Source organism: Scomber japonicus, chromosome 3, assembly GCF_027409825.1.
Source record: "Scomber japonicus isolate fScoJap1 chromosome 3, fScoJap1.pri, whole genome shotgun sequence".
NCBI classification, from domain to species: domain Eukaryota; kingdom Metazoa; phylum Chordata; class Actinopteri; order Scombriformes; family Scombridae; genus Scomber; species Scomber japonicus.
The window spans coordinates 27,337,177-27,390,615 of NC_070580.1; the positions used below are offsets into that span (position 1 = coordinate 27,337,177).

General features: G+C 38.0%; 3 protein-coding genes and 1 pseudogene across 4 annotated transcripts; 1 reads left to right on the forward strand and 3 right to left on the reverse strand.

The window, feature by feature from the left end:
- Positions 1-2,400: 2,400 nt before the first annotated feature.
- On the forward strand, positions 2,401-13,412 carry pkp1b (plakophilin 1b). Its single transcript, XM_053315566.1, has 13 exons — positions 2,401-2,590; positions 4,360-4,448; positions 5,500-5,909; positions 6,003-6,144; positions 6,667-6,874; positions 7,552-7,720; positions 9,599-9,716; positions 10,773-10,949; positions 11,641-11,811; positions 12,034-12,187; positions 12,469-12,655; positions 12,792-12,876; positions 13,248-13,412. Exons 1-13 carry the CDS (start codon positions 2,401-2,403, stop codon positions 13,320-13,322), a joined length of 2,175 nt encoding a protein of 724 aa, XP_053171541.1. The 3' UTR covers positions 13,323-13,412.
- A 1,622-nt stretch (positions 13,413-15,034) lies between these two features.
- Positions 15,035-22,700, reverse strand: LOC128355321 (troponin T, cardiac muscle isoforms-like; annotated as a pseudogene).
- Positions 22,701-27,171: 4,471 nt separating this feature from the next.
- On the reverse strand, positions 27,172-28,743 carry tnni1b (troponin I type 1b (skeletal, slow)). Its single transcript, XM_053315104.1, has 5 exons — positions 28,702-28,743; positions 28,282-28,413; positions 28,079-28,168; positions 27,675-27,851; positions 27,172-27,276 (listed from the first exon to the last, which is right to left on the reverse strand). Exons 1-5 carry the CDS (start codon positions 28,708-28,710, stop codon positions 27,172-27,174), a joined length of 513 nt encoding a protein of 170 aa, XP_053171079.1. The 5' UTR covers positions 28,711-28,743.
- Positions 28,744-33,579: 4,836 nt separating this feature from the next.
- csrp1b (cysteine and glycine-rich protein 1b) lies at positions 33,580-37,487 on the reverse strand. Of its 2 annotated transcripts, none has more exons than XM_053315715.1 (6): positions 37,373-37,487; positions 36,259-36,368; positions 35,636-35,804; positions 35,218-35,347; positions 34,975-35,068; positions 33,580-34,283 (listed from the first exon to the last, which is right to left on the reverse strand). In XM_053315715.1, the coding sequence occupies exons 2-6, from the start codon at positions 36,365-36,367 to the stop codon at positions 34,207-34,209; spliced, it is 579 nt and encodes a 192-aa protein (XP_053171690.1). In that variant the 5' UTR covers position 36,368; positions 37,373-37,487; the 3' UTR covers positions 33,580-34,206. The 2 variants fall into 2 exon arrangements, with proteins under 2 accessions (XP_053171690.1, XP_053171692.1); XM_053315717.1 differs by having other exon boundaries at positions 37,368-37,412.
- Positions 37,488-53,439: the final 15,952 nt, after the last annotated feature.

Consider the following 53,439-nt stretch of genomic DNA (forward strand, 5'->3'; position numbering starts at 1 on the left):
CTGACATCTGGAGAAAATTGGCTTCAGGCTACATCTGGAGCTATGTTATTCTAAAAGATAGTTCAACAGAACATGTTTTAACTTGCTTTGTTTTTTTGTTGAAAAAAGCAAATTCTGCAGTTTCTGGTAAAGAAAAGTAAAACCAGTTCAAATATGTATTAATATGAAGTTATTTTTCCCAAAGACAACTGCTTTTTTATTCCCTGTTCTCCCTTTCATTTGTCCTGTCATTTATTTACTTATTCTATGAAATCCTCTTTTATTTTTCCAAAAATCAAAAATAAATAGATAAAGTAAACCAGCTGCTCTAATTTTCCAATTCTTGCACTTTGTGTGTTATTTCTGCACAAATTAGTTTGATAGACTCGTGTTAAAGTTGTTAATCATGATATGACTGTAATGAGCAGTTGTAGTATATATTTAACTTGTCATGACTTAAAATCATAACAAATTAGAGCCTTCTTCAACCTGTTGGTTCCTGTATTATTGAAAACATTAGTTATATAATATAAAATTGCTCTATTAATAGTCCTGAGGAGAAAAAGAATGCAAAATATGAGTATTTGAATGAATATTATGCAGGCTGGCCCTCTCCTTTGTATCATGTAATATAGAGCGATGGGAAGTAACTTAGTCCTCTCACACTTCTGAGGTAGCTACTTGTACTTTCCTGTAGTATTTCCATTTTTACCCCTTAAAAATGTAGCGCCTAGTGGGGCCCCAACTCATTGAGGCCCAGAGAATTAAAGCTTCCAATATTATCCAACAGCCAGTTCTTAATAAACAGGAAAAGATTAAAGTCCATAAAATAAATATAATTTGAAAAGCATAACTTTTTTTCTACTTTAAACCATTCAAATTTATCTTGTGACCTTTTTGAGGGAGCTCGACCCCTATGTTGGGAACCACTCAACAAACTGCCAAACCAAACTCCAACTCAACCAATTTCATAATAATAATAATAAAGTGACTGCTAACATCTCTTGTTGAACAGTCCCAGACATACTCTGTCCCTGAGTCCAGGCCCTGATTACATGCACCTTAGTTTAGTTTAACTTAGTCCCAAGTGACATAAGAAGGGGACACATCTGAATGGCTTGTTGAATCACAACAGTAGCTACAGAACAAACCAGACCAGACTTGTTTCACAGTTTGTGTGTTAGTGGTCACATCAGACACCCAAATGTATGCACACAAGCACTAAAAAAGTCCTTTACTATTGAATATCTGACACCTAAATCCAGTCAAATATTAATGTTTGCTTAGTTCTCCTTCATGATAAAGCTCCACAGCATACTGACGCTACAGTAACATTTCATTAAAATGCTTTACAAAAATAGAACTAGCATCTCAGGCTTTATTTGATGTAGCCTATGTTTTAGTATTTAACAGAGTCTCTGTGCAGTCTTAGTGTCAGTGTGGCTGTGCTGTGCTAGGACGCTTTTAGGAGCCTCTCTTTCTGTACTTTTTGCACTACTGCACAACTGCATTGTCTTGTCAGTTAGGTATTATTTTGACTACGTATTTAATAGTCATGTATTGCTTGATTGCAGCTCTATGTTACTACGTGGCACTTTTGCCCAACAAAGATTTCCTTCAGGGCATTAATGTTTATCTTATCTTATCTTATCTCCAGTGTGAACCATACTGCAGATGTTCAGGTGCAGGTGTTGAGCCATTATGATAAAATTATTATATTTATCAGCAGTTCTGATTCATCAGCTTTTTAACTGTAACTTAGTATTTTTACATTGTTGTATTTGTCCTTTGAAGGATTTGCATAGGTATTATGTAATGTATAATTATCTCAAATGACATAAATAGTTTTTTTTATGATGTGGTTGGTTCCTGTGGTTGGAGTGTGGCACCAATACCTGTGTTGGGGAGTACGTTTTGATAAAATGAGATAAAGAAACGTACTGTCATATGCATGGTAAAAACAGACAATGCAATGAAACACTTACTTTGCTGCTCTCCTTACACACAACAAACACATCACACATAACAAAAGATGCATTCAACAATTGGTTGAAATTTAACAAGTAGAGTACTCTAAATTAAAAAGTGTGATATTTAACCCAGATACAGATAATACTCGAGTAAATGTACTTCATTTCCATCAGTGGGGGAAATGGTTTAACCAGCTGCATGTTTGTATCATTTAATCGACGGGTATTTGCAGTCATTATCTCCATGGATTATGTCAAAGAAAGCAAAGACGGTAAATGTCACACAGCAGTTCAATCATGTACCTCTTTTGTGCGTAGAAGGGCGCGGTCAGACCGTGCAAGGCAGGGCAGGGCAAGGTGCGCTCTTATTACCTAACATATCACCAACGCTCCGCAGCTGACCGAGCAACCCTCAGCTGCTGGATCATCATAGAGACACACAGAGAAAAAGATGACTCTGGATCCGCTCAAATCGGTCATTTCCATCGGGAATGTGGACGACACGTCGCTGGCTCTGCCGTCTGTAACGAAGTTCAGATCAGGACAGCAGAGAGTCCTGGAGCAAGTGCAGAGTATCAAGAGGACCAAATCCAGACATTCAAGCAGCAGCAGGACTGGATCCACTTCTTTGTCTCCAACAAGTAAGACAGTCCAAAGTCTGCGATGGGTTTTTAAACGGCAATTATTAGTTTTATTAGTTGATATCTGATTATAATTGGCAGATTTTATGTGCTGCAATCTCACAATCCATCTACACACCCCAAGCAGTCCCCTTTTCCCACACCTGATCGCTAGAAACACGGTATAAAGCTTAAACAAGCACAATGTACTGGAAGCAACATGAAGTGTGCAATACGTGAATATTGATTGTAATTGCTGTATGTGTAATGTAGTTTTTTTTTTTAAATTTATTTTATGAATTGTGCCGGTAACATCTGTAAGTGGGTGCATTTACGTTTTTAGTTCTCTGAAAATGTATAATGATGTGGAGAAATAAATAAATTACAATATTATAGGCTATAGAAAAGTTCTGAGACATTTTAGCTGAAACTTTAGTTGGTTTACACATAAGGAACTTCGATAATAATAATTCGATAATAAGCAGATTTTTTGTTTTGTTTTCTGAGAGTGATGAGGGTTGCTTTGGAGGGACTTGTGACCTCAGTTTCTAAAATACTCCGTACAGCCCTAAACTTCATACTTTTTTATAACTTTACTTTCACTTTATTAACTTTATCAACATACTTTAGAATCTTATACACTCGAAAGTATGTTGATATAAGGTAAGTAGAAATACTTGCAGTATTTAAAATAATTGAAAAAATAGAAAATAAATAGAAAAAAAACATTTATGGAATCAGAATGAATTGTTTTAAAATCAGAATAACAATGTGGTACCTTTATTAAATAATTTATTTTAAGGTCCACCATGTCCTCATCCCATCTTTTAAAAAAGTATGATACACATGTTCATTGATTTAGCATTAAACATGAAGGCTACGGTTGTTTGTGGACACACAGAAAAAGGGATGGATATGATTGGATGGTTTTAATGAGCCAACTGGTTGTGGAAGGAAGAAGGGAGAGGGGCTGGTGATGGTGAGGGGCAGGCAGGCTGTGGAGGGGGGGGGGGGTTATGGTGGAGATTGGTTGGTAGCTGGATGAATGCAGTGTAAAGTGGCTGAAGAGTGGGTCGGTGCAGAAAGAGAAAATGTGGTGGATGAGAGTTGGCACTGGAGACTAGGTTGACACAGGAGAAGTAGGGTTAGTAAACTACATGAAGTGATCTCAAGAAAAATAATTAAATATTAGAGCATTGACTTGCCGAGAGAGAGCAACTACCACTGAGCTGACTCAACAATCTGTGTGAGAAGAAGGGAAGGAGAGCCATAGCACTTTAGCTGTGAGTTAATGAGTTGATTGCAGACAGGTGTGGCAGTCTCACACACACACACACACACCCACACACACACACACACACACAGGAGAAGCAGAGAAACAAAGGGAGAAAAACTGTAGACCTTATAGCCAGAGCCTCGACATTAACAATATAATATACTCATTTTAGAATAAGGTTTAGCACAAGCTCCTCATAGACTGTCACTAAGTCATATTTTTGGCTCTCTGTTTCCTGCTAACAAAGAGGACCAAGAGTCAACAGTTTACGGTGTGCTCTTTAACTTTATATTTCTCTTTTTTTTTTTAAAAAAGTGGTTGACTTTCTGATTCTGTGTTTTTAGGATTTTAACTATCCTTTCAATAGCATAAGGACAAAACTATTGAGCATAAGCCATAGATCAGGCCAGGCTACTGAACAGGTGACAGTTTTTCCCCAGTAATAAATCAATGACAGTGATCTCAGGTATTTGCTGTTTGATAAGAGCTGATAACTCTCAATATGTTTCTGTAGGTCCTTTGTCTGACTACGTGTTTGCAGATATTTTGAAGTCAAGCACTCCCAATGGAAGCGTCTTCTTCGGAAATGGCTTTTCAAAAACTGTGAGTAACCTTTGAACTTATTTATCATTCACTATCACAACATTAGCTGGAAATGTGTTATTGTTGCTGTTATTATCATCACTGTGTTGCAGCAGAGAAAGTGATGTTAGTTTGAGGTTTTAAGGACTGAGTCAGCCATTATTTGATGAATCACTGTTACAGTAATAATACAACCCCCCCACGGCAATGTGCATTTTTCTTTGCTAAGTATGGAGTCTGACTTAGTTTCACACTCTTTAAAATCTGGCTTAAAACAACAGTCAGGTGTCCAAATGAACATAGAAGCAGATTTTGCTTACTGTAATCATTGCTCCTGCTCATACTGACCATTAGAAGATCCCCTTCAAATGTGCTTACCATTTAATATTCATCAACAGTTTGGGTTAGTCAAAACCCAAACTGCTGATGGGTTAGTCAAATAAACTTGATATATTCTGTGGTTAAAGTTGTTTTAGTAAACATTTTCGTCTCTATGTCTTGACTGACAGTGTTTCCCTGTTGAACTGTGGTGAATGTATGGTCACATAAAAGAGGGATGTTGGCACTAAAACGACTAATGTTGAAATAAACCTTTAAATACATTTTTGCACAGAAATAGGATTGTGAATTTTGTGCATTAATCTAATGGGCAATATGAACAGGAGGGATGATTAGCAAGAAATGAATGTGTCAATGTTTGTTTGGGTACCTGACTGTTGTTTTATGACTGACTTGAGAAATTGTGAACCTATACTTTTTAATAATAATAAACAGGGAGTCAAAAATCACTTTTCTCCCTCTTCTTTCTCAAAAACAGTTTCCAGAATCTGTGAGATTATTTCTGTCTCCTCACACAATAAACATTTGTTTACCATCCACTCCCACAGTAGCTTCCAGATGTCCATATGACCACACTGGAGGGCTGCATAGTTCTTTCACATTTTGTTCTTTCTCACTGCCAACTAAATGTCATGTCAGTCACTTTGTCTCTGTGCTTCATTGCTGATGAAATAAGCTATCACGAGACAGTCTTACTTTTGATTGGAAACACATGTATTCTTTGGCTCTGCAGCTCAGCCAAGAGAAAAACAATAACTGGCAAAAAAATAGCATCTCCAAGGGATCCACTGTGAAGAGGAGCACAGCAGCTTCAGCCAATCAGTATGAGCGGAGTTACGCCCCCGTCATCTCCATGGCGGCTGGTAAAATCGACACCAGCCACAGTGAGCCTGATCTGGTCCGGCAGTTCTCAGTGCCAAAGCGCTCTGCTCCTCAGCAGAGGCTGCTTTCCACCAAAAGCACCAAGAGGACAGAGAAGAGCAGCAGTCAGTTTATAACAAGCTCCATGCCCCCGACTATGAATTTCCCAGGTCCGGTGAAGGCTAACAAACAGTTTGTGGCCAGCCAAATTAACACGTTGTCCAAAGCACCTTCAAAGTCTGTGGTCACTGAGTCTGCAACCAAGAGCAAAACAGAATCTGGGTGAGTAAGAAAATACAGTTCTCTATCCTTAACATGCATGAACAAATAAAGCTTGTGTGCTTTCAGTGTTTATACATTGCGTTTTGTGTACAGGTCAAATGGGAACAGTGGAGTTGCTGATATCACCATGAAAGAGGCTGTTGAGTATCTTTCTAATGACGATGAGACTTATAAACACTGCGGCGCCTCCTACATCCAGCACAATGCTTTCATTGATGAGAAGGCCAAAGAAGAGGTGGTTTAATTTGTTTCCTTATCATGTCTTCAGTTTCCTTATCATTTCCATCAGAGTGAAACCAGGCATTCAGTTTAGATATTCAAATGACAAAGATGGAGGATAGTTTGGCTTTCAACAGAATGGTAAACATATTTTCTTGCCAAAATGAAAGTCATAATTATCTATTATAATTGACACTGTTGTTAGTTGCAGGCGGTACTTCAGCCTTGCAGCTAATAGCTTTCAAAGAAGTCTACCTTACAAAAAACATATACAAACAAATCACACATGTGAAAATGTCTGATGGAGGTCACTTGACAAATAAATTATATATTTTTCAAGTCAAAGTGCTGACAGTATGAAGAGCGCTTGCTATTTCTCAAACAGAAGTATCATTTAACTCACTGTAATTCATTATATAAAATAAAAGCTTCTAATGAAACCAACAATTCTAAATCATTGCTCAAAATAATTCCCTCTTGTGTTATTGTTACTGTGTTCCTCAGGTGTGCTAACTCCTGAAACCCTCTTGTCTTGCAGGTGTTAAAGCTCAAGGGGATTCCTCTCCTGGTTGGTCTGCTGAGCAGTCCCAGTTTAAATGTCAGCCAGACCGCCTCGGCTGCCCTCCGCAACCTGTCCTTTAAAAACAGCAACAATAAGGATGCGATACAACGCTGCGGCGGCATCACAGAGGCTGCAGCTCTGCTCCGAGATACAAACTCTGTAGAGATACAGAAACAGCTAACAGGTACAAGCTTCATCAGCATCAGCAAACAAACACACACACACAACTATATGGTCCCCATATGGACCCAGCCTCCTCAGTGTGATATATGTGTAGGTTGTTCACTGTCTGGTGGTGTTTGTGCAGTGTGTGTGTGTACTTATATGTTCTCAATGTTTGGTGGTGTTTGTATAGCTGTTGTGTGTATGTATATTGTTCGTGTGCGGTAGATCTCTGACAGATTGTGAAAATGAATTTCCCTTTGGGACAATAAAGGCTATCTATCTAACTAACCATGCAAACAAAACAGACAGAGCACCACTTCTTTACAGTACAACATAATCCTGTTCAGATCCTACTGTGAATCACAAAGCCACCCATGACTGTTTTTGTACTGTAAAGTTAACACTTTGGTATTTGAAGCACATTGCCAAAAACATTACGCTGTTTTTTAGTGACGTTCCTAAATGCTGCATTAGATGTTTAAACTTATATGAAAACAAACTCATAAACATATTAGTGGGAATAATATCTTATCAACTGGAGAGTCAAACTTTTGGATAGAATAGTGACAAATATACAAGCTTTAAATCTTTAAAATGACCATGCTTTCCTTTTTATAATCCTAAAATGAGCAGTAGATGAGTATTTGATCATTTTTCTGCTGATGTCAGCAGCTCAGGTTTTCTTTTTCTTTCCAGGTCTCCTGTGGAATTTGTCCTCCGCAGACAACCTGAAGCCAGACCTGCTGGAGAGTGCTCTGCCTGTCTTAATGGAGCGTGTAGTCCTGCCTTACACAACAGGTCCTAACCAGACTATCAGTAACAGCCGTGACTCTGAGGTCTTCTTTCACACCACAGAATGTCTGCGGTAAGAAAATAATTTAACTGAGCACTTGATAGAATTTCAGTGCTTTCACTTTTATTTGACCCAAGCTGTAAATCCATTGTTTTATATCAGTATAATGCTTTAGCTCAGGATGTTATGTGTGAAAAAATCAGAGGGGTGGTGGAGGGGTATTTGAAACATTTTTATTCATGAAAATAAATTAAAACCACAGTGGGCCATTCTGAACTATGAATCCTATTATGCTAGTTTTCTTGCAGCTGTTACAGTAACATTTATAAAATAGTTTTGAATTTTAATAAAACAATTAGAAAATATGGACTTGATCACTGCATTTGCATGAAAAATGTATTCATTAACTAATCTTGTAGTATGACATTTTCACTCTCAGCGATGTCAAGTTAATGCTTTGTCCTTTTCTCATGCAGAAACATAAGAGATGTGATCATTTACAACAAAACAAAATAAAATAAATACTAAAATAACACCATAGAATGAACTCCCCAAACTATCCACTCAGGACTGTGGAAACATGTCAATCTCATAATGTTATTCACTGTTTAAACCAGCTCTATGGACAAGGTGCAGCAAAGATTAATATTGAATAGTAAATAATCTCAAAATGCAAAAAAACCAGCAGGCTACAGTTTAATGCTACTTTTCAGACTAAGAAAACAGAACAGTATGCTTTGATGACAGACTTCTGTTTTCTTGTAATGCTTTCATGTGGAGGGCTCATCTGCGGTGTGTCTGCGCTCTTTCACCTAAATATCAGCATAGAGGCTGTGTCATTTCAGTTTTATTGTTGTTTGCATTATAGACTTTTCTCACGCTTCAGCACTTTACTGCTTTATCTAAAATAGACTTATATTTTAATAGCTATTTTATGTTCTGTCGGTTAATCAGCATAAAGCCCTATGGGGGATAATTTATATCCCCACTAGGGATAAAAATAACATTTTGCATATTACAACTGTAAATACTTTGTACTTACAACTGTAAAAAAAAGTTTGTGCCTAAGGCAACATTAGAGGCTTTTCAGTGATGGTTTTTAGTCTATGGAAAAATAAGATTTTCTTATTATTATTAGTAGTAGTAGTAGTAGTAGTAGTAGTAGTAGTAGTAGTAGTAGTAGTAGTAGTATAGATTAAATATCATTACCATAGACAAGATACACACTCATTTGCCAGTTTATTATGTACGACTTGTTAAAATGAATACAGTCTAATACAACAGCCCTGCAATAAATGCAACTGTTATGAAGATTACAATGTTTTAAAAGTTTTAATGAAACCGTGGGACCCTTACATATATGTTCTTTATACTAACTTGCATTATTTCTCATATTTAATCTTCCCTCATTTATATAAAATATTTTCTGACTGTACATATATAGTGATTATCTTCCTTATGAGCCTGCCTGCAACCTATGTTGCTTTTCCTTTCATGGTTTCTATCTTTGAATAACTTCTTAACCTCAGGAGTGTCAGGCTGCAGGCTCTGTGCTGTGGCTAACGTTTATGTGTTACTCTGTAATTTACATAATGAAACAGGATCCTCAAGTAAATGATTGATTTATAATGTTGTTTTGTATATCTCCATCTATAAAACCACAGCTACCAGCGATATCAGTATTGACTACATCAGCAACCACACGGATGCTATAACAGTTGACATATTTCCTTCTTTAAATCAATTCTGGAAAACTTTGCTGCAAGGCTCTTTCATAATTGTTTTCTAAATGAACAATGTGTCTGACTGTGCATTTATAGGCTCCTACTGCTAAGACTAATATAAAGACAATAATAGACATACAAACTTGATAGCAAGTTCATAGCAGTTTTTCAAATCTTAATAACAGTGCTTATAGCGTGATTGCTAATGATATTGCTGTCTACACAGAAACCTGAGCAGTGCAAAGCAAAGCAACAGGCAGGCGATGAGAAAATGTCAAGGTTTGGTTGACTCTTTAGTCAGATATGTGAAGGACTGCGTGGAAGCAGGCAAACCAGATGATAAGGTAAGTCATACAGCTTATTTATACAAAACAAACCCAATTGAGTGTGTGTGCCAAATGTCAGTCATGTGGAACGTTAATAAAAGTTTGTTATTGTTGCATAGAGACAGTTTAATGTTTAAAGTTAGTCAATCTTTGGTGTTATGTTCATCAGTTGATCTACAGCAACCCAATGTGGCTGTTTAACCTTTTATACAGTTTATACAGGGTAATAACCTTTTATACAGTTTATACAGGGTAACAACCTTTTTATACAGTTTATACAGGTTAATGATTTGCACAATGCAATTTTGGTAGCATTACATAATATTTATTTAATATATAATATTTAATATAGTCTATGCATTGTCGTCAAGATAAAAAAATACTACAGAGACATCAGAGCCGGCGCTACATTTCCAAAGAGCTGCCAAAATCAAAAAATGATTGCACCACAGTGATGAATTAGGTAATAACTAAATGGTTACAGGCATGCCCCAATAGGTGTAAAGCATAAAACTCAATTGTTCTACCACACAGCATCATAAATTTTATTAATTCCATGAAATTTCACAAAGTAAGAATCAGGCAGAGACATAATTTATTGATCTTATATTTCAGCATTTATCCAGCTTATGATGCCAAATGACTCATGCCATCGTTCACATAGCTGGTGCAGTTCATCAGATTTTGCAGCTGAGATGGTCAGCTGATGTCTCCTCAGCCAGTGTCTGCAGCTAGATGTTTTTTTTTTAAAGTCTCCAAGCCATTCCATTTTTTTCAGGGATCACACAAAGTTACAGCAACACCTGCACAGTTTGATGCAATACAGTAAAATAAAATGAGGTGCAATACAATCTAAGTGCAAACATCTTTACAAATATTAAGCATTATCACTACAACAATAGTAATATCAATTGTAAAGCTACTTTGTTGGCTTCCATTACATTGTATGGATGTTGCTATTTCTGTGTTTATCCCCCATGTACATTTGATCAAGTCATTTTGTTTTTGTATGTCAGGATGCATGAAGCCATATTATGAAACCCGTTTCTCATGTTGTTCTACCTGTTAAAACAGTCCGTTGAAAACTGTGTGTGCATCCTGCACAATCTGACATTTCAACTGGAGGCCGAGGCTCCGGCTCTGTTCAGCAGGATCACAGCTTTGGCCCAGCCTGCCAACAGGAACCAGATTCAAGGCGAGACCGGCCCCATCGGCTGCTTCAGTCCACAGGGCAAAACTTCAGAACACGAGGTGAGATGAGGAAGATGCATGACAGAAACAATCATACATACCGATTTAGGGTGAAGCCCAAGAGATACTTAACTCGTGACAACTCATCACAGGTATTTAGAGAACAGTAGTGTCAGTTTACAGTGTGGCATTGGTTTTTGATTGCACTAACATTATGGCAGTCACAATAACATTCAAGCATTTCAAAAGGATGGAGTGACAGTGTGGGACATACAGAATAGAGACAGAATTTGCAGCACTTTCTCTTGTTTGCATTACAGACTGTGATTTACAAATCATTCCACGGTGTAATTCTAAATTTCATTCAAAGATCGAAAAGTTTTATTTTTCACATGCTCATACACTATGTGCTGGGAAATGCATGCTGGTGTGCTTCTGATGCTCAGTTAAAGAGGCAAATTTGATCAAGAATAATGAGAATAAGGGTAAAACTAAAACAATTGAAAAAAAATCATCATATGTAATGTATTCAAATGATCGTATATCGGTGCAATTTTTCTGTGCATAAAATTGGACAATATGCATATGTCAAGGTGAACTATTGAGTACCACCACCACTACTACTACTACTACTACTACTACTATTACTACTGAGTAAAATATGGACATGCTTGAGTACAAATATGTGCAGGACGATGATCCAGACAAAGCAGATTATATAGTACCTTGTTCATCTGCCTTTTGTTTCCAGCACCACTTTGACTTCCCTGTCGTTGAGGATCCACAGCCTAATGGGGCAGGCTGGCTGATCCACTCCAAAACTCTGCAGAGTTACCTGGCTTTACTGGGTTCTAGCCAGCAAGAGGAAATACAAGAAGCCTGTAGTGGAGCGCTGCATAACCTCACTGCACATGAGGGCATTGTAAGAAAAAAAAAAAAAATCTGTCTCGTACTGAATAACAATTTAAATTGTGTTGTTGTACTTTGTCATAGTACACTGTGTAGTACAATGTGTGTAAAATTGTACAATTGAGACTAATATGTGATTATTTTTTACATTTTCCTTCCTGTAAATTTGTAACAACTGAGATTGAAATGTTAGAAGATAAGAACTGAGATTTGAAATGTTTTTCTTTATTCACAGGTCTCCTGTGTAATGAGTCAGACCATTGTGCAGAAACTGAATGGCTTGCAGGTTATCAGTCCCCTTTTAAAGTCCAACAAAGTCAACTTGCAGAGAAACGCTGTGGCTTTGGTGCGAAGCCTGATCCAGAACCCAAACTTGCACAGTGCCATCGGTAAGAAGCAGATACAAGACAAAACATGCAGTGTGATGCTTTATCATAGTTTGATTGTAGTTTATCATAGTTATTGTTTGCTAAAATCATATAAAATGATTAAATCCAACCATTTCATTTCACATTAAATTATACATTAGACGTAGATAGTTATTTTAAATGAGTAACACAAGGAGAATTATTAGTTTCGTACAAAAATGATCTTAAACAATCATCTGCACTTCTGCAAGTGTTGGCATGTATTAAACAGTCAGTGAGTTTTGTTTGATTTGTTTTTGTAGCACGCAGAGTCCTCCCAGACCTGCTGGGAATCCTCAGCGCAGGCACAAAACAGGGGAACGAATCGGATGACACTCTGGCCATGGCCTGCCAGTCTGCCAACTGTCTGCTTATAAAGGAACCTGAGTTGGGCAGGCGCCTGCTAAACAATAACCTCATCAACTCACTGAAAGAGCTCAGCCAAAACAGGTAGGGGCAGAAACAGAATGTGCCTGCATGAGCACAAAGACGGATAGATTTGTTCAAGATGTGGGGAAAACCTATATCATCAAGGATCATATTTTTAATGAATGCTTCACTTGAACACAACTGTTTTTCTGTCTAGATATTTCCCCAAAGCCAGCAAGGCTGCATCACTGCTTCTCTACAACCTCTGGTCAGACAAAGATACACAGAGCTTCCTGAAAAAGGTTAGTAGAAGCTTAACCCTCAGTAACCCGATATGTCAAGGTTTGGGTGTGTCTTCTCTGTTTGGTACTCTTAGTTCAAAAGTCTACACCTCTCTCAGGCATTTATAAGAAACAGAGTAAGAAAAGTTGACAGGTTAGGCAGTTTTCTCAAGAGATGCTGAATGTGAATGAGAAGTTGAAGCCAAAAGCAGACGAATCTCACAACTCCTCTTGCAGAACACACACACAAAGCTACATTAACACGATGCATCATAAAGATGTTTTGCAGTTCCCATACGCAGTTTGTCAGTTTGTCAGTGTGTCATTTACTGTATGTTCTGTGCAATTATTGAAATGCAACACTGATTCATTTTTAATTATCTGTCCTGCAGCAAGGAATGAGCAAGTCCTCATTTGTGAATGATATCACCACGGCCGCGCACAAGTCGGCTCAAGTCATCTATTAATTTGACTGCTTAAATGGATCTCTAGAAGGTCATTTACAGAAGTAACCAAACTGCAAGTCCACTGCACACCTATGGACGTAAACACACCTGACCGGCATCTTCTCTCATTTCACAAAGAGTTTTTTTTCTTTATGTATTGCTTCCATCAAAAAAGGATTTCAGAGCTCTGTATATGCTGTAAGGTGAAGATTAAGATGTAACATGTTTGCAACCATGTTTTCATTTCCTTTATAGTTTATAGCTTCTTTTAATGTTCACGTTATATATGTGCTTGCATTCTGAAATCTAGCAGCATCAGTTTCCTCTATCCAATAATAATACACAGTTTGGATTTTGCTTTTAATTGACACGGAAATTGCTGCTTTAATAATCAAATATGTGCAATAGCATTGTATTGGAGTATATAAAGTTTAATTTTGGTGGCAGAATGTTCTGAAAACCTGTGGAAGAGTTTCTATGGTTACTATAGAAACAGTGACATTGTCTGAAGCAGATTTGAGTGTTTACATTTTGTAAAGGTAACTTGTATGTTGGTGTATCCATCTTTTTATGTCTGTGATTTTGAAATTATCCATTTGTATTGTTGCAAAAATTGAAAATAAAGTTGGCAGAAATCCTATTAAGTTGTACTGGTGAGTTTGGATTCCGTATTTGTGAATCATTACGGTTGATGATGAGGCCTGGGGTGTTTTAGGTTTGTCAGACATGGCTCACATCTTGTCACAGCCTTGTTGGTTTCGCCTGCAGATTTTCTACATGCTTCAGGGCAGATTAGCAACACATGGGTCATATTCTGTTTACTCCACCCTTATAATTTGTTTTCCAAATTGCAAGAACAAGCTTTTAGAGACTGACACGGCATATATTATGTAATTGGTGACTAGATTTGACCTATGATCTGCTGCAGTTCAAACCACATAATCCACCCCATAGTTATGAGGGAATCTGGTGATCGTTGGTGATATTAAAATTTATGACGCTTGTGGCGGGGTGGAGCTTTTTTTCATAGTCATTCAATTTTACACTGATAGATTTATATGCTCATATGCAATCATTTATAGCAGACTGGTAATGTTGCGGTTGCCCGCCTGGCTAGATGATTAATCTAAAAATCTCAAGACCTAAAAAAAAAAAAAAAAAAAAAAAAAGGCAAAATGAACTGGCTTGAATTTGCTGATTATTTGCACACAGACTAGAAATAAGGTTGGACCTTGTTAAAGAAGACAGTGAGGCTAAATATCATGGAGTTGGTGCCCATGTCAAAGTTCCCATAAGTGAAGGAAGCAAAGACCTAAGACAAAGCAAACACTATTTCTGGTTTGTGAAATAAAGATTGTTTTAATTAATTCCAATCACACAATTGTACACACTAAAAATGAATAATTCAGTCTCAACTTCACTATTCTAAATATGACAGATTCAGTGGTAGGACATATGAGTCATTTCAGATACCAGAGTTATTATAATGGGTAACACACTTCCTGTCAAATCGAAATTGAATTCACATTAGCTTCAACACTTCATCTGTCTTAAACCAGAAACTCTACTGCTACACTGCAGATGAACTCAGCATGCACTTCATTTCACAGATAACTTTTTTTTGTTCTTCTTTGTTCAGTTGTATAGAAACCTTTTATCATATTGTTTTACTTTCAGTGATATAGTATGGATAATATGGATGTTAGACGTTTCACTCCAGTTGATATCAGACGTTATTTCCTCAGGCCACGCTTGGGTCTTCTTCCCTTTGAACTGAAAAATATAAAGTGGAAGTCAGCAGTGATCTGTTACATACACCAGAGCACAACCCACAAAACCTATAATGCATATCAGATCTTTCATGTTCCCTCCTATGGGAAATTGTGTGGTGGACCTTGTATTCTGAGCTATTCATTTGTTCTGCTGGTGCAAATAATTTAAATGATTTTAGGGAAATTCATATTGCAGGAAAGACATTGCAAAGACCACACATTACACTTCTGGATTCCCTCTCATTAATCCTCTGACCAGAAACCCTGAAACTATTATCATCATCTCTCTGTAGCAGTGGACTCAAATCTTTGTTTTGTTTGTAACCTCTTAGCAATATCTAACTGTGAGCCCTCATTCATCACTGGGTTCATGTCAGTGAGAGATTACATTTTAGAGGCATGAAAAGGTAAACTTAAAGAGTATTTAATTGTGTAAAAAAAAAAATCCAAAAATGTAGAGATGCTACAAAATAAACAAACCTTTGTGTTTCCTATGCTACTAATACTGTGACACCTTAGATTCATCTTGTGAGCTCCAGCACAGCCTTTACAAAACTACACTGAGACACTGGAGCTACTGAAAGCTTTTCACAGCTGTCTGCTGTTAGAGGGGATTTGCTACCAAATAGAAGACTGCTATCTTTAACTGCTGTTGCCACCGAGGTACCTAAACCCCTGCAGCTTATACACAAGTACATAAACTGATCATTTTTAGCATGAAACTGTGACAAATAAGGTCTCCATGTTCTGCAAGTTTGACAATTTAGTTCTGTCAGCTAGCGTTATTGTACAGGCATACAGTACAACAAAATTTCAGCTATTACAATATTTGAAAATGAATAATAGCTTTTGCTCTGCAATTGTAAACTGAATATGGTATAAGCCGATCAAAGCGATGTTTGAAATAACCGACCACACTGAGAATATTTCTGTGAATATTTTCTGACACATTCTGGAGTGCTTTGTTTAGACCTTTAGCCCTCATCGTAACACAGCCAACATGAGATCAATTGGGATTTGGATTGCAGCAGCGGTTGGTCACTGTGTTATTATGAGCTACATTAACACAGATGATATCAGACTGCAGTTATGAAATATCTCAGCTGTTGGATTGCCTTTACAGCCCGTCTCTCCTCCAACACTAAGTGTGTTGTTCAGATTGCCTCTTTGCCTGCCCTTTGTCTGAACACCTCTTGTATGCACACCTTTTTGTTTTCCCAGTCTTTTTGGGCTGGGTGTGCTTAGGAAACAACTCTGCTGGGCAGCTGGTTCACACAGCTGTTACTGACGCTGCTACAAACAAATGGAGGCTGAGGTAGAGAGAGAAACTCAGAAGAAGTTGCAAAAGGAGGAGGTGGAAACTTGACAAGGTCACTAGGTGAATGTTTACATCAGAGCATAACAATCAGTGTAAGCAGGGAATGATCTATTATTGCTTACTTATGTAGCTTTCTGGGTTCCACCTTTCTGTACCCATTTTATATTTCTACCCAGCATGATGACAGTTCATCTCTCAATTTTTAATTAGTTTTTAATTACATAACAAAGTAATGTCAGATTACTGTACTATAAAAAGAGAGGGGATATATATATATATAAAAAGTGGTGATATCATGTTGTATTTAGGACAAAAAATGCTATAATTTCTTATCATTTATATATTTTTTAAAAAGTGCAAAAACATCTCACAAAAGGAGAAGAAATGTGCTGTACCAGATTTAGCCATTAGCCAATTTCCACCTGCTGTCTCTGGGCAGTTAGACACAAAACACTGATACAACTAATGAAAAACAAGTTCAAAAACAAAAACTACTTAATATTAAACTCAGTAAATGCATTAATTTACAACAGCAGGAAATATTTGCTTTTATGCAGTTCATGTGTTAGAAAGCATTGAGTAAAATCACAATATGTGCACTGCGATCTGTGAGCGTGTGCATAACACAATAAACTTACATTTTCTGATGATCACTGACCCGGTTTCTCAGCACTGTGATCTGTGAAAAGATGCATTTAATCGTTATTTGACAATAGCATCTCTATAAAGCCAAAATGTATATTTGCTCAAAGCCGAATCAGAATATCAATATCTGAACAAAACAAAACAAAAACCCAAATCAGCATGTAAAATTAACAAATTGCAGTCACTCTGGTTTGTTAAGCCAGTTCTGTTAAAGTCACCCACCACTTAAAATATTTTTTCTTCCTGTCACTTTAGTTGGATATTTGAGTTTCACCGTAGAGAAATGTGTATGCATGAGTTTGACACTTGAGTTAAAAGTGCAATATATGAAATTCAGCCCTGCTAGATGTCAGCAGACAATTATTTGCTAATTAGCTTGTCGCTTTCTTTGTTTTGTTCAATTTTATTGAGTAAACAGTTGGCACATTTGCTGCGGTCTGAGATGTTGGTGCTATAATGTGACATCTAGTGGGGTCAACTGTCATACAGTACTTTTTTGAAAGTTGATGCTGGTCCAGTATGAAACTTTACACAAATGTAAAAATGCAATGATCTCTGGCTGAGTTACACACAAAACCTGAGAATTTGGCAATCCCATATTAGGTGTGTGCAAATAAAACTTTCTCTGTGTATGATAAATCTTTTCACTCTCAGTCGATAGTCATCATTTTGGCTTGAATCCTGGAAACTGTCACAAAAACTCTTTGATGTCTCACCTCATACTTTTGTTTTGTGTACTTATCCTGAAGTTCAAACCTCTCTGCCTCTAGCTGGCGTAGCCAGTCAGACATTTCCTTCGCCTTTTCCCTGTATGAGAGACGAGAACATGAATAATGAAAATTGATTATATTATCTGATATTGATAATAGGAAGTATTAAGACTGAATATTTCTGCAAAGTTTGTTTGTTGTGTTCGTATTTTACCTGAGTTTTTCTTCTTTCATGTGATCAATGTTTAACTCCTTGCGGCGATCACTTAAGATCTTCCTCTTCTTTTCTCTTTCAGTTTGTTTTTTTGCCCCAGGCTGAGTCTGCTGGTCAGGAACAGAGCACATGTGGTGATGTGCTAGATTGTACACCTCAGTCTATCAAGACATGATGTTTTAATGTTTCACAAAACTATCACCTTGTATCCAGTGAAACTCAAGTTGGCTAGAATCATTTTCTTCCTTGCATCATCATCAGCTTTCTTTTTGGCCTCTTCCTCTTCTTTTCTAGCTTTCTCTTCCTGGTGAAAACATTCATTTGCAGTATTTTCATCAGTGACATTGTCAACACTTGTTTTAACTGAATGAAAGTATAATTCATACTGTAGCTGTACTGGCCTTTGGTATTGCAACCAATTGACAAGTTAATCATTTAGAAATTGTATCTGTAAGACCGTCTGGGTTCTTTAATAATAATGTGTAAATATTATTTGGGAAAAACAACTTCACATTTACATTTAGTTTGTTCTGCCGTTCTTTGTCTCTCTCTGCTCTGATCTTCATCTGCTCTGCTCTTTCAGACCTGCGTTTGTCCTAAAGTAAGAAGAGGAAGACATTTTAACAACCCATGCGACTTTGTAAAAACCATTGGTTATTGTTGGAAACTAGATGTGCAATTTTTGAAGATGTGAACATACAATGCGATCTGTAAGGCCAACTAGTTCCTCTTCCTCCTTCTTACGCTTCTCGAAGTGATCTTCAATCAGGCTCTGCAGCTCATTCATGTCCTTTTCCATTCGTTTTCTATGAATGTCCTGAAAGTAGAAGTCAAAAGTGAACTGAAAATGTTCAGCCCAAGGAACAGCTTGCAGGTGTTTCTTTGATCAGTCTTGAGATTACTAGTTTTAGTCTCATTCATACTAAACTTACATCAAAGTCCACTTTTTCTCCATCTGGGATTTTGGGAATTGCCAAGCCAGGCAGGAAACCAGTTCTGAAGAAAATGCAAAATTGAAAATCTTTTTATTTAAGTATGTAGCTCATAATGAATTGCGTTTCACTTTGAGTTCATAAAGTATTTTTAAACAGTGTTCTTACTTTGACTTAGGCTTTGAGTCTTCTGTATACCCATACAAAGACAAAGATGTTATGGGACAACTTATTGAAAAAAGGACATACTTCATGCATGAAAAAATCTGCAGAGCAGCATTTTTGCTCTTTGACAGACATGACCTCTGTTCTTTCTATAGCGTGACCATACCTTTGTCATCATCCTCTCCAGCATCTGTTGAAAGATAAGAGAGTTAGTGCAAGGTAAAGATTGGGTGGAGTAGAAAAGCTACAGATGCTTTTTGCAAACCCTGGAGGACAAGCCACAAAAGGTCGGCCAAAAGTCATGATCTGCCTAATCCCCTCACAAACAATCCAGACATTTTATCCTTTGTGTGTTTTGAAACAGGTTTACATGGTGGTTCTCAGGAGATTACTACGTCTTTTTAAAAAGTAGATATGGTTGTAATGTTTTTTAAGATTTGATTTAAGTAATTATTATTGGCTATTGAATGTTTTTCATGACTAATAAAAGTCTAAATCTCTTCAAAATGTAAGATGTAAAAATAATACTACATTGTTTTTACATTGATATAAAAACATGGATAAAACTTTATAGCTGAGGCAATTCAAAGATCCTTTTAGAAAAAGAAAAAAAAAAGCTGCACAGTCCAACACAATTCATCAAGTGGCATTGTGTGTTAACCAACAATGCTCTTTTGTTTGTCTTTACTTTAAAGGAAGAAGAGCTGTCAGTAACTACTAGACTGAGGCAACATAGTTGACCATCTCCAGATATGCAGGTATTCGTGTTAGCAGCTTAAGATGATTATCACAATAACTCATGCATTGTCTGCACTTTAGTCCCTGCCCAGTCACAAAAAGAGAGTCTACTTAGTCCATTAGTCTATTATGTAAAGCTTTAAGCTCATTATGACTACATTTTTGGTGACCAATTATTAACCTTTCATTTAGTTATCCAACACAGAAAGGCAACATTTCTTCTCCTATTTTCTATCTTGAGCCCAGATCCTGCTACTAAGATAGACATATGTATTAAATAAAAATACAAATCTATATTTGATCATCCTTAAAGTTTACACATAACTACATAATCCTGGGTTTTAAATTAGGCGTTAAATTTACCTTTAATGCTATACAATTTGAAATGGATTTTAACTATAACTGCATTCTCAGCAGGTAAACAGGTATTCAGTGGATTTTGTGATAGTGTCACAATCTAATCCCAGATTTATATATAGAGTATGTGTCCAGTGAAAACCATGAAACTCCTGGTAATTTGGGATTTTTCAATTCAACAGAAGGATAAAGTGTGGATTAATTCTTAGGCTAAATAGACCATTTTAAAATCGAGTTGATGTTCTGAAAATATATTATCATATAACTGAAGACAGGGATGATTTGAATTGACATTTTGGAGATTCAAGGTTTTCATGGGACAATATATACCTCTTGCACATGTACTCCAATAATGACTATCATCAGATGGTTGCAAACACTGTGCTAACAATACAGTTGTATTTATTTATACATGGCATGCAAACATATATTAGCACAAGCAGTACTACCTTCTTCCTCCTCCTCTGCTACCTCCTGCAACTCCTCTTCTGTGCAAAGCAAGCATGTTGATTTAGCAAGCAAACAATGTGACGGTCTCACACAACATTTAGATCTACATTATTTCTGCTACTTGTGTGTGCCGATGCCTTCAGAAAACATTCTCTTATATTGTGACTTCTACAGTTGCAGTTTTCGTATATTGTTCCCCTTGCTGACCTGCGCAGCACTCTGCTATTTCATTAATACATATTTTATCCACTGACTCCTTAAATATGCAATTGGGCAATAGTGTATATGTAGCTTCAGTCTTGCATTCAAAACATACTAATTAGTGAATTTTTTAATGCAAATGTGCAGATAAAGCTCCCAATTGAGACTTACCAAAATTAACAATAACATTTTTTTCAATGCTCAATACACAGCATGACTGATATCACACAATGTGGATATGACTCAAGTACGGGAGTCATTCTATCCATTTTGCCATCAGCTTTCCCAACAGTTTTATTTAGCTTTTGCAACACTATATTCAAAGGAGCATCATTAGTGTGTGTTTTTTTGTTCCCAACATTGCTTTCTTCATTGGGTCACTGTGGGAAACAGTGACAGCAAGCTTTTAGTCAGAGTGCCTTTGGCCACAAAGGGTAACTCAACCTCTTTCCACTGCAAAGACGGCAAGCCAACCTGCATTTAGATAACTTCTGACAGGCATGGAAGTGAAAGTGGGTATTGTGCCTGTGTCGCTATCTTCCCTAAGGTCCTCTATTGAGAACATAAGCTGACCCACATTAGTCTAACAGTGAGTCCACATAGAAGGAGACAGGTGCTGCTTAGTTTCAGGGACAGTAGGTCTGCACAGTGGGCCGCATCGACAGCAGCACAAAAGAGACAGAAATAGTGGTAAGACCCCTTATCTCTTTGATGGCGACCCACTGCACCATTTCAATTGAAAGGACAGCTCCTTAGGGATGTGTCACGGTGAACTATCTCCAGCCTTAGACCACGAGGACTGACTGAGAGGACAAAGGTCAATCTGGCAGAAAAGCTCAAGGACAGCAGCTGTCTTTGCAGTGGCACTGACCTGCCAAAAATACAGTGTGTTGTGCAGTGAAGCCAGGAGCTTAGCAGATGCTCTCTTTTAAGTAACTGGGAATGTTTAAATGTGAGGCTTAAGTGTGTAAATCAGGTAACAAAATGGCAGCAAAAACTACAACCAGCATTTTAAAAGTAGTGCATTTAGAAGCAAAGTTTTACGCTGTTTTCATAGATATTGTTTGGCTTAAAGTATATACCAACAATATCCTACTCTCCTTCACACCATACACACAAAGAGAAGGCAGCGGTTATTGCAAAGTACTAAACACTTAGTACTAAAACAAGGGCATAACTGCATTTGTGACATACTGTATATACAGTATGCATGCAGCATTATTACATACATGCATACATACATGCATTTTTTCTGTGGTATATGTGAAACAGCTGTCTGACAACATGCAGCTGCCTGAATCCGCTGCCTAATTACTACACTTCAGTTACAAACTGTGAAGACTCATCTTGCCCATGTGTTGGGTACTGCAAGGAGATAAACTGACTTACGTTCTCCCCTGAAAGCAGAAAAAAACACCAAAGATATTTTATTAGACACTGATTCAATCTATCCTGGAATTATCTTTGTTATCATCATGCTTCACTCTACAGAGATAATGTCTTTACTCACTCATATGTGGCATCTTCTGTGTCTGACATGTTTAGGATGCAACACCTGTAGGAGTAAGTACAATTCAGAGGAGTATAGTTAGTGATCAAAAACACCCTAAATTATATAATGAGGCTAGTTTCACCCCACATATATGAAAAACACTTACACAGAGTAATATTATAAATGATATTATAATATGATCTCCATTTACTGTTTTAAAAACATACAAGAAGAGCACAGAGACTTACCGAGATAGTGCGATGTGTGGATGTGTGCAATGGAAATTGTATACTATGCCCTTCTCTGTGGTTTAAGCTTTTAAACCCAGTAGTGGATCACATGGCGGCAAGCTGCCCAAGTCTACAATGGGTGGGCACATACCTGCAAACAGATGGCAGAAGGCATTAAATAGAATGGGAAAACGAGCATTCTCCATGGACTTGCATTGCCTATTTTTACATTGCAAAACTAAACTGAACAACTTAGTTACTGGTACTTGGCGATTCTGCCAATCAGTGCTGCATTTATCCCACAAACGTCACACTTTACAGCATAATCTAACAGCAGCAATGTATTCACTAAACTGGGTGTTTGCAATAACTAACTGAGCATTCCCCTGGTAGGCTGCCAAAGGTAAAGGGTACAATTAAGCCTTCCTTTTTTCATCGGCACCATCACCAGCACCTCGCCTTAAATCTTGAATCTCTGCCTCACATGAAACAGACAGTGCTATCAACTCCACCCTTTATGACCATGCCAAGTCTTTTGATACTCCCAGTGGTTGGTCTTTATCTCCAAGTCGGGATTATGACTCAAAGAGGTGAATCTAAAATATAACTCTGTTTGTGGAGTTGATTTAATAAAGTCTCTGCTGGCCCCACCTGCTGTTGTCTTATTTAAAATCAAATACTAATTGGAGGTTTTATTCAGGTCAAACGAGTCTTGAGGTAATCTAGTTTTTCAAGTCAAGTTTTCAGAAATCTATTGAAACTGTATCTCTGAAACATGCATCATGATATAGCCTGCACTTCATTACGTGCTACAAGACAGTATAGTTGGAGTTCACACAATAAAATGTCTTAATAAAACACTTTTGCCAACTACTGTAGGAAATACATTGCAAATCACTGGGGATCTTCTATACTGTCAGCTCCTTCACATTCCATACTTTTTCACAAAATTTGAAAACTGAAACTATTTAAAAGATAAAAAACAGCAATCCTGAATGAACGTTATCAATGGTGATAATTATATGGATGCTTAAGGAGGCCCTTAATCAGGCTATGCATTGTAGTCCATGATATAGTACATGTGCATTTGTTTGGATGGGTAGATGTAATTCCCAAATAAACTCAATAATGGGTTGGCATTGATACTGGTTTAGTTTTAGAAAATGTTGTATGATATTGTATAAGAGAGAAAGAAAAGTCTTTAATCCTTGTTTTTGTGAGTAAGTCTGCAGCTCTGGTGTCAAAATACAGGAAAGATTATCATCTTTCAGCATTTTCAAGTAAAAGTTCAGTCAATGTTTACTGTAAACACTAGGGCTAGGTATTGTTTAAAAAATGATGATATCAGTACCAATCCAAGTACCTTTAAAGTGATACTAATACCAACTGAGTACTTCATATACCCATCATGTAAATAGAAGCATTAAACTGCATACAATGCCACCACTCCTCCACATCTGAATGATTTGATTTGATGATAATTTTTAAATGCAACGTGTAGCAGCTGTGGCAGTGGGCCACTGGGCCAATCACATCACATTAAATCAAAGAACGCTTACATTGATTTCCTGTGAGCAAGTCCATACACACAAGTCATATTTTCTAGCTCTGGGTGCAAAAAAGATTGATTGCAGGTATCGTTTGACAGGAGATGTTATGATACTACTTGGTACTAATTAATTTCAGTCAATACCTTTACGGTACTCAGTACCGATACCCTGCCCTAGTAAACACTAAAGTTTACTACATTCATTTATGAATCAGCATACAGGAGGAAGTAATGGATCTATTTTTAGTTATGAACATATTCCCATCACTTCTTTCTCTTGTATGACTCAGATAGTGGTGACAGGTTACACAATTTACCAGCACCTGGTTTAAGTTTTTGTTCCAGATGTGCACGTCTACCACACACGTTGGGTGAGAAGCAACACCACAATTTCACCTTTTGATTTATGTAGATGTCTGTGCATGTGCCTTAAATATAAATAATGAAATATTTTTCTACTCCTTAAACAAATATTTGGACTCTCATTCACCCTGTGGTTGTTTATGAAAGGAACCTTTGTTTGTTTGCTCCATAAAGCCTGTGATGGTCAAACACAAAAAGTCAACTGACCCTTTTCCTCTGTTTTGAGTTATTACAATAGGCTACGTCCACGGTTTTAAGATGTTTGTAATGCTGACATACATTGGAGGAGGGATGGAGAAGCAACACACACATCAGATGAAAACCTTTTATTTGTAGTCTAATAATCAACATTTTGGCAAACTTGCCGACTTCAGGATAAAAGCTAGTATTCCCCTGACTGACATAAAAGTAGTCCAAAGACATAATCAGTAACAAATGAAGATTGATATAGTTTTACGTAATTTATGTAATTTTTATAACACTTTTCTTTCTAACACCTCAATGACAGAAGTTTGTGTTTGAAAATGTAGAATGTGTGTTTCTAGTGTTAGTTGTGTGGGCTGCAACAAAAGCTATAAAACAGTGTTAGGTAACAGACAATGAGAGGGAAGTAACACGTTCAAAGTGCTTTCCTATGATAAGTTAAGCTTTCTCTTCCTGATTGTATTGGTGCAACCCCACCCATCCGACACCTGAATCAACAATAGGAAAGACTTTGGCATCCTGTATCTAACCCTGAAATGGCAGCAGTTTTAAGAAAGAACCTTTGCCCACACATGTATTTTTTTGAGACTCATTATTAATATATCTTTAAGCTTCTAAAAGCACAGCACATCATTTATTTAGACATAGACAATATTTCACCCAGTTTTTTTATCTGCAGTTGCGGCTGAAATCTGCCAGTAAATGTCTCTGTCACTATCTCAGTAAACTGTGAGTTGACACTGCCATCATGTGGCAGAAGTGAAAACTGGAGAGGATGCACCCACAGCATCTGCCTGTGGACCTACAGTATCTATATGCCTACCTGTCTCATCTTTAAGAATCTAATACAAAATAATCTGAATTGTCATTTAATGTATTACAATTGAGACCTAGCACTCAACCCAAACATTTGGACAGGTTACATCACATGAGAAAGCTTTTGGGTGTTGATCTTAATTTTCCATCTTTAGAAATGTGAATACAAATGCACAATGTGCAGGATTTAAAAAAAAATACTGAGGTCATGAGTCCAAATCCACTGATCGTTAAGTTCCTGTTCATTAACACATGTGCAGTCCCAACTTTATACTTGTAGGCCTTTATTTTTTCCTAGGAAGGCGAAATCATGACCCGCTCTCCTCTGCCTCTGATTGGCTATTACTTGTTACGTTTGTTGGTTGTATTGGTTAAAATTAAGGTATGATATCAAGATAAGCCAATCAGAGGCAGGGAAGGGCGGGTCATGGCTTTGCCTTCCTAGGAAAGAAATTGCACTGTCGGCGTAATGTACCAGTCTGAAAGAAATCAAACGTAATTTTGTGAGCAATTCACAGTTTGCTAATCCCTGAACCCCTTGGTTACTGTTGCTATGCCTTGCCATGTTTTTAATTCTGCCGCAGCACAATAATTTAAGTTTAATGTATTGTAATATATGAAAACGCCTGTTAGCTTGTTCAGGAGGGCAAACAGTTTAATTTACCTGCAACACTCACCTGACACGAAACCACTTGCTGCAGAGTTTACTAAACATGGCGGCTGTATAAACTGAGTTACCTGTGCAGACTGTCATCCCACTGTCCTACGTCACGACCTGCAGATAGTCCAGTTATATTTTAGAGCACATTTGGATTTTTGTGGACGTAATAATGTTATGTGAGTGCCTCCTCAATGCAGTTTTTCTGCCTCACAGTGAGTTTAAAGCTGGATTTAGCTGTGCTCCTGGCCATGGCAGACAGACTTTTCCCCAAAGGATTTATTTATTCCCTGCTGGGCTGTCACACATCACTGCTTCACTTCAACAAGCTACAGTAAGTATTCTCTGTTTACTTTGAGCATGCATATTTGGATTGGCTCTCCTGCAGACCTTTTTGTTAGTGTCTTGGCATCTGCTTGTACCTTATTTGTATTCACAGTTACATAGTTATTGTCAAATAATTCTTTGAAATGGCTGAGATTGTAGTGGTTAAGCTTGGCGGATATGTGGTTACTGTGTGGTTCCTTTGATTTATGGTGATTACCTGGCCTCATTGCTGTTTTTCTGATGAAAAATGGGAACTCCCTGTGAATAGGCCCACATTGTTGTTTTTTAACTGATTGCATCTGATTGTAATCTTACATTTTGAATGTACAGTCTTAATCATTGTTAACATATGTGTAGGACAAGCAGTAGATATCAGCTTTTAAAACTTAACATAACACCACTGAAGATTAGAAAAGCTGACTAATGTGTGTGAATGGAAAGCTTGCAAAATTAAATAAGATAAAATAAGATAACAAATAAAAGTCACACACACAGACTGAGAGATACTGTATTTAGTTCAGTGACAACAAAGCAATATACCCTGTTAATTTGGGTTTTAGAGGAAAAAGACATTCCATAAAATACCAAGAAATGTTCTGTGACCTTAGGAAGAGTTTGACTTTTTATGCATTACTGTAATGTTTGGTGCTGATGGCAAACACTCTTTGCATGGCAAGTGATGGTTGTGTTTGGCATAAAATGAAAGCCAACTGTTTTTTTAACCCCTCTCTACTGGCTGGGGCCCTTTGCTGCATCAAACATTTTCTTGCGGCCCTCCATGCCCGACATGGCTTCCACATTCTTCCTCCAGTCGTTCACCTCTGCTGTCTTCTCCTGCAGCACAAGGAATAGATATTAGAGCTGAGTTTTTAAGTAGTTTCCCAGTGTAGAGAGACTTGCTCTAATATGCTTAAGGGAAAAGGATCTTATGCACACTTAAAGTTATGCAAATCACCCTTCAGTCCGTGTGTTTGGTCTACAAGAATTCTCTCAGATCTTTGCTGCAGTATTCAGCTGTAACCTCTTAGTTAACCAGAATCACTAAATATGTACTATAGGAATTATCTGATATTTTGACCCTCGCACCAGTGGTTTCCTTTTTGTTTTTACAAGTTAATTAAACAGTTTTCATACTCTCAGTCACCCTTGATAGGAGCTTCAGCTGAAGGCCTAATGTGAAAATGTACTACATAAACTATTGTCATTTAAAAGAAAAACCCCTCTGAACCCACCTTTTCTGTGTCTTCCTTCTTGACTGATTTGAGATTAGCTCGCAGATCCAAAGAGACCTTATGCTTAGAGCCTAGTAGGGAGCGCAGGATGGCATCAGCAGACACCCTAACCCTTCTCAGGTTGGGCCTCTTAAACTTCCCTCGCAGGTCCAGTACCTTGATGTTTAGGTCTTTGATCTGTGGTGAAAGTACGGAATGAGGTGATGTTGGTCAGTGACAGCCATTTCACTTTTTAAGACTTCGAATCAGTTCATTTAAAGCTGAACTTTCTAGATGTTAAAATATACAGTACTTTTTTGGACTAGATCAGCTTTGAGATATGTGTTTATTTATCTAATTGCTATCGATATGGAAATTAGCAGTGATTATTCATTGTTATCTTTCTTCAACCAGTGTTATGTTACCTCTCTGGTGTTGTGCAAGACTTTGGCTTCAATATCATAGCGCTCCTCGTCCACCACATCTATTTTGGCATGCAGCTCTTGACATAATGTCTGTGTAGAGAATGAGAAGAAATAGAAGAATTACACATCACCTGTAATATAGCATAAATCATCTGGTTCAGTTTGCGAATCTGAACGAAACAGTGGTGAGTATAAAATGATACCTGTAGTTCCTCTAAGGACATGCTACTGGTCTGTATTGGAGGAGATTTTTCTTCCAGGTACTTTTCCTTCTGCTCCTCTTTTTCTTCCATCTCCTGCTCTAGATCCTCCTTAGCTCTGGCTACCATCAAGCTCTGAGATACCACAAACACAAATGATTGTAACAAAGATCAGATTTTATTGATTCCCAGAGGGGAAATGTACATGTTCATGTACACTTTTTTGTGGGATTGCAGGAAACAAGATAAACTCATTAAAAACAAGTAGTAAATTCAATCAAATAAAAAAGTCAAGTAAATGGAATTTAATCTGTTAAACAAACATTAGACATCGCAATACTTAGGCTACATGACCTGACTTGTACATTGTAAAATTGATAAATTGCTTGATATGACCTTTTGGAAATGTGGTTGATGACTCACCTTTAGCATAAGCTTGCGGGAGGCTGAGATTTTAGATTTTCTCTGTAAAAGCAATGAAGAATTTGTCTTATTGGCATTTTATTAGACAATCATTTTAAGATTGTGAGTATATTTTGTAGTAGAAATGTCATCTTACCTCAGGTCTACGGGTGGACGTTAATTTGTAAACATGTGAAATAAAATGAAAGACACCAACTTTAATTTTAATTTCAAACTGTCATGTTACCTTTTTTATTCTGTGTTTCTATAGATACATCACTTATCCTATATGAAACTGACACTCCTGATGAAATGGAAACAAGAAATAGAAACACAATACACTTACGCTTTCTCAGGCATCTTGGCTATTTCAATTCCCCCTGGAAGACAAAAATAAAACCTTTTTGCCTCTGAAGAGCTTGACAGTGGGGACCACTTAGGTCTAGGGCCCCAATGGGTCTTAACTTCTGTTTCCATTTTAGCTGCACTACACCAAACACTGCACTGTATAGTGTTACAAGAATGGGATTAAAGAGTGTATGTAGAGTTATTCCTTCATTAATTGTGACATAATCAATAATTTGTCATTTATTTAATTACTAATGGACATCATTTTTTCAGATGGCCTGACTTTTTATGTTTTGTTCTGTTTATCCACCATTGTTATGTCTTATTTGTAGAAAGGCCTGCTGGACAAAATCAACCAGTCACCTCCCACTGCTGATAGCAAACACACCTGCCAAAAAGCAAGTGATAGCAGACAAGCAGAAACAAGGCCCCAACATGGCAGCTATTCCACATAGATAACATTTCCTGCTGTCACCCCCACTTTTCCACTGGATAAAGACACAAATATAGTCAGGGTCCCCCATTCTTGGAATAGTGCTAAGCTTTTTCTAGAAAACCCAGTTGAGTTGGCCCAATAGAAAAAAAACAACAACAAAAAAACTGAAATGTATATTTTTTCATAGGTTCGGGTCATACCTTGATATACCATAAGATTAAGACTATATTTGCATAATGGTATCTCTCCCTTTTTAAATATTTCTAGTTGCATTAGCACATTGCAGTCAGTGTTGCAAATCCATGAAGGGATGTTTATTTTTTGCTAGCTGTGATGAAATACTGTGATTTGTCAGATATATTAAATTTGATGAATTAGCCAAAAAAAGACATTTCTTTCTAGTTATACATAAAACATATTACGACTTGATTTTTCAGAATAATGTTTGATATTTTGATACAAAACTGTAAAGATAAGAGGATTTAATACACATCATCCTCCCTAGTTCTACAATTTAATAAGCAGTCACATATTCAATTAACAGTGATTATAAAAAGTCAAATGTAATCTGTATTATTCTGCAATTGAGGCGTTAGCAATTAAAAAAAAAAATCACTACATTTTTTTAATGTAATTTTTGCTCAACAAGTCTTATTGCTTAAAATTTTGATTCAGAATACTAATAATTAAATAATATCTACTCTTCAAATCCAAGGTTGAAGCTAGTTCTCAGATCATTTGTCACTGGAGACATATTATAATGTAGCAGAGATACATGGCCTTACCTCACTGTGTTGATGGTTTGGATGCAGACAGGCACAAAGTGATGCAGAAAAGAGCCCACCAGAATATTTATCTCTTGCCCTCCTTTGTCCCTCCTCTCTGTCACAAGGAGATTTAAATAGAAACACACGCAGACACACTACTACACACTTAATGATGAAGGAGGGGTCTCAGGATAACACTGATAGTGATGCTCATGTTGTGTTGATAGATCACCACTCTCTTCTTCTTTATAAAAAATGTGTGTGAACTTTTCTGTGTGCCAAGACGGGATAAACAACATCCTTGATGACTTTCACTTCACCAGTTTTCCTTTGGTTGTTGATATGTTGTTATTTCCTTTCACACGTGTGAACTATAGCTCTAGGTAGCAACATCTCTTTGCTCATTCTAACAAAAAGCTATAGGAAACACAGAAGGTTTTTTTTCTCCAAATTGAAGCAAACTTCAAGCAGTTATAACAGTTTGTCTCCTTACTGTAGATGATCTTGCGAGATTTTCTTTTGCTACTGCGATTGACAGTGTAGATGTGCCCTGCCACCCAGAGACTGCAGGGCCTCTTGGTCTGATTAGGATAATAGCTGCAGACAATGCTAAGCCGTGGTTTTAGGGCAGGAATGCAGTTTCCAGTGTACATGTGGCTGAGGCCTTCCAACTAAACATAGACAAATTGCAGCACCATGTGATGCTGCCACTCTTTGATACGGGGTCAAAGCTTGCATACTGTACGTGTGGGAAATGTTAACACAGGTGAATGTGTGTGTCTGTGTGAACAAACGTCAAAGTGCCCAGTTCAGTCATGCAAGGACAATAAGTCCTTCAATTAATCTGTGAGTTCAGTTGTGTTTGTGTTGAGATTTACTTGTTTTCAGTTTGTACAGCGGTGACGCAAACTTGGACTTCCCGGTTGAATGTCGGTCATATACATAGTAACACTTTGTAGTGACACAACAGCTTTGATCTCAAGGTAGCAAAGCTGAGGGCCAACAGACCAACAGAAAGACAGACATTTCTATCCATGGAGCCACTCGACTCCTTGACCTATCAATCAATTCAGTTCAGTCTTGAGAATATAAATGTCCCGCTTGTTCCTACTGTGTGACCAGAACAAGTGAACCATATCATTTGCACACATGCCGTCTATGCCATCCAATCAATTACCCAAGAGGAAGCAGGAAGTGATAAGGGATTATTGTGTTAACGACTCTTTTCAAGGGAAAGTACCTGAATTTCACCAGCTCTGTGTCTTGAACTCTTTTTATGCTGAGTGTGCTTTAGTTGTTCATAGTGAGTTTAGAGCAGCTTCAAGTTTGTGTATTTGTACTGGAGAGATGAATACCATTCTTCTGATAGATATTCCTTCATTTAGTGATTTTATGATGATGGTGGTGGTTGGTCCAAATATTCTGTTGGGTGGACATCTGGTGACTGTGAAGGCTAGAGCACATCATTCACATCATTTTCATATTAATGAAACTAGTGTGTGTCCTGTGTGAAAGCCTCTGCACTCCAGGTTTTCCTTTAAATAGGTCACACACTATATTCCACACTTATTACAAACTCATTTAATATTAAAGCAGCATTTCATTACTACTCATCTTATGCTATTACACATACTCTACATTTGTGGTAGTGCTGATAGTGGACTTTGTGAGTAGCAGGCAGCTCTGTAAGGTAACAGGCAAGCTGTCAGCCTCATGAGACCACAGTGACTGAGACCCACTGGGCCACCAACCTTGCTGTTTATTGCACTTAAGTATTTATAGAGGTTCATTCTGAATTCTGCAAGCTCACACACATGGGACTCCACCAGAGGAAATACTGCTAGCGAAGAATCAATCTCTGAGATGAATCTATGGAGGTCTGAGATAATTGCATTTGCGGCGTCTGTGACAGGATCCTCTTAATTCTTCTTTTATTGTTAGTGTTAGATTGGTAAAATGTGCAGCATTGTTCTTCTGCTTGAGCTGAGTCAGGAGTTAAAAAATCCCTGATGCTGATTTAATTTGTGAAACTCAGGTCCAGGCTGTTTTCTCATGGCAGCTGATTATAATTCCACAGTATATATGGCAGCAGGATTATCAGGGTGTGTGTTTGCCAGACTGTCTCCAGGAAACTGACTCCTGTCTCATATATATGTTAAGACTTCATATACTACAGTAGTTGTCACATGTGGCACTTTGCTGTTATGTCTTTTGTAAAGTTCTGTTCCCATACAGCAGATTTGCAGGCTGTAATGTTGACTGAATGTTACTTCTTGGCCTGTGTAGATTTTCCACTCAAAGTTTGTTGTAATTTTTTGATAAAGTGAGTAGTTGGTTTTCAGACATACCTGTAGACAGACAAAAGCAGGCTTCTTATTTCCTTCTTCCTTCCTTCTTAGACCCCTAAAGCTTTGTTTATTGCTGCACTTCCTTCTTTTTACTATTGTACTTCGTTGTTTCTTACTTTACATATTTGAAAAAAAAAAAAAAAAAAAACTTCCGTCTGGGGCTCTTTCTCATTGCACTTGTACCAGTTTGTACCGCGACCCTTTCAGAGTCCTCTAAGGCTCGATTGTCTTGACTCACTTATAAATATTAAGATTAAATAATAGCTGGAGGCCATAGATTTTGGCTGAGAACACAACTGTCACTAGCAGATTTGATTAAGACTTACCAAATTATAATTATGAGCTTTATTTTTCATCTTTTCAACTGTTTATTTACTGTAAAATCAGCCTTTTGTTTCTTTCTAGTGGGTAAACAACTAAAGGGAATTAATCTATACTGTATGTCTATGGTTACTTAATGCAGGACATTAAGAGCAAACTTTACATCTATCTGAAGTAGTTCATGGATGAAACACATCCCTGTTTCACTTATAATCAATCTGAACATATGAAAGCATGTTTGAAGCCGCTTTTTAGTGTAATACTTTGGTTATCGGAGGATTTCAGACTTAGTCATGTAGTATATGGCTCACACATGTTATAGTCAGTGCCAAAGCAAACAACTGATCCTCCACCAGCATCACTGCCACAGCTGCCTGGCACTGCGGTCAGTGTGCCAACTGCTCGGTACAGGCAGAGACAGGGTAGAGCACTACGCCTCCGTTGTTCACGATCACAGCTGGCATTTTGCTCTGTTAGATGATGGTGATTGGAAAGAATAACAAACACACCCAGCACTGCACAAACATGCACGTTGATTTCATCAGATCAGAACCACAAAAAGAACAATGACAATTGTGTATAGCTTTCAAAATGTCCCATTGTATACTGCCATCTTACTCGTGGTTTGGTTGAAGTTACTATGAGAGCATGTTATGCTATCACTGGGAAACATTCCAGATACATGCAATATATTTATTTTTGCGTCTCAGCAATAAAACATATTTCAAGACAGTATTTACACCATTTGACATGTGAGGCAGAAAGGAAGGCTTTATCTTGAGTGCACTGAAACATGATCTGAGACTTCTTTATAGCTGGTTTTGACACAGCTGTCAGTGGTGAAACATGCTGATGTTATTGTGTTTCCTTTCTCAGACACCAACTGATTCAGATGTTTATCATTCTCAACATTTGTCTCAGTCTTGTATTACAGAGAATCTCTTATTGCAACCACAATGTTTAAGTTGTTCAGTCTTTCTTCCTCTAGTAATGGAGTCCAATTGCTGTTAATTTGTCAGTTTATAGACAAAGGATGTGCACATCCAGAGTTAGAATTCATTGTGTTTTTTAAATGATTAGCATTGCTTTACCTGGAAAATTATACACCAAAGTCTAATGCAACATATGAAGCAAAATGTAATTGGTGAACATGTGCAAAAAGCTGTGTGCAGCTCTCATTCCTCTTTTGCCTGTAGCTAGAGTGAAAGGGCAGAGTGAAATATCCTTGATTATTGACGGAAGGATCCTAGAAGCGATGGTATCAGAGTACCAGATGTCAGCCCCAGGTGGGCTGAAGCTTCAGGCTTTACTGGGAATGAGCCAGAGCTCCTGCACCCTGACCAAAGCCAAATCCCTTGGGACCAAAGTTCTTTGCATAACAACCTGTGAATTGAATGAATGTGAAATGGAAAAATAGGTAAAACATAAATATTATAAATCTTGAATAAATATATAGTGGTAGGTGTTCTTTTTTTTTTTTACATGATTAACATGAAGAAAAACATTTGACAGAGGTCACTTTTTTAAAATAGCAGTTTTGGCCATTTTATGCCAGGTGACGCCAAATAAAAGATGAAACTGGCACTTTGCAGTTTTGTGGTTGTCATCTAAACAGATGTACTCAGCAAGACATTTAACATTTGGAAAACAGTTTTCAGTGCTCAGTGCTCTCTGGTGGATAAACAAGGTAATGACCACACTTATTAAATGGCCTCAAACACATCTTTGACATGCCTGTACTGCAATTATCAGTGTATATACACGTCACTACTGATATATGCAATGAAACCAATATTGGTTCATATTGGCCAGCGTCACTGATTTATGAGTCTGGCTTTGGCTCTGCATACTGAGGTTTAACTGTGAGATTATTTCTCGGTTGGTATCTTCACTAAGTCGTACATTCACTGCCTGCTAGAAAACAACTTCAAGTACTCTAATACTTTCTGCAGTATTTTACTGCAGTACTGACTTATTTAACTGAGGATTTTAGCCCATTTTAATTTGTTCAGTGAAGAATACTGGAAGTCATTTCTCAGTAGTAAAAGCTTGTGTAGTATTAATACATACAGACCTTTACAGTAGATCTCTCCGTCTCTATCGGCAACAGTTGTGGACTCCAGTCCTTTGCCACACTTGGCACAACGAAAGCAGCCCTTATGCCAGGGCTGAGGAGAGAGCAGAGAGTTGGATCAAGCGCTGGCCCTCAAACATATAGTGATAACTGACAAATCAATAAGCTAAAAGCTCCTGTTGTTAAATCAAAGTGTAAATTTATAAGGTCTAAAACCGAGATAGCAGCGTCGAACTTTCTTACATTGCCTCCGCCGATAACCTTCTCAGCTGCGTACACTGTTCTGCCACATCGGGGACACACATCTGAGCCCCCTGCTTTCTGGGCAAACGGGGAGGCGTTGGGGTTATTTGTAGGGCGATGAGGAGCTTGTCTGTCAAGAAACATTTGAGCTTTAATGAAGGAAGAGAGGGGAATTCAAGTGAGGGAGGAAACAGACCATTAAGGATCAAAGAGATTGAAACAGTGCTTTTATTGGGAGTTATAAATACAGTATACAGACTCTTATAATCTGCTTCCTCCCTCATGTGAAGCTTTTATCCAACAACAACAGCAACCAGATGTTTTACAGGTTGTATGTTCCTTTATTCATAACCATTCAATGAGGTACATTCAAACATTAGGTGAAGTATTTTTACAGGAAAGGTGCTGTTTTACTTACACTTCAGGCCTGATTCCAAGTCCTTCTCCTGTATCCATACTCAGAGTGCCGGCTCCACCTCCGAAGCCGTAGCCTTTTGGCCCATATTTCTTGCCATAGCATGATTTGCAGTAGATCTCATCCACATGAACAGCCACTGTTGTGCTGTCTAAGTTCTTCTTACAGACCACTGACAGCAAAGGGAAAGGAGGGAAAAAAAACGAGTTAAAAGAATAAATCTATCTATTTTAGCCAGGAAACATCTACAGCAAACAAACAGACTAAACTCTCTGAACTGTAAACTATCTTTTTTCACAGATGTTTAGTTGTGACATTACCACAAACTATGCATGACATTTTAAATAAAATTAAATGGCAAACCGCCATGTGCGTAGCTGGCTCAGATAAATACATTTCTGTGGTTGAGAGGGAGTACAAGCACCTTCCTCTGCCATATAAGGAAGATGAAGCCTTTGTCACGTTTCCAGTGGATCCAAATAAGGTCAGAGATGTCGGAGCAAAAACCTGCGGATGCTCAGTTTCCTACCCTGATGCCAAATACTTCGCATTCCATTCTGGCATTTTTCAGGGTCGTTTATTCAGTCGGCGCACAAAGCAGATTACACGAAAAGTTAAATACTTACTGCACAGAAAACAGGATTTATGCCAGCTCTTCCCCTCACACTGAACTTCCTCAGCGAAGTAGACAGTTTTCTGGCAGCAGCCACACTTGTTTCCTCCTCCAAAAGGCATCCTGTGAGCATACAGGAGAACCGCTTTGTGTATATTTTTCACTCGTATACGTAACGGTCTATTCTGGAGTTCACATCAGAGTTACTCAAACAACAGAGGGCATCTGAGGCAACACTTGAGGCAAGAAACAATACCTATAAAAGGAAACATACCAGGGTGCTATGATAGACTTTCTTTTCCTTTTCTTACTGCAGCCTCCTGGCATGAATAGATATCTGAAAGACTGTTCATACCTAATTGTAAAATGCAAAGTACTTGTCGGCTATTGCTCTTGATATCGGCCAACATTCTCATGCTCATAAAATGACATCAGAACTCTGTATGTATGCCACACCAATGTCAGTTTATGTAATGTTTGAGATACATCAGCTCAGGGTTGTCATCCAAACAGAAAGTCTGCAATCTACTAGATCACTCCAGATAAACAGGAAATTCCCTGCATTTCATTTTGTTATCACGTAATTAACAATCTTGACCTCAGACAACCCCACCAGACCTCGATCATTTTCAGTTTATATGGTTGCCAAAACAATCTTTTTTAAATGATGAATAAAAACATCCATTTTAAATAGTTTCAGCTTGATCATTAATAAGTCTGGTAACAAAAAAAGGTTTATTTTTATACTTAACTATCTTCCTGGCATTGTTTTTGAAAGTCTTTTCCTTGTCTGATATTCAGGCAAAGCGTTAAAGCATGACCTCCTATCCAACATAATATTAGAACATTTTCTATCTTTAAATGTAGGCCTCCTAACTCTATGCATACCAGAACCTATGAATCATTTATAATTTTGTCATTAAAGATAATTTCACTTGAATATCAAATCAAAACAGAGTAGAAATGGTTGCTTTCATTGCGTTTTACTCTTGATTTGACCAATTTGAATCCAGTGACCTCTGAAATATACTTATTGTAGAAAAGTTAATTACATTTTGTCCCTCTACAATGAAATCTTAAAGTTAAATATTATTACATCTGACTGTTCAAGTTGACCCTTACCTTACCTGCACTGAGGGGAAAGGTGGCTCCTCTCGCTGGTTGTTGAGTGATGGTAAGAGACGACTGAGTTGAGAAGAGACACTGGTCTGATGAGGAGAAGTAGAGGGAGTCCGAGTGGACACCAGGCTGGAAATGAGGGAGGAGTCAGTACACACAAACAGAGTGAGACAGACGCAGGGAGGAAAAGGAGGAGAAAGATGGAGAAAGTTACTGATGGACTGCACTGGGAGGGTGGGAGACTGAAAGAGGTACAGATAAAATGATGTCAACTCGGAGGCTTAGTTACCCTACTTGGTGAAATCACAAAACACCCTGCCAAACTTTGAGGACTAAATAATATAAACAACAGATTAAATATTATAAACAACAGATTAATAGAGTACACATGAAGATCTAAATATAAGACTTCGTACACATAACGTGTACAAAGGAAGCAAGACTGTTGAGGTTCAAGGTAATTCTGCACGCTGGCGGCCCCAAATGGTAACAAGAGGTAACTGGTACTGATTATGACGTTCTCCAAGTTTCATTGTTTTGGACTTTGCTATTTCAGATTATTACTGGTGCATAGCAACAGTATCCTGAGATTGTTCTAGAAACAATGGTGGCATGCGTTTGTGTGAGCTGTTTTTTATGTGAAAGTTTAGGGAATGATTGAAAATGAAGACTTTATAACCACAAGCAGTTTCAATGTGGGGTGAAATCTGAGAGTTTGAGCACAATGTCTGTTGTGTTGTCTCTCTAATTACAGTCCATGTAAGTTTTTATTCCATAGACTCTTAAAAACCCAGTGTACACCACAGGCTCAGCACCAAACTGAATACAGGCAAAATTAGCAACTGGTGAATGTAGTGAAGCACTTAGTACCAACAGACCCAAATATTTACCTCAAGAATTGACATAAATATTTGAGGTGAATTCCAAACACAACAAATCAATAATACTGTTACTCTGTGAGCCATATATGAGAGTAACTGTTTGCGAACAAGTTTGCCAATTTAAAAACTGGCCAAGTGGCTACAAGTGTTTTGTGAGTCTTTTGCACCCCATGACCTACAGATATTAACAAGCACTCAGGTAGTCTTGTGATACCAAACTTTATGAGATCTCTTTCTAAATACTTGCTAGTAGCTTGAACAGCCGCTAACAAAATTACACATTACATTGTGTCGAGGTCATGCCTAAACGGAAATTATGCTCTCTCTCCACAAACCCTAACCCTAACCCTACCTCCTATCCTGCTGCCCTTGAGACAGGATTGGTAATGCCTTTTTAATTTTTTGAAACCCTCTAATTGTTGACACTCAGTTTTTTACAAAGAAAGAATGGAGAGAGCCTTCTTGTTGTCTATGAGCAAAGTGTTTAAAGACCTTTTGATACTCTTTGTAGCCTGAATAGATATGTCACCTCTTCTTTGTTTCAGGGAATTGTCTTTTTTCCATCTCTCTGGTTTTTAGAAAGGAACATGTGATCGATTCAAGTGAGGTTAGATTACTGAATTGGTAAGTCAAGAGCATTTCACTGTCTCTGAAAACCTGCTTAGTTACATAGAATATTTGATATCATTGTCCTACTGAACTGTCTTAAAACTGAGGGACTATGAATGAAAACACAGAACCTACACTGTCCAATACTTAATATGCTGTATTTGAACTGAGTAACAGAAGAAGAAGAAGAGCTGTAACTGAGTAACTGAAGAAGAAGAGCTGTAGTTTTGTGAAGTGTTTGTGCTCAACCCTATCTGACATTTTCACATGACAGTCCCGCTCTGTGTTTCCGATGTGTCTGCAGGGTAAAATGCACAGTACGTTCCCAGGAAAAATTCACAGACTTTGCGTGTCGGATGAGGCTGAGGCTGTTTTGTGTTTGACAAGTTGCAGCAGTGATATTGGGAGCGGACTGCCTACAAATCTGTCCAATCTAAGAGGAAGTTCTGTTGCCACTGCCTTACAAGGTGTTCCTACTGAAAGCACAGGGTCATACCCTCTAGCTCAGTGGATAGTTGAGTGGATTACTCACCGTCTCCAGAGACCTTGTGGATGTGTTTAAATGAGCCGTATGATTCAGAGGGCGACAGGTCAATCAGGAGTTCCTCTCAGGCAATGTTTACATGACACATGTTTTGCATATGTCTGACCTACTGTAGCTGTAAACGGCTACCGACAACAATTTTGGAAAGCTGTGCTCAAGTGATGTATCGTTTTAAATAATACTAGTTTTTGATTGGATGTATACTGTATTACAGTATATTACTCATATAATTTTTGACCTTACAACACCTATTGAATGGGAACATGTTGTATGGGTGTCCCTGGTCTTTGGGTGAGGTGAAATATTTACTTATATTTAATATATTTTTTTTTCCCCAAAAAATATTATAGTATAATATCCGTAATGCTCAACACAAGTAAAGATGTGGAAAGATGGTCTGCTGATGTTTGGTACAAACTGAAATTACCAACATATTGTTTCATAGAAAACAGCAATGTTGTAGAAACTTGCATGTGAAAAAGAAGATTTTATCAAAGATTTCCACAAGGGTCCACAGTTATGTTCAAGTGCACTTCCAGCTCCATTTGGGCTGCAACTTAATATTATTTTCCTCGCTAATAAATTACATAATGTCAAGAAAATGTGATAAATGTGTTCTCACAGCCTGAGGAGATGTACTGTATTCAAATTACTTGTTGAGTACCAGAAGATATTATATATGGTTATATAAAGCCTCTGTCAGTGTACAAATCGGTTAATCGACTAATTGTTGCAGCTCCACTACCATTAGCTATAATCAGGTTTAATGGTGTCTCTGGAGAGGAAAGGCTTTGTGTGTTATATGATTCGGGTGAGGCTGAAGACTTACGTCCATTTTATGTTTTATTGCTGCATATATGATTATTTATTGGCTGTAATCTTAGTAAAAAGGTCTCTGCTGACTTATTTTGGGTGCATGTATGTAGTTGCACTTAAGGAAAGGAACCTTTTCTTTGGTGGCAGATTTGTTGAGAGGACATCAATTTAATGTATTTTATGTGTAAGAAGTTATAATGTGAATTTACCACTGCAACAGTGATTTAGTGTCTTCATAATTCTATATGGACTGAATCATTGTATAGTACTGTATAAACACCACACTGAATACTGTATACAAAACTACAACTGCACTATACAACTGTACTATCTGTATCTACAAATATGACTTCTACATTGGCATTTTGCTGGTGATCTTTGACATTCAACAAGCTTACTGTCTTTCACACTTAGAGTGCATCACACCTGTGACCTTTCCATTGTGACAGATGGGTGAAAGAATGGTCAGTGCAAGTAATCCTGCTGCTTGTTTGCTGCAAAATACAAGACACTCGTGTTTTCTGAAGTATTTGTTCCCTTTCTTAAAATTTCATCATCCAGTATGAAAACATGACTATTGGCACTTCCAGTATTGCTCTATTTCCTTACAAATGAGGAGAATCAGGTGAAACTAATAGGATGACTTTAGTCGATACATGAGGGAAGTAATAGCCAGCAGAGAGTGATGCTACTCGGTCTGCTTTCCTCCCTCTCTCCAAGCCCTCTGGGCTCTTCACCATCATAGGAAGAGACAATGATGAACTCAAGAAGTCTATTTATAGCCAGCGATTGGCTAACACTAGCCCCTCTGTTTCTGCTCTGTGGACATCCGCCTTGGCTTGTTGTGTAGTATGTGTACATGTGATCATGCTCATGGCAGAGCGGGAAAAGAGAGAAAGAGAGGAGAAGAGTGACAGAGACTCAATGGATTAATCCAGAGGAAGAGGATAGGATAAGAGGCAAAGCAAGATAAGAGGCAGGGACAGGGCTGGGCTGTGGTCCATCCATCAATGTGCGGGTGGTGATTGCTTATGGAGGAATTCAGCACAGTCTCTCTGCATTTGACCTGACTTGAAGCCAGGACTCCTCCCCTGATAATGGTTTCCCCCTTGGCAACATTTTTCACAGAAGCTTTGCCAAGTTGTCAGGTGAGGGAGGAAGAGCTGAAAGAGGTGAGCTGACTTCATGTTGAGAAATGTGTTTGCATAGCAAATAGCTGTTGCTGTGTTAGTGTGTTTAGTCATATGCACACTGGTGTTAAATCCACTGTGGCTGATGCTTTGGATTATGTTGTTGTCTGTTATTTCTGCTTAAATAATCTTATGTAGCCTAATTTTGCAGTTTGAGTGCATGCTTTTGTATGTGTTCTAACTTTTAACCCCATTTGAATATTGAATTATTTGGTCAACAGCAGCCTAAATGCCACTCATTAAACTAAATGTGTGTTCCTCCACAGTGTTCACTAATCAAGTGACAAATCCGTCTAAAATTAACTATTTAGCAATAAAGCTCTTGTTCTTTCCAGAGGGCTGTGTGATTTTTTTCCGTTTGAGAAAACAAAGCCGGCTGTTCAAACACAAGGAGCCAAAAGTGTTTGTAATATTTCATGTGATGTCATTTGGATGATTAAGGTATGAAAACATAACCCTCATTCATTCAATACACATTATTAGATAGATTTCAGGAGGGAAATGAGTTAATTGTGTTTAGGGTAGAGGGAGTTTGGCAGGATGATCTGTGCTGGATGACTGTCTCATTCAACAAGCAGCAGTTTGATGTTTCACTGGGTTTAACAGGCTCTCAGATTCCTGCTCTGCGGCACGCACTCTGACCAGGGCGAGGAGAAGAAGTTGCAGTTTCATTAATTAGTCAGTAGAGGTCACATTTGTGCTGAGATTATGCTTGAGTGCTGTTGAGACACACCCTGATTCCCCTCTCTGGCTGTGTCTTGCTGTGTTTTGGTGTGTAGGCACAAGTAGTGCTGTAAGCCAAGCTGATGCAAAAGGTGACAAGGTTTATTAGCTGAGGCAGAATGTGTGAGCATCGTAGTGTGAAGTGCAGAATTAATAAGCTGTGAGGGTAAGGTGAAAGATGAAGGACTTCGCTATCAATTCAGTTCACTTGAGCCGCTTGTACCTGCTTGTGTGAACCCACTGATTCTTTATCTTGGCACCTTTTAATTAAGCTGTGATTATGTTCAGCCCTGTGCAAGTGATCTAAGAGATAGCAATTCATATCTCTCAAGGTCAGATAGCATGTGTTTACAGCGTATTCACATTAATTACACATTTCTGTGAGTATTTCTATGTTCAGCCAGTCCATCTTTGACTGTAATCCTCACTTATCTCCTCTCTGTGACTCAACACAGAGGATGCAGGGCTTTAATTTCCAAACTGCCTCAGTCTATAATCTCTCCTCATGAACTTTAGTCATCCTGCAGAGCGATTAACTTCAAGGAGAGGCAATTTGCTCACATGTGCAACAGGGAATGTAACATGTAACCTACCATCACACCACTCGTTGCCTCGTATCTTCACACCAGTGTGCATGTGTTGTTTCATTGCTCTCGGCACACACTAAATTTGGTCATGATCTGCTGTTATGTTTTTTTTACCATGTCCTTGGCCTGAACATATTCTGCCTCACCCGTTGATTACATGAGTCATTTTATAATATTTGGCCTTGTAACACACAGGGGGGGTTGTTTTACTCACAGTTTGTAATCCCCACCTCAAAGATTATATGAGGAAAAAGTGCATGTGTGAACGCATGCTGTCACCATATCATCGCTCCTGTCATTCTTCTCCTGAGCTGACATCTCTGAGTTGGCTTCCTTTGGCCCAGATTCACACTGAGGGTCGTGCTGAGGGAGCCTGTGCCCTGTAGGCAGCCAACTACAAACATGCAGTGACAATTCAAATCAGTCCAGTTCACTGGCTCTGGCTGTGACTCAGGACATTAAGCGCCAGGCGGAAAAGATGCATACGCAACCCGCCAAGCTGTGCTGTGACACATACATAGAGAGAGAGAGAGAGAGAGAGAAGAAAGTATTGAATATCAGGCAGTTTTATGAGTATTTCACCAGGTATATGGCCCAGTTATAGCTCAGCACTTTTGACTTTGACTGGAATTGCGCCAGGTCCATTTGCAAGTCGGAGAGAGCGCCTGCCGGCTAAGTAGTCTGATACACAGGCACCAACTGCAGCAGAGGATCTGTCTAGAGTATTGTTATGCAAGCAGGAAGGGAGCAGTCCCACTTTGATCCACACAGCGGACGGAGGCTGGGATGCTTCGGTCCTCAAAGCTGTTTGAGCTGGAGGCTGGAGAGGGCGTTTGCTGTCCCATCTGGGAATTTGCATGTTGGACAGTAGACTAGGACAGGCTTTGGAGCAGCCTCTCTGCATAATTAGATCACACAGTAAGAGTGATGGACTGATGGACATGTAATGCTTGGCATTCTCATCACCTGGGCATCAAATGTTCTGAGCTTCCCCTGCACTTGTTACCATCCCATAAGTTTTGTCAGCCTCATTTTAGGTAAGTTTCAGTTCCTTACTGGCTACTGGAGATGCATTATGTCCATTTAAGAGTATATTGTACTAAAATTTTACTACATTAAGAGGATTTCAGAATCTGTGTTTACTTTAACGAAACTGGATTATAAATCACTTTGTCATTCCAAACTTTCCATTCCCTCCTGTGACCTTGTTGTTGCAAACAGTTCAGATACAGTACATGACTCTACTACAACAATACAAGTCTATCCACTGTAGTATTTGTTGAGCGTGTGAGCAGCTGGCAGACACAGACATTTTACAATACACGGTCCCGTGGTTTACTGTGATATTTCAGTCATGTGTATGACTCTGTGCAGAGAGAGAGGCCTGAGGGAAACAGGATGCAGTCGGACTGCAGAACTAATTCCTGCAAAGACTTTGCGGTCCCGTGCTGGACTTTTATTGTGCTTCCTGGGACGAGGAGTCATGTGCCCAGTAATTGTCTGGGATGTAGTGCTGACTCATAGCAGTGTGGGTTACAGGCTGCCACTGCGTCAGGCTCATGTTCACACTATCCATCTACTTAGTTTACACTGAGATCATTCATTCATTGCTATTTGATGTTGCCATCAAAGAGTGAATCAACACAAGCTTATTTTAATGCTGGAAGCGATGAAAAAAGGTCGTATTTCCTTTTTTAGATGTGTGAAAGACACATTGATAATCACAAAATAATAAAAATACAAACAAGCATGTAATGAGACTGGATATTGTTTGAATTTTTTCAAACAATAAATTAAATAAATAAACACATTTTTAGCCCAAACAGAGCATGATGAGTTTCAATGCAGATAGTAAAACTAGTTGTTTACTACTTTGAGGGTTAAAAGCTTCTTTTTTATATAATAATACAGTACCTGTATTCAATAACTATGCATAGTGTGAATGATGCAGCTCAAAATTAATGAGAATTATCTTCAGCTCTTCATAGAGCTTTTTTGTTTTTCAGCTCATTGTTTTGTTTTTCCAACCAGCTAATCAGTTCAGCCTCTTTGCTTTCATCAGGCAGCTGTTTTCAGTGAAAAAGGTCTAATAATCTACCTACCAAGCATCAAACTGGTGACTGACAGTTAGTGATTTAGTTTGTTCCTTTTGCATTCAGTTAGATATGTCTCGGAGTTGGTGGACACTAAAAGTAGAGTCAATATCAAAAAGTACATTCAACAAATGGCATGAAATACAACTCTGAATGAAAAGCTAATCTTGCTCTGTGTCTGCTGGATCTGTTTGATGAAACAACTTTAAATAGTGATAGTATGTCAGTGGTGTGTTTACAGTTTGTTCTGCTGCCCCCAAGTGGCAGAAAGGAAAAACAAATAAAGCAGCTTTAATACTTCTCAAATGTTGAATTTTGTCTAAATAGAAGAAGCCACCTCACCTAAATATAACTTATCTCTAGAGCTGCAAGTTATTTCATTAGTATTCTTATAACCAATTGATTGTTTTGAGTATTTTTTTATTTTAAAGATGAATGCTAAACTTCTGGTTCCAGCTTAGTACATGTTAATATTTTCTGGTCTTCTGTGATTGTAAACTTAATATCTTTGAGCTGTGAACTGTTGGTTGGGACAAAAAGAAGACATCTTAGGTTGCATATTGGGCTTTTGGAAATAGTAACTGACATTTTTCAACATTTTCTTGATTAATCGATAGTGGAAATCATTTTTAGTTGATTAATAACATTAAGCAAAGAAGAGCAGGACTTGGACCAAACAAAGCTACATGATATTTGTAAAACACATTTTGGTCAGTATAAAATAGTGTTAAATGTTCCACACCCAGACCTGCTATAATGTACACAATACAGACCATAAAGTAATTCAATTCTACATAGGGAGTCCAGGCATGGCCCTGGAGAATACCACTAATGGTAGGTGATGTCATGGTCAATAACAGATCTATCGTGCACACAACGTGCTGCACTTTTGAACTTAACTAATTTCAATGTCACTGTCGATTATGGGATGACAGTACAGAAATAGTACACTGTGGTAAGGCGACATCTATTACAGCGGTGAAAAACGCTGCAAGGAGCATAATTTAGTCTCTTCTCCACAGCCTGCGTCTTGTCCAAAGCACTTTCAGAGCCTCCGCAAGAAGCTTTATAGCAAAGCATCGTGGTCAAAGAAAGCTACTGCAGTGAAAATGCTCAGTAAATTCATAGCTGATTTCAAATTACACATATCACCAAAGTAATTAGGATGATTATGATATTACAGCACAAGAATGCACAGAGATGTCATGATACAGTAGGATGTTTTTCAAATACTGGAAAGCTTCATGTTCAAAGGGTGATTTTTGCTCACTGTTAAATGCCACGTCTCAGTGTGTCCTGAATCCAACTGTCTGTGTGTGTGTGTGTGTGTGTGTGTGTGTGTGTGTGTGTGTGTGTGTGTGTGTGTGTGTGTGTGTGTGTGTGTGTGTGTGTGTGTGTGTGTGTGTGTGTGTGTCTTTGTGTATGTGTGTGTGGTTTTTCTGGTTTGGAATGTCTATTCCACAGACACGCTCCACTGGTAGACACGTTCCACCTTGGCTAAACCAAAATGACATGTGTGCCGGCCTTGGAAAACCTGATACGTATTTTATGTTTTCCATGTTATACAATACTGAGCGTTCAGATCAGAGCTCTGTCAGAGATCAGATGCAAGACACGACATGAGGTGAGGATGATTCTTCCCATATTGTGCAGAGAGATACAGCTCTGGCCTTTAAATCATGATTTGTTTCTGGTCCATTTATCTGTTTGAGTATCGAATACAATTTAAAGCGTAGTAAGGGAAAGAAAATATATTGTGAAAGTAACTTAACAAATATACAAGCTTTCGCTTGGAGTGATATAAGAAAAAAATATAAATCACTTGCCTTGAACTTAAGAAACCTAATGAAATGTAGTTCTTGAGTCTAAAGGCTTCAGGTTACACATGGACATCTTGTCAGCTGTTGAGTGACATGTTACAGCCACCGTGCCTCCCTGGAGGAGGAACATTTCAGAGCAGCTTTCCCTCCAGTGAACAGAGGCTTTGGAGTTGAAGCAGACATTGATGGAAGGACACAGTAGCTCTCGGTGATAATGCTGTGTAGACAAACTGAGAGGGATTGGTTGTGTTTTAATCCTTTCAGAAAGCATGCATAGTATTCAGTCCACTGGGTGACAGTTAAGATCCCACCTTGCTGAATGTTGTTAAATTTAGCCCAACATCTGGCAGCCATAGTGGAGGTCCTCTGCTGTTGGGCGTGTGGCTGAATAGCTGACTGCGTTTCAAGGTAAACAGTCTCACCGATTTCCAGGAACTGAGTATAAACTTTGAAACCCAGATGTGGACAGTAGTACCTAGACGAAATAATACATGAAATGCTCCAACATTTAAAGGGGCATGCCACACTTTTTGGGATTTATTTATTTTTGTTATTTTTATACTGTCATGATGTTGGAAGTTAACAATGCTCCCTGGAAGTCAAAAGCCCAGGTTTCAGCTTGCCCCGAATGCTCTATATTACTTTTATTATATAATTATATTATCTTTACTTCCCCTTTGTGATGATGTATATGCCCACAAACGGCCGTCTGTAGTCTTTGTTGCAAAGAAGTTTCCGTTTTGAGTGTATAATGAGAAAAAGAGGTGAACTCCTACTAGTCGTTTAATTATGTTGCACCTGGAGCTCCCTGAAGTCTGCTGAGGGGCAGCTTGCGTGACTTGACCAATCAGATAAATGCATTTAATTGTGTTTGTTGTCATTTGAAATGTTTAGCTGCGAAATAAGGTTCCAGTTTTGTTACAGAATTTTACTCACCAGGTTAATTTTTGAGATACAAGAGTGCTACAGCTCTCATTATGAGAGTCTAATAGGTCAAAAAGCCTCTCAGTGCCAGTGTTTTTAACCCTAACTCACCTATCTGGCAGTGGCAGTTATGGCCAACAAAATGGTTATTATTCAATAGGTCAATTTTAAAGTTCCAACAGATTACACAGAGCTTCTGTATTTATGGTTAAAGTTGCGTTTATTTCCTACAATTAATATAAAAATAATATATATATTGTTTTAAAATGTGTTTGCTGCCGACGTTGGTGTTGCTAACCTTCATGGACTACCATGTAAAGCTGCGTATCCATGTCCCCAAATCTCAACTGAACATGACTGAGAAATAATTATATAATAAAGCACCCTAAAATGTATTTTTAATTTTGTTTTGGAGCAAGTTAGTTAGGCAATTGGAGGTAAAGTTTGTTTAAGGCTGAAAGTATGGTTACATTTTAGAAATTCCAGTTCAAATTATGTGAAGGGAAACGAGCAGAAGAGGTCATAGACGAGGTAAACGCAGGATTATATTTTCCTTTTTAGGTGTGATTTCAGCTTTTATGAAATGCTGACTTAACATGACTCAGCTAGGATTTATGTGCCTCCTAAAAGGACAGCCCCGCTCTGTCTGCGTTTGGTCTGGTTTAGATAATACTGACAGATGGGTCATCATTTCAGTTGGTCACTTTTGGTTCTGCAGTGTTAAAGACCGAGCTCAGTGGTGCCACTGAGAGCCATATGTATGCAGGTTTTCACTCCAACCAATAAGGCTGTTTTCACTAATTACACCCTGCCTTGTGGCCAAAGTTGTGTGTTGGTACTACAATCAACTGCTGTACGCTTTGATATGAATGGAAATCTGCTTTATGCACAGTAGCAGACTTCAGATGCTGCAGCACACTGGAATAAAATGTTATTTTCCAGTTTTCCATCCAACTGCTATGCAAAAAATAAAGTCCCTGTGTGTACTGGTTCCCACCACACTGCTGGCTCTTGAGACAAGCTGACAGTGGTGACAGCTTTTAGGAACGCCAACGCTCAAGAGGTCATACAGTAAAAAACTTTGACTTTGACCATGGCAACTGAATTACCTGTCTGTCATTCTCGCTATAAATGTGTATATGTGTGTACAGATGTAGTGTGTAGGGTCATTTGGGTTATCATATGTAACTTATTGTATCATTGCTGTTGAGTAAAAAACGGTCAAATTTAATAACAATTTTGTAAAATGTGTTTATAAAACAAACCCTGTTTTATGATACTCCATTAAAGAAATCTTTCTGGAATGTTATGGCATTTTTGGATAAAGTTTTCTCATCTCATCTTAAACATACTGCACAATAGCCTGGTCTGATGTTCAATAATTGAGTGTTATTTGCAATTTAAAATACATGAATAACAAAGGTTTGTGTAGCTGCGTAACCTTTAACCATTGTCCTTTGTCCTTTGTCCTTTTTTGGGATCAATGCATTTATTAGTCAGGGCACTCATGCACTGTGTCAGCTGTCTTTTGTTGCTTGGAACGTGATTTTTAAAGTGATCTTCAGGCCTTTGCTGACACAACCTTTGAATTCACAAGAAACTAATTATGATTCACCTGCCTTTGTATATTTGAGAATTGAACTGCTTATTCCCACAGTACTGAAGTCATTTCCCCTCCTCCTATAGGTCCCCATTCATATGTTTTTAGTTAGATCTAGGCAAAGAAAAGAAAGCTGCACACATTTCTCCTCACTGCAGGTTTTTCTCTCTAGGATGAAAGTGAAAAATCCTGTTTTATTTGCTTATTCATTTATTCATCACTTGCACTATTTTAGGTGCTGCTGCTGTTGTATAGTTTGGAGATTTTTCAAGTCTATTTCTAACACAGTTTTCTTCTCCTACCTGTTCTAATGACCTAGTTTGCAGACCTAACACAGACTGATGGTCCATCACAGACAACTGCCCACTCATTGACTCATCACAGCGCTGCAGTATGCCCTGCAAACTGCCTCTCTATTCCTATTTAAGAGAACTGTGTCAGTTGCATAACAGCAGCATAACTGCAGAGGCAGGTTGTTTCAGTGTGCACAAGGGATTTTACAATACAACATCTTGTGCTGCTTATGATCTGCTTTCGGATCCCTCTGAGGTAATATCTACCTATGTCTCAGGTTAAAAGTAATAATTAATGTCAGAGCAGCATTGCAACATTGAGTATTATGTATGAAAAGGCCTTGTTGACCCATTTAGCTGTGCCTGCAGACACTGCAGGTTTAAAAGGTTCATTTTAATTGGGCAAAAAGACATTAATGAGCAAACATGACTTTTTCAGAAAGAAGCGATCCAACTCTTTCAGGCCTGTGATTCTTCAAAAACTAAATCAGGTCACTGCATGACTGAAACACTGTGAGTGTTTTATTTCAAGGCAAAATCCTCAGGACAGTGATGGTGAGTAATTGTAAATAGCTATGTAATGCACTTTAGAATAGTACTTGTTCAAAGCTTTGTTGGTGCTAAAATTATATAATGCTACTTTCAAAAGTAGACATCTTTATTGTTACAAATTATAACCTGACAGATACATCATCAGGCTGATATTCAGCTCAGACAATAAAACAGACTCTGTGCTTCATCACATTCAATTTGAAATGAAATAATGGATTAAAGTGCCAAGTCTCAGATTGAATTTGAGTAGGTTTACATAAAAATGACTGCTTTGTTTCTTTCCTGATGATGAAGTCTTCTCTTGACGGTTGACAAGGTACTCCTATATCCTGGAGAGCATTCTTGAGTCGCTGTGCAGTCATAAAGGTTTTTTTTCTTCATCATGAAAAATATTTTCTGGTCATCGACAAGACTTGTGCTGTTCGGTTGACCAGCTCATTTGCCATTTTTCTAGGTTTTCTGTTCATTCTTGTTTTTCTGTTGTCTTTTTTTTCTTTTTTTTGTGTGGAATGAACCCTCTTTTTTCAGTCTTACCATATAAGTCAATTGCATGGTTACGTGTTGACTCTATGACTATGACGACTATGTAGGACTATATCTCCCACATAGTTCTTTATTGACATAAACCTATTAAATCTTTAATGTAGTATCCATTATTTTATTTCAAATTGAATGTGCTGAAGTTCAGGGCCTTAAGAATAAACGTGTGTAACTGTCCAAATACTTAATGTCTGGACTATATTTGTTGATATGTAGTTAATCTGTATCAAGCTATTTTTAATAACTGTGCTCTTTGTTTAAATTAAAGGAGATGAAAGTGTGGAAAACTGGCTCCACATAGAGACCTTTTTTTAGCTGCATGGAAGCAATTTAAAGCTGAGGAACATATTTTTATAATAATATTGGATGAAAATGGGCCAAAACCTGCATCTGTAGTCCATGTTGTATCATGATTACCTAGTTTTAAAATGAACCGTTTCTTTGACAGCAGCTGTAGATAAATTAAAACTTTAAGCTTTGAAGAGATGAAGAATCAAGGTTCATGCCAAATCCTCAATAATTAAATCAGTCATTCAGTTTAAACTAACTCGGGTGACAACATATGTAAAGCAGGTCGGGGAGGTAAATCAGCTGCTGTCACTGATTGAGGTATAGCCAGAAGTAAAACACGCTTTGATATTTCAACCCAAAGAGATCCTTTGATCAAATAAGGATTTACTCTCTCTTGAGTTATTTCTAACCTGTAACCACTGCTAGACACAGCTGGCTGCAGAAGCATTTTACAGGGTGTCGATGATGTCATCATGGCATTACTGACCGCGGTTAATCACTTGAAGTGACTTATAAGGGATAAATCCCTGTAATGGGCCAACAGATTAACTCACTCGCTTAAATGCCCACTCTAATCTCGCGTGCACAAAAAGTACAGTGGGCTTAATAAAAAAAGAACAATATGTCTGTATGTTGTATGGTTTTATGGTAATCTTTGACTAATTGGTGTTCAGCAAGGATGTTCATAAAGAAACTGTAATGAGATGAGATGTGTTCAGACAAACAGAAGAAAACACTCTTTACCCACTCAGTGCACATGCCTTTATAAGCAGACACTGCAGTGCTGCTGCAGAGAGCTCTAACTCTGTTATATTGTGCGTGTGATGGATTGAAGAGGGAGACAGTGACTATTATAGATCTTGAGGAAACAATGCAGTCCAAGAAAAAAAAAAATCTTCATCAGAAAACACACCCTTAAAACATGCTGCAGCACAATCTGAGACGTTGAGAGGTTGTTGATACCAAATTACATTACATTTACATGATACACTTTATTCTGGCTGTAATCTAGTTAGAGCTTTTTATCTGCTTCAGTGCAGGCAGGTGAATAAAACATTAGAGTAATCTGATTACAAAAAATCAGCAGGGTGCAGACATTACAGCTACTGTTAAACTGTTTGATGTGTACACAGACATGTAAATGCAATGTCCCACGTGACTTTTGGGGACATTACGCTGAATAACATTCAGTTCCTTGAGACTTTTTCCCATAAAATTAACCATAAGCATAACCACTACATGCCTAACCCTAACCTTATCCACTAACCCAAAAATCAGCTTTTTCCCATTTGGACAAGCCGGTGAAATTTGTCCCCAAAAGTAGCCTATGAAAGACCCAAACATTGCACACACATACACACTAAACCTAAATATGTTTGTATTTTCAACATCATTTTCTACCTTTCTTATTATAGATCAACTTTTTCTGTGACATCTTTATAAAGACTGATAGCTCACCTCAAAATATTGTTGATATTATTTTTAATCAGATTATACAGTATCCCATTTTTCTCTCTAGTGCCTCTTCTTCTTTGTGCGACAGTTAAAAACAAATATGCTGATTATAATTGCCACATTTTAACGAACAAATAAGCAGCAAGATTAATTTAATGCTCTTGTGGATGCAGTTTGTTCACTATGTATACAAATCCTCGTAGTAATTAACTGGACCGACAGGAATAATAGAGTTTAAGGATTCTATTTAAATAGACGGACGAATACACAAAAGAAACAGCCAAGAAATACCAGAGAAACTAGGTTTGAGTTTCCAGCTGTTTTGCTGTCAAAGTATCCCACCATAGTTGGAAAAACAGTGGTGCTGGAGGGAAAAATGAAACACAAATGCATCTCTTAGCTGTCAAAAACAATGGCAACAGAGAGTCTGGACTGGTGTCACCTAACAATGTGCCTTTAGACAAATGTAAAAGGAGCCACATGCATGTTCATCTGTGCATGTGATTGTGCCTTTGTGTGTTTGTGTGTATCTTTGATAGAGTCTGTGGTGACCTCAGTTTGTGTTTTGCCCCCAACACAATTCCTCTCTGATAAAGCCAGGCCACAGGAGGAAGCAGTGAAAATCAGGAATCTGGGACTTTGTGCTATATATAAAAATTAGATCAGGGCTCTTGTAAAACTAGATAGTGCAACAGTCTTGAGAAAATTGAATTATGTAGATAATGATGCACTCGTTCAACTCTATTATCTATTGGTGCTCAGCTAGAACGGAGGGAAACTGGAGCAGAAAGACACTGAGATTCTGTTGGGGTTTTTTTTGTGCTAAAAGGCCCAAATTCAGCTCTGTGAATCATCTGCAAGTGAAAGAAAACATTGGCCATTTCATAAGGCAACACCTCACAGGATGACATTTGGCACAAAACAAAACGGCAATTACAGAAGGCATCATAAACCATGACACGGTAGACTGAATGATGATGACTTCCAGGTTTGGTCATCTATATTTTACGACAGTCTTTTTCTTCACTCCCAAAAATTGATTTATAACATTTGGGAAATGGACTCTTCTGATGTATTATGAGTGTATTATCAAAGCCTTTGGCACAGCAGTTTGGGGACTTTACCAGAGTAAACTGATCCTGCGCCGACATATTGTC

Excerpts from the sequence above, each read along its gene's own strand:
- pkp1b (XM_053315566.1), top strand. The coding sequence starts at position 2,401 with ATGACTCTGGATCCGCTCAAATCGGTCATTTCCATCGGGAATGTGGAC. Across the intron at positions 4,449-5,499 it reads GAAATGGCTTTTCAAAAACT|CTCAGCCAAGAGAAAAACAA; the intron begins GTGAGTAACCTT and ends TTGGCTCTGCAG. Across the intron at positions 6,875-7,551 it reads GATACAGAAACAGCTAACAG|GTCTCCTGTGGAATTTGTCC; the intron begins GTACAAGCTTCA and ends TTTTCTTTCCAG.
- tnni1b (XM_053315104.1), bottom strand. Across the intron at positions 28,169-28,281 it reads TGTCCTTAGAGGAACTACAG|ACATTATGTCAAGAGCTGCA; the intron begins GTATCATTTTAT and ends TTCTCTACACAG. Across the intron at positions 27,852-28,078 it reads TCTTGCACAACACCAGAGAG|ATCAAAGACCTAAACATCAA; the intron begins GTAACATAACAC and ends CTTTCACCACAG.
- csrp1b (XM_053315715.1), bottom strand. The coding sequence starts at position 36,367 with ATGCCTTTTGGAGGAGGAAACAAGTGTGGCTGCTGCCAGAAAACTGTC. Across the intron at positions 35,805-36,258 it reads TAAATCCTGTTTTCTGTGCA|TGGTCTGTAAGAAGAACTTA; the intron begins GTAAGTATTTAA and ends CTTTGCTGTCAG. Across the intron at positions 34,284-34,974 it reads CGGAGAGATCTACTGTAAAG|GTTGTTATGCAAAGAACTTT; the intron begins GTCTGTATGTAT and ends TTCAATTCACAG.